Raw genomic sequence first — 72,089 nt, 5'->3', positions numbered from 1 at the left:
ATAAAGCTTCAAGCTTTGTTATAATTGAAATAGGGTATAAAACTCTAAAAATAAATTAAAACATTCTAATTATACTTCAACATGTTGTTGAATATCAATCAATGTTCCAAAAACTCTAAACAGCCAAAAATCCAAATTTATAAATCTTAAAGCTTAAAAACTTTATAAAATTTGGCTATAAACTTTCTAATATCAAATTTTATTAATCAAATTATGGATTATACCAATGAAATAGAAATATAAATTACAAGTATTAATCATAATTTATTAGTTAAAAACAAGATTTTTAAATAAATCAAAAATTGCTTAAAGAATCACTTTTATAAAAATTAGATTTTTATAAAAATTAGATTTTTATAAAAATTAAGGAGGGATTTTTTATAAAAATTTGAATTTAGGAGAGAGGAGGCTTTAATGCCTCAAAAATCTGGTCATCTCCCCTCTCCCCATGCACTCTCTTCCCAAAACTCATGATTAAACTCAAACCCACACTCCACCTCTTCTCTCTTCACTCTTCTCACTTCACTCTCTTCACACACTTCACCCTCTTCCTCTCTCTCTCTAAACTCACGAAATTTCTCTCATTTCTCTGCCAAATTTCAAGACTTTGAAGACCTTGAAGTGTTCTTACTTCTCTCAAGATCATAACCAAGGTAAACAACATCATCTTCTTCCATAGTTTCATGGTTAAACCTCTTTTTCTTCTTAGTCTTCTCTACTTTTCGGATTCTATGCCTTTCCATGGCTAGAAATATTTATTCTCCCCTTGTGGTTTGTAGATTCTCACCATAACACAATGCATGTGTTAAAGATGGTGAAAATCCGGGATCAAACCCATGCAAGGAGTGGAAAAGAAGCACATATGATCATGTGACATCAAAACATAATATTTCATGTTCTTCTCCATTTCTTGTGTGTTCATGCATGAACGAAAGCATTAAACCATTTCTAGTACATCTTGGATGCTCATTCATTCCATGCATGTGTTAGAAATCGGGCCTTACCAAGGACATGCATGATGTTCTTATTGAAATACCCTAAAAATGCACACAAGCAAACATGCAATCTGCCAGATTATTTTGTTCGACTTTGAACAGTCATAACTCAGTCATTTTTTAACCAAATCATGATATTCTTTTTGTATTGGTTAGTTCCACGAGTTAACTTTCTAACCCAATTGGTCTCACTGTAAAATATTAAATATCCGATTTTTAGCAGATTTTACAAAAAGGTTGCGCATACAGCTCTTTTTCTGTGATCACTATTTTTATCTTGCTTAAACAATGGCCTTAAACCCAACCATAAATCTGAGGAAAAATACCTTAGAAACTTAACATATCTAGTGAATTATGGTTGAAATTTCGTGGCTTAAAACCTCACTGAATGGGCTACACAAATTCATGAACTTCAGCCACATTTACACTTCATGCATTATTGCATGCAACTTTTCTTAAATTGTTTGGAATCATTACCCTCATTTCTCTTCTGAATACATTTTTTTACATTTTTCCTTTTGAAAGCCCTTGCATGCATGAGATAATCTGGAAAATTTCAAGAGCTTTTGTTATTTATTTGATTTATTAGAATTATTGCTAAAACCAAGGGCATAAATCATATAAAATACTTCCAGAGGTCAATAAATCCTAAATAAATTCATGGATGATACTTATGGGGAATAATGACCCCTCACCAAATTTCAGTAATTTTTGTTACTATTTAATACGATTTCTAATTTTCTTTTAATTAGAACATGATAAATTACAAAACCACTTTTTAGGATGTGAAAATTTTATCTAACAATTTTCGCATACCTTACTTGTGATGGGTGACTCAAGAAAATAATTTCAAGATTTTTCATCATGTCTAGCTATTTTTCCCAATTTTTGGTAATTATAATGGCTTAAAAATGGGAAAAATAGTTCTGATTATCCAAAATTCATGAAAATTTGCCAGGATATCATATTATATAGTAGGAGGTTACATAAAAATTTTGAATATTTTTCTCCACTGTAAACTATTTTTCTCTTATTTTCTAAAGTTAATTGCACTAAAATTCACTTAAATATACATAAATACCCAAAACCAGTTTATACATTATGAAAACCACTTTTGATATTTTTCCCAAGATATTTATGCTGTAAATGATGTTACAAAAATTTATGGTAATTTATTTTAACTGTTTAATAATATTTCTTTAATTAATGACTATTTAAAGAAATAAAACAAGGAAAAATACAAATAACCACTGAAAAATATATTTTATATTTTTCCCAGCCTATTTATGTATAATAACAATTAAATAAAAAGTTTGGGTAATTTTGGAAACTGTTTACTATTTATTTCAATTTTTATTGAAATAAATGCTCAAAAATTATAAAATATAATTAAACAACTTGGAAATCCATTTTTATAATTTTCCCAGCTTAGTGTTGTGTATTAACAGTTAAATAAAAAGTTTGAGAATTTTTATCCCTCGAATACTATTTTTCGTGAATTTATGTTGTTATTGAGACTTAAAATTTGGAAAATTAACCTTCCAAGGTTGTAATTAATCGCACGACTTGTAAAATTTCAATACATCAGAAAAAGTGTAACAAAATGATATAAATCCAATACTAAAACATAAATTGGCATTTCCCTATATGTAGAGTTTAGTATATTAGCATTAGATATCGACATGGAAACTCACTAGTGCGTGTGTTTGGTGTCGTAGGATCCCGGTAGTAAGACGTTGGTGCATCCCGAAGTACCGCTTGTGTCTACACAAAACATCGTGAGTATTCACGCACTCCCCTATTTTCGGTTTTTATGTTTTGGGGTGGAAAAGCATGTCCAGAAAAACTATTGTTTGCATGTTGTACTTAAATTGAATTGTATCAAACATGATTGCTATTGTATTGCTATGTTTCTTTATGTATGTCTATGCAACACGGAACATGAGAACTTATCGTACTAAGGCCCTTCCCTTATCTCTAACCATTAACTCTTTGAGCCAATGGTCGTTATGGATAGCGCTATTAGGAATTGACAACTCCTCACTCGCCCGAATCGCTGGAGTGCATGATACCATATTCATCTATGGAACGATAAGCATAGATCTCGATAGGGCTTCAGTCATAGGTTTGGTTGAGACTCATTGTTTGCTCATACACATACAAACTCGTTTCTCGTTATAGCAATAAACTTGTATTCATTAATAGCAATCAACTTGTTTATCATTGAAGCAATGTACTTGTATTTACGAAAAGCCTTATTGTACGCTCGATTTTATAAACTTGTGATACTCACCAACTATTTTCATAGTTGACGCTCGTTTTACATGCTTTTTCAGGAAATAATTAGTAAGTGGATGTAAAGATTCATCATCATAGAGCATGCTGCATCGTGTTGAAGCTATTATGAAGCTATATTTTGAACAATGTTATTTTGAAAAACTTGTATTTTGTTCTTTTGAAGCTATGGGTTGTAAACTTTTAAATACTGCTATGGTGATGTATCTTTATCTTTTGCAATGAAACCGTTATCGCTGTCATACCTTGCGTTTCCGCTTTAGCGGGGTGTGACATGGTGGGACTCGACGAGTGGTTCATACAACTCGGTGAGTCCAAGGCAATCTTCTTATGATTCAAGAACAACTCGTCGAGTTGTTCATACGACTTGGCGAGTCGGATGCAGATGACCTGAGTGTTGATATAGAGCGGGAACTCGTCGAGTGTATGCCATACTCGACGAGTAGCAGTGAACAGGGTTGAGAAATGAGAGTAGGGACTCGGCGAGTTGGCGGCCCAACTCGGCGAGTCAGGTCAACTGTAAAGTTGACTTTGACCAGGAGAGTTGACTTTAGCCAGGGGTAAAAGAGTCATTTACCCCAATGCAGTTATTAGTAATTTGATGGAGTGTATTTGTGGAATTGTAGCCGGGGAGATACCGGAGCAGCAGCAGATAGTTCTCGGAGCTACACACTCAGCAGCCAGATCACGAGGTGAGTTTCCTTTCAGTAGGAACGGGTCTAAGGCCACAATGCCGGCCCGTTTAGCTAGCAGAAATTTCCGGACTTCGGTCCGATGCAGATTTTAGTATGTTTGATGCCTTCGTGGCTCAGACAGGATTTGGTGTTATGTGTTTCGGGTAACAGCCCAATGTAGTATGTTATCTAAGTGCTCATGTTAGTTGATATGCTTATGTGATGCTATGTTCAGTATGTTTCGGACTTCTATCCGATGCAGTCAGTTCCGGACTTCGGTCCGATGCAGTTAGTTCCGGACTTTGGTCCGATGCAGGAGGCAAGGCCTCAGTAGTTCCGGATCTTGATCCGATGCAGAGGACAAGGCCCTGGTTAGTTCCGGACTTGGGTCCGATGCAGTTTCCGGACTTCGGTCCGATGCAGTGGGCAAGGCCCAGTATGTGTTTATATGTATTATTATGGTATGTGGTAGTTTGGGGGAGCTCACTAAGCTTTGTGCTTACAGTTTCAGTTTTGGTTTCAGGTACTTCCGCAAGCAAAGGGAAGAGCTCGGGTTGATGGCATCGCACACACCACAGCTTCAGTTGTCCTGGGAGTTGTTTTGGTTTTCATAGATGTGATTGACTCAGTCTTGATACAGTTTATTCATAACACTTTGCCATTGCTTTTGAGATATTGACGTATGAGTTTTACCTTATGATATTATCATGGTGTTTTTTTCGTGATTATTAAACAAAACTTTTTGGGTTGTATTTTGGGATGTTTCACACCGCCTCCAAGACCAGCCGAACCCTACTAGCCACCTGCGAAGTATCAATCCAATTAATAAATTGATACTGATCCACAAAACCTGGAATTGCCAAATCCAACCACAAACCAACTCTACTCCAAATTTGACAAGCCAAATCGCAATGAAAGAATAAATAAGCCACATCCTCTTGAGCATTTTGACAAACAGAGCAAAGAATAGAATCCAAGTATACACCTCTTTCCACCAGAGGCTTTCTAAGAGGTAATCTCTGTAGTAAAAGGCGCCAAAAAAGTATATTAACTTTTAAAGGCACATAAGAAGTTCATCTAGTACCAATTCCTTCCACTGGAAGGGTAGCATCATCAATCTGTCTCCTAACCGACTTAACCGAGAAACACCCACAGGGATCAAGATCCCAAGACCACTTATATGGGGTAGCAGACATGTGACATCCCCAATTTCACAGCCAGAAAAGACCGATTTCGTTTATGCTTTTTAAAATAAAACCAGAGTAATCATTTCATTAAAAGTGTTGCGGAATTTATTCCCAAAACCAAACATGATAAAAAATTTATCAAAACCTTTCTTTAAGAAATGTATATTTTTATTTCATAACAAAACCTCGGGATGTCATGTTCCGATACAGATCAAAAGCATAAACAAGACATTATAAGCCTTACAACAGTTATTTATAACTAATGGCCTATAATCCAAAATCACTCATCATCATCATCCGACTATGCTCGGGATCCACTACCTGTAATCATAAAAAGCTGAGTGGGTGACAACATTGCTTTCTCAGCAATTTATGTCAAAGGGTGACAACATTGCTTTCTCAGCAATTTATGTCAAAGGGTAACAACATTGCTTTCTCAGCGATTTATGTCAAAGGGTGACAACATTGCTTTCTCAACAATTTATGTCAAAGGGTGACACCATTGCTTTCTCAGCAATTTATGTCAAATAAAACAAACACCGGGGTGACAACATTGTTTTCCTTCAACAATTTATGTCAAATAGGCACAAAGTCACATCGTCGCCAAGATTTATCTAATAGGCACGACGTCACATCGTCACCAAGATTTATCTAATAGGCACTATGTCTCATAGTCGTCAGGGTTTACCTAATAGTCACGAAGTCACATCATCACCAAGGTTTACTCAAGAGGAACTAACAACATCGATCCCCACATACTGACCTTATACAGTGATCTTACTAGATCTAGCCTAAAGGATCGATATGAACAACTAACTAACGAAAGTGCTTCAGAAATCCTCTAGCAGCAAACAAGGATCGATAGAGATATTGAATGAATGGAATAAGTTTAACCACGAAACTTTGTTCGTAAAAGAAAGAACTACAAGACAATTAAGTCAGGGGTAGTTATCAATGCCTAGGATGTGGTCTGAATATCATGAGGTATATAACCCCCAGACGCACCCTATCCAGCATCGAACTTTGCCTAGGCTGTGGTCTGAATATCGTGAGGTATATAACCCCCAGACGCACCCTATCCGGCAATGGAAACGCTGACTAATGCCTAGGCTGTGGTCCGAATATCGTGAGGTATATAACCCCCAGACGCACCCCTATTCGTTACATGTTCAAAAGTTAAATACATAAACATCTTTCAAAAGAAGTAATTAACGTCAGTACGTTAATCCCCATAAGTTGATTTCCAAATCTGCTTAGCGGTTCCCTGAGAATACAAGTTATTTCAAAGAAAAAGTGTCAACAATTAAGTTGGTGAGTTCATGAGTAGTGTTTTGAGAAAATGTACGCCATTCGAAAGTTCGTGTATGTTTTCCAGAAAACGTAGTATTTCAAATGTAAAGAGTTGTGATTTGTTGTGTTGAAAGTGAATGTATTAGATCCAGAAAATCCCATATTTTCCCTAATGGTTGAGATACGAATTGTTGTGTTTTCCAAGAAAAACCCTTATTTTCTTATAAAAGTATGAAATGCATATGAATGTTCGTGTTATAAGTTAATTGCACCAGGAAAATCCCTTATTTTCCTATTAGTTGTTTGGTTTGTATATAGGAAAAACCCTTATTTTCCTAACATAACTGGCAGTCTCTAACACCGAAAATCGCAAGAAACCGACGTTCTTAAAAGTTGTGTCATAGTTTTATATAATAAAGCTATACGAAGATCGCATTTGTTAGATGAAGAATAGTTTTAATAGCTACTCGTTCATAAAAGCATAATACCATAATAATTGTATATCCGATGAGTTTTATAACCATACTAAACATAATATGCCTGTAACGACGTTCTTCAGGCGTCACAGCGTTATGACAACTGTCACCCCAAAAGACGGATTGTAGCTAACAGTCAGGGCGCGGGATCATGACTTCCCGTATAGATCTATACACATTTGACACGTTCTCCGAACGGGAGACTCTGGTTATAGACAGGACTTGCAGCATTACTTTCTAATAAAGAAAAGTAACGTTTGAAGATATACACGTCTCATGGATTCTCAACTAAGTCTATATTAAAGTGATAGTTTTGTATGCAAAGTTTATCCTTTTTCACAATGTTTGACAAAGCAAAATCATAAGTTTTTAGAATGTATAAAACGACTTAACAATGAAAGGTACTTTGAAATCATTATATACTTTGTATAAGTCTAATGCATGCAAAGTATGACAAGAGTTTTCCATAGTAGTAATGAGTTCCAAGTGATTTATTCGATAAAACAAGTGAAGTGAAACTTTATAAAATACACGATAATAACCGTATGTTTACTTGTATTCCCCCCCTAAAAGAGTATAAAAGCATTTGAAATGTATTTAAAGTGTGTTTGAAAGGGGTGTGAACTCACTTGAATGTTTGAAGATAGCAAGATGGAAAACCGGGCAGAGTTTCGTCTCGGGAAACGGATCTCTCGAGATTCTCGGGAAATCTCAGGAGTCTCGGGAGTGTAAAACTTTCTTCCCACCTTGGATATGAAAACCGGGCCTTTGGGATGATTCCGAGGGTTGAAACGCAGAGCTTCTGCGCGAGAAAGGAAGGAAATTAGCAATTTTGGCCGGCACCCCCGCATCCTTTTTATAGGGGTCTGGGAGGTTGCGTTACGCGGGGCGTACTAGAGTACGCGTTGCGTACTCATGCGTCATGCATGAGCGCATCCTCGGTCGAAACATTGGAGCGACGTGGACAAACCGGATCCTAGCATCCGAGTACGTTGGGCGTACGACGGTACGCTGGGCGTACGAGGGATCGAACCGGTGACTCCTTCTTCGGATAATACCGGGCTTTAATTTAATTTATATTTAAATTAATTAACAAACTTCAAAAATTCATATCTTTCTCATACGAACTCCATTTTCGACGTTCTTTATATCCACGCGAAGGTGAGACTATGATCTACAACGTTTTTTTAGACTCCACCGGCTAGTTTTGACTTTATTTTGAATATTATATTTTTAATAGGTCGGGATAGGAAAAGTCTGTTAAAGTTCTATAACTTCTTCATCCAACGTCCGTTTTCGTCAGACTTTTTACCGTTGCGCTAGAATTTTTGAACCCTTTGATTCTCATTTAGGTTGTTTTGGCCAAAAGTCTCTCGATCTCTATTTCGAGTTTTTAGCTGTCTACTGCTATATCTGTAACTTAGAAAAATCACAACTTCCTCATACGAAGTCAGATTTGGACGTTCTTTTTATGTACGGTTACGGTTTGACGATATCTATGACTTTCATTTAGACACCTAAGGTCAAAAAGTGTTTTGTTGAAACTTTGCGTTTTTACGTAACTTCGTATTGCCGGTTTTTGTCGGAAAACTTAGAATGGTCATAACTTCTTCGTTATAACTCGGATTTTAGTGTTCTTTATATGTATGAAAACCTTGTTACAATATCTACCACTTAGTATACTTAATTACGGTTTTATAAAATTTTAAATTTTGACCTGAATTTTGCTGTTGTTACATCTAATATTTATTTTTGACGCTCATTTTTATTCTTAATTAATTAAATCCTAATAATTAAGCATAAAACACATAATTCACATAAAATTCACATAATTCCTTTTCATTTCTTCTAAATGAGTTACAAAGGTTAACCTAGACCATTATGTCAATATTAATGCCTAGCCTAGAAACACGGGCGTTACAAGACAACACCACCGAGGACAAAATAGACAAAAGATTATCTAATTGCAAAGACTCAGCCCCACCTCTAATTGGCCTACGCCAGGAGAAACTCCAACCCGTAGAATCCTAAAAATCACAAACTTTACCAACTTTGAGAATAGAGGGGGCATACAATCTGTGAAACATAGATTTAAACACGACTCCACCACACCAAGCATCCTCCCAAAATCTCGCAATAGACACATCACCCAATAGACATAGCATTTTTATTAACCACATCCCGATCATGGAGTTGATTAATAGAGGCCACAATTTTCTCCCATACCCCACCTCTATAGGGTCGAGACCCACCCAATAAAGTCCCCTGGATCTCCATAAAACCCCTTAATAACTTTCACTCATAAAGAACCTATTTCATTAAAAAACTGCCACTTCCACTTGTACAGGAGAGCATGATTGAAAGCATCCAAGCTACCAATATCAAGGCCACCTTTATCTCTAGAATTTAAGACCACATCTCATTTCACCCAATGAATACGCCTCTGACCTTCTTCCATCCCCAAAAAAATTTAGCTCTACAAGATTCCAACACATGACAAACAGTAGCAGGTAGTCTAAACAAAGAGAAGAAATAGATACCAAGGCTTCCCAAAACATATTTGGTCAAAGTGAACCGACCACCAAGAGAAAGAAGCTTAACTTTCCAATTAGACAACCTCTTACGAAAACGATCCGCAACCACATCCCAATTACGCACTTGTGTCATAGATCCACCCACTGGAATCCTAAGATAAGAAAAAGGGACAGAAGCTACGAAAGAAGCTATGGAAACAACTTCTAAATCAGTCACTCCAACCCCCATAAGGCTACATTTAAAGAGATTAATCTTTAAACCTAACACCATAAAGAAACACCTTAGGATAATAATAAGATTCCTAACATTTCTCTCATATATTTATTTGTAGTAAGTTATAATGTTAATATTAAAATATGATTATTCATATATTCATTACCAAATAAAAACATAAGACAGTATATAGAAGATTCATTGCAGAATAATAACATAAAAGTAGTGTCTTCACGTCCTCACTTTATTTACTGTCTTTATTTGAACTTATTCCTATATATATATATATATATATATATATATATATATATATATATATATATATATATATATAGAGAGAGAGAGAGAGGGAGAGAGAGAGAGAGAGAGAGAGAGAGAGAAAGAGAGAGAAAGAGAGAGAGAGAAAGAGAGAAAGAGAGAGAAAGAGAGATCCTTCCATTTGGAGTTCATTTGGTGTCTTGTATAATCCGAACCTCCTAATTGAACTTTAAAATGCTCTAGAACATGCTCCTAAAATGTCTTTGACCGTTGTTGATTGTCGTGTTCCTTATCTTCAAAAACATTGATATGAACCTTAGCTAAAGTCATAACGATGGGTTCGAGTTCATCGTTTGTTTATTCGTTTTGGACGGGACTGGGTTCGTCACTAGATTCTTTGGATTCTATGTTTTACATTTGAAATTAGGAGACCTCCGTTGGAGACTGAATACTGGTATTGGGTTGCTGAAATAAAATGAGAATAATATGTATACAGATTATAACCGGTATTTTCTGAAGGAAGACAAAATTGGTTGTATGATTGTTGCATTAGGAGTGGGTTATATTGTTGTTGATAGTGTCGGTATTGTGGGTAGTTTGGATTTTAGGTTTTGGAACAAAAAATAGAAAATCTTGAGAAGCAATTTCATTTTGTCGGTTGCATCTCTAGCTAGAACCATTCTTGTTTGGATTTTCCATGAGAATCCATTTATAATGGAATTAGATAAATTTAGGATGGACTTAGAGAGAAAATGAAGGGAATTGGAGAAAGATGTGGTTTTTGAAAAGATGGAGGAGGGTATTTATAGTAGTAAAATATTAATAAAAAGAAAATGAAAATATTATCGTTTTCATTGGGGGAGAAGGGGGGATAAGTGTGACAATCATCAATCTTGAGTCAAGTCAAGTCATCAAGTCAAGCCGGTCAACTCTATTAAACCTTGTGTATTAGGGTTAGTGTTATGTTCGTATTGTATAACTTGCTATGTTAATGGGAAAACATCACAGGAGAAAAGTTTGTGTTAAAAATTTCCTAAGCCTTCGTACTAATCAAGAACTAAACTGTGTTCGCATCTGGAATGAAAAATTTTGTGAATCGCATTTGATTAATTAGGTTAAAATGCGAAGGTGATTAATGCGAAGTTGGATTTAGCTTTGCTATAAGTTTCAATCAATTTTGAAATTGAGTATTGTTCGCATTTGTATGAGTGTAGTCGATGAATCGATAAAGCAAGAACATATGAGTTTTTGATTCGCAATTGGATTGATGATTGAGGGATGATTCGTGAAGAAAAACGCGAAGTCAAGGACTATGAAATTGTTGTTTGCAAGAATTTAAAAACTCGATTGTGGAGTTGTTGATGCTCATTTTGCGAAAGTAAAACAATCGAGTGTTCGCATCTATGAATCAATTTGAAGTCAATTGGGTTAATATTCGCATATGGGTTCAACATATGAATTTTTGATTTCGCAAGTTTAGAGTTCAAGAACTAAACTGTGTTCGCATCTGGAATGAAAAATTTTGTGAATCGCATTTGATTAATTAGGTTAAAATGCGAAGGTGATTAATGCGAAGGGATGCGAAGGGTGTAAGAATGAAGATGCGAAGTATTTCACAGTAGAATGCGAATTGGGGAAGAAAACAGAAGATTTCAAATATTGTCCCTGGAGTTTCGCATTTTTGGAAATAAATACTCAACTTCGCAAATGGGGGTCATAAAATGATGAAATTGCAGAATTTTTAAAGAGATACACACACATAGACAACCACACATATATTTAGAAAATTAAACTAAAAGATGATAAATTACAGATTATAGCATTGTTCTTTGAGAATAAATTACTAAAAATGGGATATAGACAATTATAAGACATTGTTCTTGACTTTTGAGTCCAAAGACGTATGATCCGAACTTTAATTGTGAAATCGTCCTTGATTGAGTCAATTTCCTTTATAGGAGTAATATATTCCATTGTGCCTTGCAAGTTAAAAAAAAAAAAAAAAAATCAAAGTCACAAGCAACCACCCCACACCCACTCTATGACCAGCCATACCTCCCCACCTTACCTATGTCACTTCAATGTTCCCTTACACTCACATTTCACTCACTCCCACGTTTTTGAGCTGGAACAATCAACCACACTCCTCATTTTCTCTCATTTCTCTCATTCCACTAAGTAACAAACATCACTTTTTCTCTCAAACTCTTCTACACAAATTTTCGAGATCCAAGGCTGGATTCAAGTGTTCTTCCACACTTAGTAAGTAAAAATTCATCCTCCCTATTATTATTTCACTTCATTCTACTCAAATCTTTGGTTGCTTACACAAACTCCCTAACTATGATGTTAGATTCTCAAAAACCTTCAAGGCATCTCCAAGTGTTCTTGAATTAAACACTTCCATTCTTCAACAATCATCTACTTAAATCACTCAAGGTGAGTTCATACCCCTACATTTTCATGATTTCTCAAGTTTTCAGGGGGTGAATACAAGTTAAAACACTAAGAACCTATCAAAAGTTTTCTAACAGCCTTCATCAGAAAAGTTCAACTCCATTCACGGACTGTTTTGGGCATCTTACACATTTTTGTTTTCAAAACTGTACAAGGTGCAAATAGTTCAAGTTTTTAGCTTTAAAATGGCTACTTGCACATCTCCATACGATTTTTCTACAATTTATGGCGATTTTTACAAAACTGCCTATCATTTCAAACAACAATCCGGACCAGTCTGTGATTTTGGACTTTTTCACCCAAGTTAGAGGTCATTATAAATTGAGATAAAATTTATGAGCAAACTAGACACATTTTTTGAACTCTCAGAATTTACGGATCTAGTTTTCGACTTCGTATGATTTTTCTATGATTTTTCCAAATACAGGGCAGAATGGCTAAAGTTAGCCAACAGCATGTAAATATCATAACACTTTGTATTATGTTGAGCAAAGTGTATAATCATAAGTTCTAATATTTGAATGTGTTTCCGTGTTAGTTTATCATTATGAACTGGAATTAAGACATTCATATTAAATATTAAATATTATTCATTCATTTTGGAACACGTATTATTAGACTATAAAATGTATAGTTTGATAAATTCACAATACTAATACATTTCCATAAAAGAATTCATACATATTACATACATTTTAGATAAACTATAATAGGTATAGTTTATGATACATCACTCAACGCACTCGTACAAAAAGGGTACATTCATACAAGAAAGATTTATATTCACACACATTTCAAGTAAACTTGTTAACCTATGTTGTGAGACTCTCTCTCTCTCTCCCCGTACGTCCGAGTGCGGGATATAATTCCTGGTAGTTATAATCAGAATCTCCTTGAGGGAGAACGTGATACTTGTATATAGATCTATATTGGGTTTGACACCCCACACCTTGCTGCTAGCTACAGTGGGACCTGCAGGTCTACGGGTGACAAATGTCATTTCATTTTCGCGACGCCTGAGAAACGTTGTGGCAGGTTCACATAGTCACAGTATGATTATAGCGACTCACTTAGGGAGACAACAATTCATAAAGTTTACGGGTTGCATAAAAACCAAAGTAGGTTTTAGGTTGATAAAATAAATTTACTTTCCAATTCATTTTAAACTCACAACATTCCTACTAAGAAACGATGACTTTTCATACATTCTAGTCTTTGGTTGTAAGGCTACATTTTTCGGAGTTCAAGGAAAATATCGGATTTTTCTGAAACAACGCGACATTTACATGTGAAAGACTTCTAATAAGATTATTAATAAAAGCTTATGAACTCACCAACCCTTGTGTTGACACTTTTCAAACAACTTGTATTCACAGGAAAGCATTAATCGTGTTACCAAGTGCTTTTGAGGATGGGACGTTGAGGCGTCAAACTTTTCATATTTTGACAACATATTGTAATTGATTTTGAAACATGTAATTCATGCAAGTGATGTAACTTTTCAATTATATATATGTTGGTTGTGTTTGCTTGAATTACTATTGAAATTGTGGTTATGATGCTATACATGAAGTCCTCCACCCCCGGACGTTTCCGCCATCCTTGGTTTGGGGGTGTGACAGATTGGTATCAGAGCACGGTTTATAGTGAATTCAGTATATCAACCACATAAGATATACAAACTATAAACACATTTGGGACTAAAAGTCTCTGATTCTTAAAGTGATTTAAAGAGTTGTACTTTTAGAAAACAAATAATTTCTTGTTTTAAAGTATACTTGCATGCATTCTATACTAGCATGGTGTCATAACTTAGGAGAACGTAAATTGAAAGAGGAGGAGTCGAACATTATTAATACGCCTTAGCATGTGTAATCAGTTCTGGGAAGGATATAGCCTGATCAACTATATCCGTCCAAGAAGTAACTTACGCACACTAAGGAATAGTCGTAATGAGCGACAAATCTGAAAACCTAATAACACTCCATAAAGAACACGCTAAGAACCAAATATAAACATTTAAAAATACTATAGGAGTATTTGTACGTTTCTATAGCGCCAAATTATTATTTTCCGATACATACTTCTTAACCCCGTTTCTCGTGCAGACGACATGGCCGGATTTCACATACCCGGGGACCCCTACTTTCCCAATCAGGGAAACGCGGGATGGATTGAAGACGAGCCCGAGGAGAATCCCGAAGAGGAACCCGAGGAAGATCCCGAAGAGGATCCCGAGGAAGATCCCGAAGAGGATCCCGAGGAGGATCCCGAGGAGGAGCCCGAGGAGGAAGACGAACAAGAGGAAGAAGAGGAAGAAGAGGAAGACAACCAAGAAGAAGAGGAAGAAGAGGAAGGTGATGAGGTAGTCATGGTTGGGAACGAAGCGGAGGAACCACCAGAAGTATTCAACCCTCCCTACATCGCGAGGGTACCCGCGCACCGTTTTGGTTACAATGGACCTGAACCCCCTTGGGTAACAACGATCGAAAGATGGAGCCGACAACAACGCCAACGGTCACCATATGGCTACCAACGAGGTTACTATGATCTCACTCATGGTGGACCGGCTGATAGGGCTCTCCCCGTCACGATACAACGAATGGCAAGAATGGATGATCGTGGTAGGACAACGACAGATCAGGTCCGGGAGTTAAGTGTCATTGTACAGTCTGCTACGGATCGCACCAGAAACCTGGAACGAGACTCCCACCACCGAGACCAACTCATTAGAGACCTTCTCGCGGCTCAAGCAGAAACAAGAGAGTATCGGGAAAGATACATGGCACTCGAAGAGAGAATGGTTGCAGCCGAACGCAAATTGGCGGAACTACAGGGCGCATCGACATCATCGCAGCCTCCGTCAAAGAAGGGTCGCAGTGATTAGAGCTCGTTGCTATTCTCCCGTCTAGGTAGTAGAATTTTATGAGTACGCGTGGGTGCTACTCCTCGTATGTAGGTCGACCCTGCGATTATGTGATTACACTATTCAAAGGGGTTTTGTAATGCCAAAAAAAAAAAAAAAAACTACCTTTTGTAACGATGTAATGTAGACCCCTATGAGGTCAAACTTTTCTCTCTAAGCGTTATGTACTAAAAGTTATCAATGAAATTTGGCATGTATTTTATTTATTGAATGTTGGACACTATACATCATAACCTGATCACACAAACAATTACGAATAATAAAGTTATGATAAAATACAAGAGGGATGAAACCAGTAACACTCGACTCGTTATCACTATTGAAGTCTTACCGACTAGTCATTTTTTTTATGACAGAACCATGCCGCCAAGGAAAAGACCAAGGCCTTCCAACAACCCAGTGCCGCCTCCACCACCACCTCCGCAGTTTGATCCTGCAATGTTCCAGGCTGCAGTGACGGCAGCCGTGGCGGCAGCAATGTCGCAAATGGGAACCCATGGTTCCGGCGGTTCTGGATCCGGAGCTACCAATTCCATTCATGGGGACAGCACGGGGCGTACGAGGGAGTGCACTTACAAAGACTTCACGAATGGCAAACCCGATCCTTTCAATGGAAGCGGGGGCGTCATCACACTGGTGCAATGGTTCGAAAGGACCGAGGCAGTTTTTGAAATCTGCGCTTGTCCCGAAGCGAGCAAGGTCAAGTATGCGGCATTCACTTTCACTGGAAAAGCACTCACTTGGTGGAATGGCCGAGTTAAGTCACTTACTCCTGCAGTAGCTAACGCGATCAGCTGGGAGGATTTGAAAGCTCTAATGTTGAAGGAATACTGCCCGAGGGGCGAAATACAAAAACTTGAAGAAGAACTTTGGAACCTCAGGATGACAAGCACTGATCTTGAAACTTATACTGCCCGTTTCAACGACCTAGCACTCCTCTGTCCAACAATGGTCACTCCAGAAGAGAAAAAGGTGGAACGATATCTCTGGGGCCTATCATCCCAGATTCAAGATAGTGTCTTGGCCTCGAAACCCACTACCTTTGAGAGTGCCAAGGAATTGGCACAACAACTCATAGATCACAGGGCTAGCCGTGGTACCGTGATAACCACCACCGACCGAACAAAAGGAGGGAACAACAAGAGGAAGTTCTGGGGAAATAAAAGGAAACAACCAATTCAGGACCCCGCCAAAAAGCAACCGATTGTTGCTGTTCGCGCCGCCACTACTGCTGCCGCTCCAGCGCCACCGAAACAGTATACAGGAACTCTTCCCAAGTGCAACAAGTGTAACTACCACCATAACGGTGCTTGTCGTGAGTTACACTGCAATAACTGTAACAAAAAGGGGCACACTGCACGATTCTGTAGAACGACTACCCAACCCGCCACACAAGTCGCTACGACCGCCAACACTGGAGCAAGCCAGGCCTGCTATGGGTGTGGTGAAACGGGACACTTCAGGAGGAACTGCCCCAAGGCACGAGCCCCTAATGCTGGGGGTGTAGGGAGGGTCCTAACTTTAGGGCAGGGAGAAGCAGTCAAGGATCCCTCTGTGGTTACTGGTACGTTCCTCCTCAATAACTCTTATGCATGCGTACTTTTCGATAGTGGGGCAGAAAGAAGTTTCATAAGTCACCAATTCAAACATATACTTAAGCAAAATTCTCAACCACTAGAAGATTCTTACATCGTAGAAATGGCAAATGGAAAAGTTGAGCGCGCTAATGATATTTACATAGGGTGTACTCTCACTCTAGACAACCATTTGTTCAAAATCGACCTTATGCCGGTCACCATAAAAAGCTTCGATATAATCATTGGTATGGATTGGCTAAGCCTTCATCGTGCCGACATTCTATGTTACGAAAGGGCCGTCCGCCTCAATCTGCCGAATGGCAACGTTCTCACCGTTTATGGCAATAAACCTAGTGCGAACCTACAAATCATCTCTTGTGTTAAAACCCAAAAGTACCTCCGAAAGCAATACCATGTTTTCTTAGCCCACATCGTAGATAAGAAACAGGAGGTGAAGGACATCAAAGAAATTCCAGAAGTATGCAACTTCCCTGATGTTTTCCCAGACGATCTGCCTGGTGTACCACTCGCAAGACAAGTCGAATTTCGGATCGACTTAATCCCAGGAGCTACCCCCGTCGCCAGGGCTCCCTATCGCTTAGCACCGGCAGAAATGCAAGAACTATCCAGCCAATTGAATGAACTATTGAGCAAAGGGTTCATCAGGCCAAGCTTCTCACCTTGGGGAGCACCAGTCTTATTTGTAAAGAAGAAGGATGGTTCTTTTCGTATGTGCATAGACTATCGAGAACTAAACAAACTCACTATCAAGAACCGTTATCCCCTACCCCGAATCGATGACCTCTTCGACCAGCTCCAAGGAGCCAGCTACTTTTCAAAAATCGACCTGAGGTCGGGCTATCATCAACTGCGAGTTCAAGAAGAGGATATCCCCAAGACGGCATTCAGAACTCGCTATGGGCACTATGAGTTTGTAGTGATGCCATTCGGGTTAACTAACGCGCCCGCGGTGTTCATGGATTTGATGAATCGAGTGTGTCGACCCTTCTTGGATAAATTCGTCATCGTATTCATCGACGATATCCTGGTCTATTCGAGGAGCGAAGAAGAGCACAGACATCACCTACGACTAGTTCTGGAGGTTTTAAGGACCGAAAAGCTTTACGCTAAATTCTCAAAGTGTGAATTTTGGCTCCGAGAAGTAGGATTCCTTGGCCACGTAATAAGCAAAGAAGGAATACATGTGGACCCCTCGAAGATCAAAGCAATCGAAGATTGGTCAACACCTACAACGCCGACAGAAATCCGACAGTTTTTAGGACTCGCAGGCTACTATCGAAGATTCATACAAAACTTCTCCAAAATCGCTAAGCCTCTCACCACCTTGACTCAGAAAGGGGTGGTGTTCGAATGGGAAGATAAACAAGAAGCCGCCTTCCAGACACTAAAGCAAGCCCTATGCAGCGCACCAGTCTTGTCTCTTCCAGAAGGAACTGACGATTTTGTGGTGTATTGTGATGCTTCAAATCAAGGCCTCGGCTGTGTGCTCATGCAAAGGGGAAAAGTCATCGCTTATGCATCAAGACAACTGAAGACACATGAAGTTAATTACACAACCCACGACCTTGAATTGGGAGCTGTGGTGTTCGCCCTGAAGATTTGGAGGCACTACCTCTACGGCACCAAGTGCACCATCTTCACTGATCACAAAAGTCTTCAACACATTCTCAATCAGAAAGAACTAAACATGCGCCAAAGAAGATGGGTGGAATTACTGAATGACTACGAATGTGAAATTCGCTACCACCCAGGCAAGGCTAATGTAGTAGCCGATGCCTTAAGCAGGAAAGAATACTCGGGTCGCCGAGTAAAATCCCTAGCCATGACCATCCACTCCCAACTGGCCACTCAGATCAAGGACGCCCAATTTGAAGCCCTGAAACCAGAAAACGTGGCAAGCGAAGCACTAAGGGGGATGGATAAGAACTTGGAAGTCAGAGGGGATGGAGCTCGTTATCTCATGAATCGAATCTGGACACCGAAGTTTGGTGGATACCGAGACGTTGTAATGGATGAGGCCCACAAGACTCGATACTCCATTCATCCGGGGTCAGATAAGATGTATCTAGACCTCAAAAGGTTATACTGGTGGCCAAACATGAAGGCTGAAGTTGCTACTTATGTGAGCAAGTGCCTCACTTGCGCCAAGGTCAAGGTGGAATATCAGAAGCCATCAGGACTACTTCAGCAACCAGATATACCCGAGTGGAAGTGGGAGCGAATAACCATGGACTTCGTAACCAAACTGCCTAAGACATCAGGTGGGATGGATACCATATGGGTGGTTGTGGACAGATTGACCAAGTCCGCGCACTTCCTGCCAATAAAGGAAACAGACAAGATGGAAAAGTTGACCAGGACGTACATTAAGGAGATCGTACGACTACATGGTGTACCAACATCCATTATCTCGGATCGAGATAGTAGATTCACCTCGCGTTTCTGGCAGTCCCTACAAAAGTCTCTGGGAACCAGGTTAGACATGAGTACGGCCTACCATCCACAAACGGACGGACAAAGCGAGAGAACCATCCAGACGTTGGAAGACATGCTGAGAGCCTGTGTGATAGATTTTGGTAAGGCATGGGATACCCATCTACCGCTTATCGAATTCTCTTATAATAACAGTTATCACACTAGCATTGGAGTCGCCCCATTCGAAGCTCTCTACGGCCGCAAGTGTAGGTCGCCACTGTGTTGGGCCGAAGTTGGAGATACTCAGCTAGCCAGAGGGCAAGTCCCTGATAGCACCCTTACGGGGCCGGAAATCATAAGGGAAACCACAGAAAAGATCATTCAAATTCGGGAAAGACTAAAAGCGTCTCGTGATCGACAAAAGAGTTACGCGGATAAGCGACGCAAACCTTTAGAATTCCAGGTCGGAGACCGGGTACTACTAAAAGTTTCCCCCTGGAAAGGGGTGATACGTTTCGGTAAACGGGGGAAACTAAACCCAAGGTACATCGGTCCGTTCGAGATCCTTGCTAGGATTGGTCCGGTGGCGTACAAACTCCGACTACCACAAGAACTTAGTAATGTGCACCCTATCTTCCACGTGTCCAACTTAAAGAAGTGTCTGTCTGACGAGACACTCGTAATACCACTCGAAGAAATTGAAGTTAATGAGAATCTCCACTTTGTGGAGGAACCCGTCGAGATCATGGATCGAGAGATCAAGAGAACAAAACAAAGTCGCATTCCCATAGTGAAGGTTCGTTGGAACGCGAAACGAGGGCCTGAATTTACCTGGGAACGTGAAGATCAAATGAAGCAAAAGTATCCACATCTTTTCCCAAACCCTTGAAGTCCCAGCCGAATTTAAATTTCGGGACGAAATTCCCTCTAACGGGGGGAAGATGTGACAATCATCAATCTTGAGTCAAGTCAAGTCATCAAGTCAAGCCGGTCAACTCTATTAAACCTTGTGTATTAGGGTTAGTGTTATGTTCGTATTGTATAACTTGCTATGTTAATGGGAAAACATCACAGGAGAAAAGTTTGTGTTAAAAATTTCCTAAGCCTTCGTACTAATCAAGAACTAAACTGTGTTCGCATCTGGAATGAAAAATTTTGTGAATCGCATTTGATTAATTAGGTTAAAATGCGAAGGTGATTAATGCGAAGTTGGATTTAGCTTTGCTATAAGTTTCAATCAATTTTGAAATTGAGTATTGTTCGCATTTGTATGAGTGTAGTCGATGAATCGATAAAGCAAGAACATATGAGTTTTTGATTCGCAATTGGATTGATGATTGAGGGATGATTCGTGAAGAAAAACGCGAAGTCAAGGACTATGAAATTGTTGTTTGCAAGAATTTAAAAACTCGATTGTGGAGTTGTTGATGCTCATTTTGCGAAAGTAAAACAATCGAGTGTTCGCATCTATGAATCAATTTGAAGTCAATTGGGTTAATATTCGCATATGGGTTCAACATATGAATTTTTGATTTCGCAAGTTTAGAGTTCAAGAACTAAACTGTGTTCGCATCTGGAATGAAAAATTTTGTGAATCGCATTTGATTAATTAGGTTAAAATGCGAAGGTGATTAATGCGAAGGGATGCGAAGGGTGTAAGAATGAAGATGCGAAGTATTTCACAGTAGAATGCGAATTGGGGAAGAAAACAGAAGATTTCAAATATTGTCCCTGGAGTTTCGCATTTTTGGAAATAAATACTCAACTTCGCAAATGGGGGTCATAAAATGATGAAATTGCAGAATTTTTAAAGAGATACACACACATAGACAACCACACATATATTTAGAAAATTAAACTAAAAGATGATAAATTACAGATTATAGCATTGTTCTTTGAGAATAAATTACTAAAAATGGGATATAGACAATTATAAGACATTGTTCTTGACTTTTGAGTCCAAAGATGTATGATCCGAACTTTAATTGTGAAATCGTCCTTGATTGAGTCAATTTCCTTTATAGGAGTAATATATTCCATTGTGCCTTGCAAGTTAAAAAAAAAAAAAAAAATCAAAGTCACAAGCAACCACCCCACACCCACTCTATGACCAGCCATACCTCCCCACCTTACCTATGTCACTTCAATGTTCCCTTACACTCACATTTCACTCACTCCCACGTTTTTGAGCTGGAACAATCAACCACACTCCTCATTTTCTCTCATTTCTCTCATTCCACTAAGTAACAAACATCACTTTTTCTCTCAAACTCTTCTACACAAATTTTCGAGATCCAAGGCTGGATTCAAGTGTTCTTCCACACTTAGTAAGTAAAAATTCATCCTCCCTATTATTATTTCACTTCATTCTACTCAAATCTTTGGTTGCTTACACAAACTCCCTAACTATGATGTTAGATTCTCAAAAACCTTCAAGGCATCTCCAAGTGTTCTTGAATTAAACACTTCCATTCTTCAACAATCATCTACTTAAATCACTCAAGGTGAGTTCATACCCCTACATTTTCATGATTTCTCAAGTTTTCAGGGGGTGAATACAAGTTAAAACACTAAGAACCTATCAAAAGTTTTCTAACAGCCTTCATCAGAAAAGTTCAACTCCATTCACGGACTGTTTTGGGCATCTTACACATTTTTGTTTTCAAAACTGTACAAGGTGCAAATAGTTCAAGTTTTTAGCTTTAAAATGGCTACTTGCACATCTCCATACGATTTTTCTACAATTTATGGCGATTTTTACAAAACTGCCTATCATTTCAAACAACAATCCGGACCAGTCTGTGATTTTGGACTTTTTCACCCAAGTTAGAGGTCATTATAAATTGAGATAAAATTTATGAGCAAACTAGACACATTTTGTGAACTCTCAGAATTTACGGATCTAGTTTTCGACTTCGTATGATTTTTCTATGATTTTTCCAAATACAGGGCAGAATGGCTAAAGTTAGCCAACAGCATGTAAATATCATAACACTTTGTATTATGTTGAGCAAAGTGTATAATCATAAGTTCTAATATTTGAATGTGTTTCCGTGTTAGTTTATCATTATGAACTGGAATTAAGACATTCATATTAAATATTAAATATTATTCATTCATTTTGGAACACGTATTATTAGACTATAAAATGTATAGTTTGATAAATTCACAATACTAATACATTTCCATAAAAGAATTCATACATATTACATACATTTTAGATAAACTATAATAGGTATAGTTTATGATACATCACTCAACGCACTCGTACAAAAAGGGTACATTCATACAAGAAAGATTTATATTCACACACATTTCAAGTAAACTTGTTAACCTATGTTGTGAGACTCTCTCTCTCTCTCCCCGTACGTCCGAGTGCGGGATATAATTCCTGGTAGTTATAATCAGAATCTCCTTGAGGGAGAACGTGATACTTGTATATAGATCTATATTGGGTTTGACACCCCACACCTTGCTGCTAGCTACAGTGGGACCTGCAGGTCTACGGGTGACAAATGTCATTTCATTTTCGCGACGCCTGAGAAACGTTGTGGCAGGTTCACATAGTCACAGTATGATTATAGCGACTCACTTAGGGAGACAACAATTCATAAAGTTTATGGGTTGCATAAAAACCAAAGTAGGTTTTAGGTTGATAAAATAAATTTACTTTCCAATTCATTTTAAACTCACAACATTCCTACTAAGAAACGATGACTTTTCATACATTCTAGTCTTTGGTTGTAAGGCTACATTTTTCGGAGTTCAAGGAAAATATCGGATTTTTCTGAAACAACGCGACATTTACATGTGAAAGACTTCTAATAAGATTATTAATAAAAGCTTATGAACTCACCAACCCTTGTGTTGACACTTTTCAAACAACTTGTATTCACAGGAAAGCATTAATCGTGTTACCAAGTGCTTTTGAGGATGGGACGTTGAGGCGTCAAACTTTTCATATTTTGACAACATATTGTAATTGATTTTGAAACATGTAATTCATGCAAGTGATGTAACTTTTCAATTATATATATGTTGGTTGTGTTTGCTTGAATTACTATTGAAATTGTGGTTATGATGCTATACATGAAGTCCTCCACCTCCGGACGTTTCCGCCATCCTTGGTTTGGGGGTGTGACAATAAGAAACTCTGATTCTCCAATTGAGTGGTACCTAGCTCGCCGTGATCATAATCGTTCCACTGACAATACCATCACGCACCCTTTCGATTTTTGAGTAGGCTCCATCCACCTCTGATGGTAAACATAGTAGATAATTTTATATGATTAAACTAGAGGTGGTAAAAATTGACACGACACGAAACCCGACACGAAATAAACGGGTTTGGGTAAGATATTTCAATCCGTTTAAATAAACGGGTTAACACGACACGACACGAAAATTAAATGGGTAAGGTTAGGATTGAGAATTTCAACTCGAATATGACTCGAAAATGACCCGTTTATTTATATGCAAGTATTTTGAATTATTTAAATAAACTAGAGAGAGAGATATATACAAAATCAAAACCATAAGTAAAAGAAAATCTTCGAATTAAATTGTTTTGTAATGTTGAAATGACTTAGTCATCTAGATCAAGACTTCATTTCAATTTTTCGTTCTCTCCTAAACTACCCAGTTTCTTTCACCACTCTCGCATCCTCATGACCTTTGTCATCCGCCTCCCCAACTTCCACTATTTTAATTTTGTCATCTGAACTTGCTATGACTTCAACTATTCTGCCTCCAAAGTATTAGTTTTTCCTTTCTGCCTACTAACTCCTACTCTTTCAACAGGCTCAATCTTTTAACCTCACATGACATAACATATTTCGAGCTATAACCCTAACCCAAAACCCGACATGAACTCGACACGAAAATAAACGGGTTGACACGACACGACACGTTAATTAAATGGGTCGGGTTAGGATCAAGCACTTTCAACCTGTTTAGTGTTTTGACACGACACGATACGATTACCACCTCTATATTAAACCAAGAGAAAGTCATAAAATTGTGATATCTCAATGTCTTGTTAGAAGTGCTTTAATTCCAACGAAAGTTCAACCATTGAAGAAAATTCATTAAGTTTTGATATCCCTAATTTCAACTATATATTACGCTAGACATGATTAATTGATTAGAAACAGTTTTCTTGCATGATATTAGTTCAATACGTGAGAAACACAAATTGTGAATAATTTTATACATGTACTACAACGTTTTTTTAGTTTGATATAAATTACAGAAGTCCTATTTTCAACTATACATCACATGTAGACATGTTTAGAAAAAAAAAATATTAATAATATTAGTACAATACAAGAGAAACACTCTTTGCAAAACGTTTCATACTTTTATTCATAAACTATAAAAATATCAAAGAACCACGAAATTGATGGTTATTTCGTTATAAATGAGAAATATGGTTAATTTGTTAGATATTCATTTTTTAAAAACGACACACTTTACTTATGAATTACAAACCGTATTTTACTCCTAAATTACTCGTAGTTATACCCATGTCCTAGATGGCCTTTTGTAGTGAGGGCATAATTTTTCATGATCATGTATGTAAACTGTCACACCCCGCTAAAGCGGAAACACGAGGCGTGGCAGTACAAAGGGTTTCATAGCAAAAGTTTAAAGACAACATCAACCATAGTATTAAAAACCAATACAAATTTACAACGGGTTTGAACAACTTTTAAAAGAAATTACAATGAAAATAGAAATACAACACATGCAAATGCTCCTAAAATTGAAGTGTCCCTAAGTGCCACTTACTCGATGATTCCTGAAAAAGCATGTAAAACGAGCGTCAACTATAAAAAATAGTTGGTGAGTACTCACAAGTTTAACGAAATAATATTGGTTCATGAGTTGAAATCAAAGTTTTGATAAAAGTTTCCAATAATAAAAGTATATTGCTAAAAGGAGTAAATAGGTTTGTAAACACAGTTCGTTGTCATCATGAGAAATAAAGTATGTTGCCCGAATAAGATGCAACATTCATATTTTCATGGAAGATAGAGTTCGTTACTCAAACGAGTAAAACAAGTTTCATTGCTAAAATGAGCTGTCAATTTCGTTGCTACAAGGAGCAAACAATTTCATTGCTAAAACATGTATATAAGTTTCCAGTAGTAAAAGTTCGTTGTTGTAATGAGAAATAGAGTCCATTGCTATAATGAGAAGCAAATTTCATTGCTATAATGAGAAACAAAGTTTATTGCTATAATGAGAAACAAGTTTCATTGCTAAAATAAGTATTCAAGTTTCATTGCTAAAATAAGTATACAAGTGTCGTTGCTAACATGGGAATACAAGTTTCGTATGTGTATAAAGAATAGTACGTGCATCAAGTTTCCATTCATGAGTTCACAACCCAAGCCTAATGACCGAATCGTGCCCTATTGACTACTATGTGTATCGCAAACATAGTGTAGAAAATGGTAAAATGCACTCCAGCAAATCGTGCGAGTGAGGAGTTGTCTACCTCCTGATAGCGCTATCCATAATAACCATAGGCTCAAAAGAGTTAATGAGTTGTGTCTAGAGATTCCAGGGACTTAACCGCAACACCGTCCTCATGAATTAAAGTAACATACACATACATACGAAATATAGCAACCAAGTTTCATACAAGTCAAAATAAATACAACAAACATAAAAATAGTTTAGGACATGCTTTTCCACCCCAAAACATTTAAAACCCGAAAATAGGGGAGTGCGTGAATACTCACAATGTGCATTGAGATGATGCAAATGGTGCCTTGACTATGCTCCACTCGTATCACTATCGATTCCTACAATAATGATATTCGCTAGTGAGTCTCTAATCGAAATCCAACACTAGTATACATGGTACTACAATAGAATTATGCCAATATTGTGTCAAAATTTAATATCGATAAGTTACAAACAATTTTCTGTGGAAATTAAGTTTCAAAGAATCAATTGTTATATAACAATTTAAGTGGAAAATTTTCATTATTGAAATGTTAATATTTAACATTTTAGAGGTGTTCCAATGATTAAATACTCAAAACTAAATCAATTCAATTCTAAAAAATCCCAAACTTTGCATTTCAGTTTTAATTAAAGTCAAAAACCTCAAGATAAATTTTCTTGAATTTTTGAGTTGTCTAACTATTTTTCACCATTTTAGTTTCTTGAATAACCATAAATTCATGAAAAATAGCAATGAGTTAAGAAAATTTCTCAAACTTTTTATTTAACTGTTATTAAACATTAACAAGGTGGGAAAAATATAAAAATAGATTTCCAAGCTGTTTAATTATATTTTATGATTTTTGAGCATTTATTCCAATAAAAATTGAAATAAATAGAAAATAGTTTCCAAAATTACCCAAACTTTTTATTTAACTGTTATTATACATAACTAGGCTGGGAAAAATATAAAAGATATTTTTCAATGGGTATTTCTATTTTTCCTTGTTTTATTCCTTTAATTAATCATTAATTGAAAAAATAATATTAAACAGTTAAAATAAATTACCAAAAATTTTTGTAACATCATTTACAGTATAAATAACCTGGGAAAAATATCAAAAGTGGTTTTCATAATGTATAATCTGGTTTTGAGTATTTATGTGTATTTAAGTGTATTTAAGTGTAATTAACTTTAGAAAATAAGAGAAAAATAGTTTACAGTAGAGAAAAATTCTCAAAATTTTTATGTAACCTCCTACTGTATAATATGATATTCTGGTAAATGTTCATGAATTTTGGATAATCAGAACTATTTTTCCCATTTTTAGACCATTATAATTACCAAAAATTGGGAAAAATAGTAAGACATGATGAAAAATCTTGAAATTATTTTCTGGAGTCACCCATCACATGTAAGGTATGCGAAAATTGTTATATAAAATTTTCACATTCTCTAAAGTGGTTTTGTAAATTATCATGCCCTAAACAAAAGAAAATTAGAAATCGTATTAAACAGTAACAAAAATTGCTGAAATTTGGTGAGGGGTCATTATTCACCATAAGGATCATCCATGAATTTATTTATGGTTTATTGACCTCTGGAAGTATTTTATATGATTTATGCCCTTGGTTTTAGCAATAATTTTAATAAATCAAAGAAATAATAAAAGCTTTTGAAATTTTCCAGATTATCTCATGCATGCAAGGGCTTTCAAAAGGAAAAATGTTAAAAATGTATTCAGAAAAGAAATGAGAGTAATGAATCCAAACAATTTAAGAAAAGTTGCATGCAATAATGAATGAAGTGTAGATGTGGCTGAAGTTCATGAATTTGTGTAGCCCATTCAGTGAGGTTTTAAGCCACGAAATTTCAACCATCAATCACTAGATATGTTAAGTTTTTAAGGTATTTTTCCTCAGATTTATGGTTGGGTTTAAGGCCATTGATCATGCAAGACAAAAATAGAGATCACTGAAAAAGAGCTGTATGCGCAATCATTTTGTAAAAATTGCCAAAAATCGGATATTTAATATTTTACAGTGAGACCAATTGGGTTTGAAAGTTAACTCGTGGAACTATCCAATACAAAAAGAATATCATGATTTGGTTAAGAAATGACCGAGTTATGGCCGTTCAAAGTCGAACAAAGTAATCTGGCAGATTGCATGTTTGTTTGTGTGCATTATATAGGGTATTTCAACAAGAACATCATGCATGCCTTTGGTAAGGTCCGATTTCTAACACATGCATGGAATGAATGAGCATCCAAGATGTACTAGAAATGGTTTAAATGCTTTAGGTCATGCATGAACACAAAAGAAATGGAGAACATGAAATATTAGGTTTTGATGTCATATGATCATATGTGCATCTTTTTCACTCCTTGCATGGGTTTGATCCCGGATTTTCACCATCTCTAACACATGCATTGTGTTATGGTGAGAATCTACAAACCACAAGGGAAAAATAAAGATTTCTAGCCATGGAATGGCATAGAATCCGAAAAGAAGAGAAAACTAAGAAGGAAAAGAAGTAAAATCATGTAACTATGGATGAAGATGATGTTGTTTACCTTTGTTATGATCTTGAGGGAAGTAAGAACACTTCAAGGGCTTCACAATCTCGAAATTTTGCAGAGGAATGAGAGGATTTTCGTGAGTTTAGAGAGAGGGAAGAAGAGAGTGAAGTGTGTGAAGAGTGGAGTGTAAGAGAGTGAAGAAAGAAGAGGTGGAGTGAGGGTTTTGACTTAATGATTGTGTTTTGGGAAGAGAGAGTGTATGGGGAGAGGGAGTCCGACTTTGGAGTGGAGAGAAGGTCTCCTTCTCTTAAATTTTATAAAACTATAACTTTATTTTATAAAAATATCAAGTTTTTATAAAATATGCACCTTATTTTAATTTTCATTCACAAAACCTTGATTTTTTTGCATAGAAATAAGATTAAATACTAATGACTTAAATTTTATTTTTCTTAATTTCACTCTCATAATTTTTATTATCATAAGATCATATTATAAGTTTCATAATTATTTTTATAGAAATTTTTAAGGTTAAAGCTTATAAATATGAGTTTTTAGGGCATTTAGGGTTTTTGAAGTTTAATAAACTTTGAATATCAAAATAAATTGAATATTTGAAACTTCAAATTATCTTATGGTATTATAACTCTTTTATAGTTATAAATAATGTTTATAATTTATTTTTTTATGGGTTTATTGGCATTCTATGTAGTGATTCCGAGATTCAAGCGAAATTGAGGAATCAAGTATATTAGTCCTAGTCTTCAACTTTGACTTAAGTTTCTATGAGACTCCGACCTAATTTCTACTACTAGGTCAAGTGCATAATGTGTGTATATGATTCATGAAATGTTGTTCGAGTCAAAGAGTAACCCGAATATGGATAGCCACTACAGTTAAGTAGTTGTAGAATTCACATACCAATGTGAAATCCAAGCACATTATCCATTGTTTCTAATTGTTTCCAAGTTTCTAATAGGTCATAACTTGGCTTCTAGTTACTAAGTCCAATATGTGTAGTGCCTTTATGTGCAACTAATATAGTCAAATCTATGACCGACTCGAATTTTGACGGTTGTCACATAAACCATTGTTTTTGTGACTCTTAAATAAATATGCATGTAGTGAATAATTTTTCACTAACATAATTTTACACATGAAGTAACTAACATACATCAAACTGATGGAAGTAACAAGACAAGACCCAAAATAGAGGAAAAACTCAGTTGTTGATGCTACTACCAGATTCAGATTGGAGTTGTATACGCATTCTTTGCTTGAGAATTTCTTCAATTGCATCCATAAATGTAGAAAGATTCTGGCATACTTTCACATCCAACGAATTCACCATTTCCTAAAACCACAAACAATTTAGTAGTAATCATATATAAATTATGTTTTTTTTAGGTCTTAAATAATTTTACTAAGTGCATGACTAACCTCAACTTTGCAAAGAAAGCTAAAAGTAACCTCCTTGGAAGATTGAGTTGAACCTTTCAAAGAAAGAAGCTTCAATGGAGAAGTAGTCATTGGCCAGCCTTGAGATGGCTTTATAAAAGCATCAACTCCATCCACCATATGACCAATTATCATCTCATCTCTATCTATGTACTCAATTGAATGCCTATTCACAAACCAAAACACTTTTAGCAAAAAAAATAAAATTAGAAAAATTAAAAGCAAAGTTTTACTTTTACCTTGACTTGTTTGCATCTTTGACCAAAGATTTCCTTAATGTGTTTAAAATAATTCTGTCCTGCACTCTTCGCACAAACCACTCCAAGCTGGTTTTGTTCTCAAAGATTGGAACAAGAGAAAATTGGTGTCTGCAAGAATAACTAATTATTTTACATCTTTTTGTTTTTCTTTTTTTTTTTTTTACTTTTTTGGTTTTCTATATACTTTTATTTTCATCAAACATATACAAAAAGTAGGAAAATTCGTAAGATTAAGAAAACTATATATATATATATATATATATATATATATATATATATATATATATATATATATACTATTTAGTTACTTTAATATAATTTCAAATATGTTGATGTATATAAAGAAAGAACAAAAACTATATAGATTAAATTATGTGGGACCCATTAATAAGTTAAGGAAATGTTTTTGTTATAAAGAGACATGTTCAGGTTTTGGGATTGATGAGTTGGCGCTGAGGTGGCAAAAAAATATAAGGGTTATGGATGGTTGAAGCAAAAGAAAATAAATAGTAACTTACGCAAATGATTTAGCAGTGTCAATAATTTCACCAATATAGACATCATTTGGGAAAATCTGAAGGAAAGATGAAAAGGAACATAAGGTAAAATCATCAAATGGTATTATATATAAATTAGTAGTGTTAAAATAATACCTCAGCATTCTTGAGTTCCAATGTGGCATCCAGAAACTCTATAGATAACTCATGAATCTGTTCAGCCATTTCTGTTTCAGGTATGTATGTTCTTAAAGACAAATTAATTCGATTCCCTTCATATTCAATGACTTTAAGTCCAGTCAATAAGTCTTCAATCTTTAAAACATCTTCACACCTGCATGTTTCAGGAAAAAGAAAAAAAAAATCCAAAATCATGCATCTGTTTGTTTGGTTGGTTGGATTGATGGAATGGAATGACGAATGAATGGAAATGGAATAATTCATTGCATTCCATGATCATGCTTGATTGGTCTCTAAAAAATAGAATAGATTTTTTTAATGTAGAATTAAAAAGTTGAAAATTGATAAAGCTTATCAAATCCCAAATAAAAGTATAATGAAGAATAAAACAACACTTGGCTAATGACTGAAAAGGGAAGGAATAACATTCCTTCAAGAAGACAAAACAAGCAGCTCTTTTTCATTTCAATGGAATGAGTGATTCCAATTCCATTCCCTCCTCGATTCCCTTATACCTAACACTACCCTAGTATCCCAGCAATAATACCTTTTGAGAGTGTAGTCAAGATCTTCTAGAGACTTCAACATTCCTCTTTTCTTCTCAATTTGACTATTCAACTCTAAAAGCTTTAAAAGGAAATCAAATAAAGAAGCTGACAAATAATTAAACAGATAAAAGCATAGAAGGTGTATTTTCATGGCTATATTATCAAACCTTAAACTTGCAACCACCATCTGCATCTATGGCTTCTGGTTGATGTTCTTCCAGCAAAGAGCATTCAAGAACAGCATCTGCTCTTTTTGTTTCAAGACCCTTCAACATAAAGTTTATAAAAAGATGTTTGTGAGGTTAACAAATAAATCCCTTTATGTATATTAAAAAGTCAAATAGTAAAAAACCTGTGACTGAATAAACTCCATAGTTGAATTCAGTCCTTCAATGTTGTTTTGCAAACGGATAGAATCTGCAATTACAGATAGCAAATTAAGATGCTCATTAAGAAGCCATGCCAAAATGCAATGCAACTTAATATGATTTCCCTCACCTTCAAAAGATCCCTTCATAAGATTCTCAATTTCAGCAGAAAGTTCAGCATTTTCAGCCTCCATTGAGCAAAGCTCCCCTTTCAAATTCTCCACATATGCATCTAATTACACAAGTTTTACAATTTATAATATCTATCATTGCTAAAGATGTCTGAATTCAACTGATAGGAATTTGGTGTATTTTATGTCATGTACATAGAGACACTTGTCAACACATTCTTACACCAATAAACAATCCAATCAATAAAACAATTTTCAGGCAAAAAACAGGTTATTCTGTTTTTGGGAAGAATCCTTTTCTAACTTTGATTGAGAATAAACAGCATGTAACTACTAACAGCAACCAATTTTCCATTTATCCTTTACCTTGATAAGGTTCACATACTTGATAATGGAGATACTTAAAATCTTGAGGATTAATTTGACTTCTATAGAATCAATTTTGTTAATTTGAGTAAAAAACGATTTTCTTTGCCAATTAGGTATATAAATTAGGGATCCCGCTTATTTGGGTCAATTAGCAACCAAGAACTTGATTATCTGGTGACCAAGTGCATAAAAATTGCAACTCTGGTGACCTAATTGGAGTAAAAATCTAAGTAAAAAGTGACGTCATTTACATAAACAAGGTTAGTTAATGACATAAATCACATAAAATTGTATGAAAATAGTTGGTTGCCTAAATTATGTTAGTCAATTGACCCAAACTTGGAGGTAAAGCAAGCGAACATTAAAAGTATCATCAAAAGTAATCAGTGTCCATGTTCTCCCTTGTTCTCCATAGTTGAAAAAATAGAAGAAAGTCAAATACCCATTGTCAGTTAAGTATCAACTGCAAGCATCATTGTAAGTTGCGAGTAAAGGAGTGTTTGTATCATGTAAATAGAGAGATAAGATATACCCAAATCTTCAGCTTCTAATGAACTGACATCCGAGTATTCTTCGATAATTTCATTAACTTTCCCCTATTTTCATAAACACAAACAAAAGGTGGGTGTAATGACGAAAACACAAAAGAGGCTAAAAGATTCAAATTAACTAACACACCCCAAGCTGGAAAACACATTCCCTGAGCAACTCGTCCTCGTCTGAAGTAATCAAATTCTCGTCTTCGTGAAAATTAGTTCGACTTTCAGCTAGTTCTTTAATTCGACTGCACTTATTGATTAAATACGATCATTAGCTTCAAAAAGTTTGTGAGTGCATTGTGCACTGTGTACACTAGGGTTTGAAAATACCTCCGAAGTTCATCTAAATCCAGCGGTGTAGGATCTGCCATTTTTCTGCTCTTCTTCCTTCAGGTGAATTTTCGCATTGATTTGATTTCTAGATGAGTTTTTGATCTCCCGCCTTTTTATGCTTTGATGCGACAAGGCGTGTATTGACAATATGGAGTTATGGGACTATTGAAAATGGACCTGTGTCTCCGGTTTAGACTTTAGATTTTAGAAAATGGTCGTGGGCCTATGCCCAAATTAAAATTGCTTCAATAGAATCAATACAACATATTGGGATAAACATTTTTTTATCCTTAAAAGTTAAAACCTTCAACTAGTCATTTTCTTAAATATGTTTCAAAAATATTAAAAAGACACTTAAATTGAAGCAAAATTTTAGTAACTAAAATTAATATATATTTTAGCAACAATGATATTATATTGTAAGTCTATATAATTGAAACTAATAGTAGTTTAGATGACTGTAATACAATTATTTGGATGACGGGCTAGGTGTCTGTAACATTATATTTATATATTGTTAGTAAATATATGATAGTTTGTGTGACTATAATACCATAATTGGAGGAATGCAAGTCAATAGTGGATTTAATATCTTTAACGTTATACTTGTAGATTATTAATAAAGAACTAGTATTATGTTTGGTTATGCAAGTACTACTGTGCGGGAAATGATTATTAGTAGTATGATTAGTGTTGTAAATATCATCGTATTATCTTCGATGCAAGTATTGATTGTAGTTGTATGTTTGGTGTTGGAAATATCACTGTAATGAAATACTGTTTGTCGTGATAGTCTTGGTGACTGTAATATCATGGAATAATATAGTGATGGTCTTGGTAACTGCAACATTAATGGTATGCTTAGTGATGGAAATACCAGTATAGGTTGGTGAAAGTTAATAGCTCCCCCTACCTCGCCAAAATTCATGTTCTTGAGTTTTACGACCTTTTGTTTCTCGGATTTCACCATGTCTGTAACACCCGATTTTTAGGTATGAATTTTATGATTTAATCTTGGGGAATTTTGGTGGCCACAATGTCATGTCGAGGATCACCACGACATGACAACGTCTTTTAGGGTCGTGATCATTTTAAGTGGCCATGATGTAGCCATGTGTCGGCCACGATCTGGCAACGTCCCAGTCTCAAGACCCTAATTACCAGGCTTAAGGCCTTATTTAAGGGATGTGATGGATAGGGTTTGTCCACCCTCATCCTCCATCATTCCTCTAAGTGTATAAGATTAAACTATAGCCTCCTTTCAAGCTGTTTGAGCTCATTTTGGTGACTTTTTGACCTTTAAAGAATAAGAATAAGTTTTCTAGTGCAAAGATACATCAAGCAACTCATCTCCACGTTTGTGATCATCTTTTGGACCATTGTAAGTCTTCAAGTCTTTATCTTTATGGTTCATTTTTCGTGGATCTAAGAAATTTAGCATAATATGGTCCATTGTTGAAGTTTGAATGAATGGGTTTAATAAGTTAGCAACTTTATGAATCACTAATATCCCTAGAGTATTATATCTTCTGCATCTATAAGTTGAGAGTGTTTTGAAACCCATGCATGATATTTAGGTCATCTTCTAATCTTTTAACCTAGTTTGAGTGAAGGACATGTATGGGTCGTGCATGTCCATAAAGTTTGGATTCGTATGAACCTTTAGGGCCCCAAGAAGCCTTTTGGAAATTTTGCGCAAAGGATTTAATCCATTAAGTTGTCCATGTACATAAGTAGCAATATGCTCTCCTCGATGTGGTGAATGAGGATTTCCCGACTATCTTGTCATTTATCTGTCGCGACGTAGCCTTTTGCTGGCCGCGACATGGTAAGCGTTAATCGTTAACTTTTTTAACTGGTTGACTTTTGCTCAAATTGCTATTTTTAGAAGGTAGACCAAGGTTTGACTTTGAATGTTTCATTTGGTGGTGTGTAACACTAGTTTTTTGTCTATGAGAGCTTTGATATATCAACTTAGACTTTGAGGTGAATCTTCTCACCATATTGTGTAGGATGCTAGATTGTCTTTGTGACTCTCACATGTATGTTAGATGAGGCTCGTTATGTATATGTGTAAGGCATGTTTTATATGGTGGGGGAGACCCGTGATACATGTTGGGCGGGGCATGTTATGTAAGTTGGGTGGGGCCTGATATATTTTAGGGAAAGGTCCGTTATGCCTGTGGTTGGAGCCCGTATGGTCGAATGGTATTTTAGGAAATTCATTAAGTTTTGTGCTTACGATTTTATGTTTAATTGCTTAAGGTACTTCTGGTTTTAAAGGGAATGGTTCGGTATAACATCCCGTTTCCATTTATATATATATGGAAGGGAGGTTTAAGAAATAGCATGGGGTGGTTGAATGATTAGAATGTAAACTTTACGGAATGGTGAGTATAGTTAAAAAGGGTGCAAATAATTATTTGGATGGATTTAATCGTTTAGTGTGGCATTATGATAGTTTAAAGGAGTAAATTAATTAAAATGGGATTTATTAGATTAGCATAGTAACAATAAAGCTAAGTTGTAAAGTTCTAGGGGGATTTATGCTATTTCAGAAACTTCTTTTGTTGGAGGAAATCAAGCTTGGGTTAAAACTATCAAAAGTCTAAACTATGGGTGTTGTTTCTATCAATTTAGGAAATCACGACATCGTGGGAGGCAAGAGATCCTTCATCCCATTGGTGGTAATCACATCCTATATATAATCAACCCAAAAGCCCTAGAGTAGTGAGGGTAAGTATGTGTATGTGTGTGCGGCTGAAGAGAGAGGCAGAGAGAGATTGAGATCCAGAAAAATAAAGAGAGCAGTAAGGGGATGAGACGTCAATGTTGGGAGGCGGGTCTGATTCACTTCTCCAAAGATGAAGGCACCATTGGATAGGGCAATACCATCGGTGAGGCATCATAAGGGTTTGAGCGATGAGCTCAACCTTCGGTGGTGAGGTACATGTCGGAGGGCCATTTGGGTTCATGGTGAGCTCCTCTTGAGCCACCTGTAGAGAAGGGGATGATAGCAACGATTAAAACTTGATAATGGGAATGAGATAGAACCGCCGACATCGGTATATAAGGAATCGTCGCCGGGAATGGAAGCTTTTGTTGGTGCCTTTGAAGAGAACGAGAATGGGTTTTGTTGGAGTTAAGATAGTGATGTTCAGAAAGGAATCGAGTTCTGGTAATGGTTTAGATCAAGTCTGGTTCTAGTGAGCAATGTCATCGATGATAAACCGTCAATGGCAGTGGTGGTTAGCGTAGTCTTTAATCTTCGTCTTGCCCTTGAAATCTCAGCCTCATTGTAGCCAAGATAAGTAATTCATTGTAAATGTTTTCAAGGATATCGGGTAAAGTGAGATTTGAGAGGATGGTGTAAGATAAAGAGAAAGGGGGAGATGTCGCCGAAGAAGGAGGCCGCACCGGTGAAGTTGTATCGATGGAGGTGACGTCGACAGGGAACCTTCAGGCGGCTGAGGAAGATAACTCAGGTAAAGGGTCTCCTTGCTTTTGGACTGATCATGTTGTATTATGTTATTTTGATATGGGCCCTTAACCTTTGGACTCCTTGTCATGATCGGTTATTCATTGTTGGGCTGAAGAATTCTAATTAAATCTAAATGGACTCAACTCTCATATTATTGTAGAATGTGGGCTAGTTGCTATTATGGACTCCATTTCTTGTTATATATAATTTTTAATGGATTAATAATAATAAAGCTTCATGGTGTTGGGTCAAAAATATGGTTTATACTTTGCTTTTCTAGGAAAATATATTTTTATGTAATGTTGTATGTGTTTGCGGTTTGTGTGTACGGCCGCACACCCTGTGTACGGTCGTACACAGGGTGTGCGGTTGTACACATGTGTATGGCTGGAGGTCCATATAAATAGAGTGTGCATGTGGGAGTGTACGGTTAGAGATTGTAAGAAAGGAGATAAGGCTAGTGTAGAGAGAGAAAGTTAGAGAGAAGAAGTGTGTGAGAGAGAGAATTTATTGTAAGGAGCATCACTCAATATCATAAATACATCATTAGATTCATCTTCTTCTTCTTCTCATTCTCTTCTATTTGATCTGACATCATCCAATTGATTGGGATTCCACACCATCGATTGGATCTGATTGATACACAAGCAATTTTGGGGACTTACAATTGGTATCAGAGCCAATTTGGTATCAATTGAAGTTACTTTTGAGTGTGAGAGTGTAAAATTTCAATGTTTTAAGAATTTTGATCGAAGTACTGTTGAAGGTTTGCTGCCAATAGTGTGTGCGGTGGAGCGTATTAGTTAAAGCTGTGTGCGGCAAAGTGTTTGCGGTTAAATTTGTGCGGTTAAGGTGTTTGCTATTGATATTAAGTGTGTGCGGCTGAAGTGAGTGTGGTTAAGATCTGTGTACGGCTTGGTGTGTGCGGCTCAGTATACGCCTAGGTGTGCGACTTGATTTGGTTTGCGGTCGGCTTGGTGTGTGCGACTCAGTGTATGCCTTGGTGTGGGGCTTGATTCGGTGTGCGGCCGGCTTGGTGTGTGCGGCTCAGTGTACGCCTTGGTGTGCGGCCGGCTTGGTGTGTGCGATTAAAGAGTGTGCGTTTAAGAGTGTTAGTGTGCGGTTGAAGATTGCTCAAATGGAATCTCAAAACATGATTGCTCATAAAGATTTGGATGCAATTATGGGAACCACTACTCGTATTCCTAGATTGCTATCAGCTGAAGGATTTCCTGAATGGAAATACCGAATTGAAAAATACATCAAAATGAAGGATTTCAAAATTTGGAGAAGCATTTTAAGAGGACCAATTCAGATTACTTCTACTCTAGAAGATGGCACAGTAATTGACAAACAAATTGAAAATTACACTGATGATGATTTTGAAAGAGTTGAAGAACAAGAAAAGGCACTTGCCACACTCACTATGGCGTTGTCTCCTGAAATTGCACAAGGATTTCGTGAATATACATCAGCAAAAGCATTATGGGAAGCGCTCATCGAAGTTTACAAAGGAAATGAAGATATGAAGCAAAGACGACAAGACATGCTCCGACAGAAATTCAACATGTTCAATTATGTAGTGGGAGAAACATTGGAAAATCAATTGCAAAGATTTATCATACTAACCACTGAAATGAGCTCCGCAGTTGTGATGGATACTAGGTCTGAAATCAACAAGAAATTACTAAATTCTCTTCCAAAATCATGGGACATGAATGTCTCGGTGATTAAAAAGACAAAAGACCTGAACCGTTTAAGCTTGTCTGAAACAATGGCAATCATCAAAGCTTGCGATCTTGATGATAAACAAAGAGCAATCAACCATATCAATTCATACTCTTCAGCCAATCTTGGAATTCGTACACGTAACCTCGAACTAGCCTCCGCCTAACACATATGATAATTATCCCAAATAAATACTCGATTCACACCCGAAATAAACCAAATGTTATTCTTTCTCTCTCTAACACTTGAAGTGGGTAAAAGACCATTTTACCCTTCCTTGGTCTCCACTACTCATGTTTGACCAAACCCTAAAGTCAACAGAAGTCAAACTCTAGTCAACAGTCCATGTTTGACCCGACTCGCCGAGTGCACCCATGTGACTCGTCGAGTCCACTTGTTTCCTCAGAAGTTTCGTGAAGGTCCAGCTCAGCTCGCCGAGTTAACGCCCAACTCGCCGAATTATCGCATGATCAAGCTCATCGGGACAAACCCTAATTGACTCGTCGAATCGGCTCATCGACTCGGTGAGTCCATTCAAACTCATCTCTCATTCAGGCGATTTTAAGGCAGAAAACCTTCCCAAACTCTAGATCCAACCTCCCAAGGCTCGAATGTCACGTAAACCTTTGATCTTTACGTTCATGCATGACATATTTACTCCATATTACGAACTACATGTTCTCATAAGGTGTTAAGCACAAAACCCTCTTTTTGCTCAATAAAGTTAGGACCTTTGGACTTAAGGGACCTCACAAGATCCAGATCTGAAGTCTAGACCTCCTAATAGACTACATGCATTCTTTGTCCCAATAAAAAGGTAGTGAAAACCTTAATTTCTCATAATCATGAGATCTAACTAAATAGAATGAGAAAGGTGCAAGCTTTTACCTTCCACAAAAGCTCTAAGTGAAGGAATTTGCTGGATCCTACAGTTCTCCTCATCCTCTGCTTGTATCACCCTTATTTCCTTCCAAAAGGTTCACCAAACTACTCAAAAGTTAGCTCAAACACTCTCTCTTAGCTCAATGGCCGATTAAGGTTTCTCTTAGTGAAGTTGGGCAACTGTAAGCCGCAAATGAGGCTATAAGTTTCCTTAAATAGGCCCCAAACCCAATGATTTAGGGTTTCTCCTCACAGCGTCTACTCGACGAGTCAGCTCCCTGACTTGTCGAGTCGGTGATTAGACCCACGTGGTCAATTAGTATCTACTTGACGAGTTAAGGCACCGACTCGTCGAGTGGCTCAATAAATCTAAAAAATAAATAATTAAATAATATACCTGGGAGCCCAGATGTTACAGGGAGCCCATGACATTCCAGGTAAAGAACATGGGGGAGCCTATGACACTTGGTTGTCAGACCATGTGAGGGAGCCCATGACATTCCAAGTAAGACCAGGGGGAGGGAGCCCATGATATATAGGTGTAAGACCCTCGGGAGAGCCCACGACATCCCTATATGTTTATATGCATAATTATGAGATTGTTATGGATTATATGATTATGTAGATTATGTGGGGTATGCTATGGGGAACTCACTAAGTATTAACTTACAATTTGTTAGTTGTTTCAGGTATTTCAAAATCTAAAGGCAAGGACCCGACTTGATGGCGCGGCATGCACTCTATGTCGATTTATTGAGGACACTCTGATTTTATGAATAATGTATCTAATGTTTTGGATTTGAAAATAATTGCGATTGAAATTTTATAACTTATGGAAATGGAATCGCTATTTAAAAATGGAAAATGTTACTGAGATTTTGGGCTGTTAACCTGTTACAAAAGGTGTTTAAAATATCCGAAATCGAAAAACCGAGCCTAAAACCTGAAAAACATACTGCTTTTTAGATTAACTAAACCATTTTTTTTTGTTATTTTTTAGATGGTATTTATGTTTAGTATTGCATCGTTTTCATTAATTATTGCTGATTCCTTTAAGAATTGTCATTTTTATTTAGTAATTGCCAAATTTTAAGTATATTTTTGCTTAATTATTTTGTGCCGTTAATAACTACATATTAAGTATATGCTATTATTGCACTAATTCATATAATTCATAACAAAGAAACCAATTATACTATAGTTATTCTATTTTGACAATAGAATTCGATGTTTCAACAATCAAAATTGATGTCATTTTCATGATATCAAAAGATTTCTGAGTTAGAAAATATTAAACTAAAAGACAACGATATTATATATCTTTTTTTTTTAAATTTTATTTTAAATTTTTTACTTTTGAAGATGTTTGTTCAATTTTTAAATCATTTGTTGGCATTTTCAATTGATTGTATCGAAAAATTATCTTTTTTTGAACACTATTTTATTTGACTATTTTAAGATTTGAAATACACTTATCAAGTAAACCGAACAAAAGAAAACAGATTAATTAAAAACTGTTTAATCGGATTTTGGATTTAGATATAGGCTTAGGTTTTAAAAAATTAGCCAACCATAATTTTAGTTTAACAAACACCCTAGTAGGGAAGATGATTTCAACTTTTTGGGTAAGTTGATCTAAACTTGTCTATTTTAGTAATTATAATAAACGATCGGGGGCGTAACTGGAAATTCACTAAAGATTGCCGATAAGAGCAGCGTCAGCCAATTTTTTCTCTTTCCTTGCAAGTTCAGATCACTTTGTTAGTGACGTTCGAACTGATGGGCACGCAATTGCATATTTCGAAAAATTTATAAACTGCATCTAAAAGTGATCATCTAACAGTGTAGCACATTCTGTGTCAATTCCTCTGTAGAGCTACTAACATGCAGAACAGAACTCTGATTTTGCTCCAATGGCTGGCTATGGCGTTGACTGTAACCTTTGGCATGGTCGCCGGCGAATCTTTTAAGCCGTTCAATGTTAGCTACGATCACCGAGCACTTATTATTGATGGACAACGGAGAATGCTTATTTCCGCAGGAATTCACTATCCTCGAGCCACACCTGAGGTATTTTACTACTTCTCCTTGTTCAGTGACTTCAGTCAATTCTATGATAACAATCCTGTGTGCTGTATAAGTCTACATATACAGCATGTGATTTTGTTTACAATATAACATGATTCAGACGCAGAAGCAGGCGATATGGGATTTTCAAGGGTTTTATTAGGTTATTTTGGCAAAAATTGAATTTTGGGTTGTGCTTTCTGTTTCTGTGTTTCATTTTCATTCTCATCTTTCATCTACCTCTTTTCCTGACATTTATGAAGTTCAACTCTATTTTACCTTCACAAGATGTCCTTTCCATTTATTTGGCTATATATATAATGCGGTCTCTTTACCTTTACCTGATTTCATTCAGATGTGGCCTGATCTGATAGCCAAGAGTAAAGAAGGTGGTGCTAATGCCGTTCAAACTTATGTATTCTGGGGTGGCCATGAGCCAGTTAAAGGACAGGTGTGCTTTGTTACTACACTATATCTTGTTAACACTTGCAGACTTCTTTCTTGGTCTACATTTGGCTATATTTGCTAATTGAGTTCATGAAGTGTCTTATTTACTTCTTTCTTTTTCTCACTTTAGTATAACTTTGAGGGAAGATATGACCTGGTGAAGTTTGTGAAGTTGGTGGGATCTAGTGGGCTCTATCTTCATCTCCGAATAGGTCCATATGTTTGTGCAGAGTGGAATTTCGGGTCTCTACTTTCCCTATTTAGTTATATTCATTTTACTTTCAGTTTATGCCATGATCAAATGTACAAATCAGACAATCAGCATTAGTAAGCTCAAAAAGAGATTTTTGTATCATCTAATTATACAACTGATGATTTTGCAGGGGCTTCCCTGTGTGGCTTCGTGATATTCCTGGAATTGTATTCCGAACTGACAATGCTCCATTCAAGGTACAACTGAACAAAATAATAGTATATGTATTCTACCACATATAACAAGTGTTTACTCATCTTTTAACTCTTCCAAACAATCTAAATTGAAATCTTGGTCAAGAATTTCTACCATTAATGCATCGGTTCAATACCATTCTTAAATGCTCCCTTTTATGCATTAAATGGGCTAAATCTTTTTTAAGAATGCACCATCTCCATGCATTTAATACCTTTCTACACTACATGAATGCAAGATTTTAACATTAAATGGGTAAAACGAATTACATCTAAACTCTCTTACTGTTTGTTTATGTTCTTTAAAATAATGACATGCATATTGCAGGAAGAAATGCTACGTTTTGTAAAAAAAATAGTAGATTTGATGCGAGAGGAGTCTCTCTTCTCTTGGCAAGGTGGCCCAATCATTATGCTGCAGGTTTTCTTTGACTTCATTTTCATCATTACTTGAACTAAAAACTCTTGCTCTCTTTTTTGGTAATTAATTATGCTATTGGATATATTCTTGATTGGATTTTTTCTATCAGATTGAAAATGAGTATGGAAATATTGAAGGCTCATTTGGGCAAAAAGGAAAAGACTATGTAAAATGGGCTGCAGAAATGGCTGTTGGACTTGGAGCTGGTGTCCCATGGGTTATGTGCAAGCAAACTGATGCTCCAGAATACATTGTACTTTCCAACCCTTTTTTATTTTTTCTAAATTATTTATCTTTTTTATTTTTTTAAATCTCTCCCCTTCTTCCCACAGATAGATGCCTGCAATGGATACTATTGTGATGGTTTTAAGCCCAACTCCAACAAGAAACCAATTTTCTGGACAGAAAATTGGGATGGATGGTATGCAAAAGCAAATCCAAATCCAACATATTATTCTTGTTTACTTTTTTAAACTTTGAATTATCTTTTCTGAACAAAATATTCTTTTTTAATTTTTATCTTCTTTTTTCAAGGTATACAAATTGGGGAGGTAGATTGCCTCACAGACCTGTGGAGGATCTTGCATTTGCAGTTGCTCGATTTTATCAACGAGGTGGAAGCTTTCAGAATTATTATATGGTAGTGTAAGCTACCCCTTAACTTTCATCCTACAAAATATAATAATTACAATCCATACATATCCCTTATAAGTTTCAGTTTTACCATTTTCTAGTTACTTTGTGATCACCAATATCTTCTTTCTCTTCCTTATGGCTTAGTTTTTTGGAGGGACGAATTTTGGAAGGACTTCTGGAGGCCCTAATATAATCACTAGTTATGATTATGATGCTCCTCTTGATGAATATGGTAAGATCAAAACATGTATGGAAAAAATATATATATATATATATATATATATATATATATATATATATATATATATAGCTCATTGTGGGTGTTGATGAAGGTGTTTTCAGCTGACAAAGAAACTGAGATTTAATTTTTTTTTTTAGGTCTTCTAAGTCAGCCTAAATGGGGGCATCTAAAGGATCTGCATGCTGCTATAAAGCTTTGTGAGCCTGCACTAGTGGCTGCTGAGTCAGCTCAGTATATAAAATTAGGATCTATGCAGGAGGTTTGTTCAAGTCCTCAGCTTTTTACATTATCCTGCATCTATTGGTTCTACTAGCCTGTTATTAGACACCTCATCGCCATTGATGCCTTGTATATTGATTGAAATGCATCTTGCATAAATAATGTTAAATCTGAATTGAATTAAGCTGCTATAAATAAACATGAAGTTAAAATTAAAACTAATTTCCCATGTGGAACTTTGGTGATTGGAATGACTAGATTCTAGATAGTTTTATGCCAATATACGCCATAAAACTAATTTATCATCAAATTTCTGACTATAAATTAAGACTATTTTTACTTTTTGGTTTAGGCACATGTGTACCAAGGTAATAAAAGTATCTGCTCAGCATTTCTTGCGAATATTGATGAACATAAAACAATCACTGTTCAATTCCTTGGTCAATATTACACTTTACCACCCTGGTCTGTGAGCATACTACCAGACTGCAAGAATGTTGCCTTCAACACTGCAAAGGTTTGACTTTTACCCTTTTATTCGTTTTTTTTTTTCAGATATTATTGGAAAACCTATCTTGATTATCTTATATAGCATTGGTTATTATGTGATTACTTTCTCCTTCATGATATATATATCTTTTTAAATTTGGAGTAGGTTGGGGCACAAACATCCATTAAAGTGGTGGATTTTGAGCCAACATTATCTGCAAAAAGCTCTACACCCAGTCACTTAATGATTCAGAAGCAAGTACCTTTGGTCTCAGACTCATGGATGACATTTAAGGAGCCGATTGGTGCTTGGGGTGATGATAATTTCACTTTTAAAGGTGTCTTGGAGCATTTAAATGTGACAAAAGATCGATCAGATTATTTATGGTATATCACCAGGTATACAAACAATAAGTACTTTTTAATATTATCAGGGTTAATTTCTCAACCCTAAAAACCGATTCTCAATCTCTCATCTTTTTTAGAGTTTCCCTTTTTGTAAGCTTGCTATGCACTATTTAGGAAAAGGGAAGTAACAATATACTTTGATTATATTTTAACAACACAATGACTATTTGCTTCAATTACATGCAGAATATATGTTTCTGATGAGGATGTTTTGCATTGGGAGGAAAATGCAAGTAATCCATCACTTGTGATTGATAGCATGCGTGATTTGGTTCGCATCTTCATTAATGGCAAACTTATAGGTAACTAACTAATTGTCATTATATCATTAATATAGTCAGTATCTACTGTTTGAGTAACCTACTTATGCTTTATGATTATATATGATTATCTTTAGATCATTGCCAAGTTATAAAAACATAGACCTGATGGTGTTATGTGTTGATTGAAAATAAAGGTAGTGCAAGGGGTGATTGGGTGAAAGTTGTTCAGAAAGTTCAGTTTAAGCAAGGATACAATGACTTGGTGTTATTATCAGAGACAGTAGGCTTGCAGGTAATAATAATAAATCATAAAATATGTTTTATGAAGTTTGGATATAATAGAGTTTATATTAATATGTAATTCCATGGATTTGATTCATGCAAATTTAATGATTCAGAACTATGGTGCCTTTCTTGAGAAAGATGGAGCAGGGTTTCAGGGTCAGATTACTCTAACTGGATTCAAGAATGGGGATGTAAATATCACACATTCACCATGGACATATCAGGTAATTACTTTTCTCATCTAATGTAATGTTGTTTCTCAACATTCCTACTGCATATTCAAAGTTAAAACAACTTTTCAGCAAGTTTTCTATGTTGTTTAATATTAGATACCTTAACTGATCAAAATGATTAGTCAACATAAGGGTTATGCCTAAATGCAATAGCAGTGTGCTTTCATATGTTTGTGTATTATAGCATCCTGCTTTCATTTCTTTCTATTACCACGTTGTATTTTCAAGTTTTTTCTTATAAAGGAACTATACTTTGAATGATCTACCCGATTACATCATTGTACTTTCATCCATTTTTATTGTAGCTGTGAAAATTGTGTTGTATATGCATGGTTTTCAAAGTACAATGCTGTAATTGAAATTTTTGTGTACTAAAGTATATCATGAATATTTTCAACTTTCAATTCGAGTGTTTTATATCTAGTTTACTTTGTAGCACGCTATAATATAGTAAAGGAAAGCAGTCATTCAAAATTTAAGACTTGTGCATTTAGTGGTGGAAGATTATGCTTCGCAAATTTAATTGCTACTATTTTGACCATAGGTTGGGCTTAAAGGTGAATTCCTGAAATTATACGCTACTGAAGATAAGAAAAGTTCAGGTTGGACTGATTTAACAGATGAAGATGTTCCATCAGCCCTTTCATGGTACAAGGTAAAACATCACTTATAAAAACACAAGGGTAAAATTGTCATTTACTCATATTCTCTTCCATTTTTTGATTAATGGCAGACATATTTTGATTCTCCTGGAGGGAAAGATCCAGTGGTTCTTGATTTTAGCAGCATGGGTAAAGGTGAAGCTTGGGTCAATGGACACCATATAGGAAGATACTGGACTCTTGTTGCCCCTAAAGACGGATGTCAAGAAACTTGTGATTATCGTGGAGCTTATGGATCAGAAAAATGCAACACAAATTGTGGCAACCCCACTCAAATTTGGTATTCTTCTTTCAGAAGGGCATTCATGTCTTTTCTCACAAACATGACTTTTTTCTCCTATTGACATCGGTCATGTCATGTAGAAGAAATATGGAAAAAAGTAGGGTTGTGGTTTTGACAATTTTAATGAAACAGGTACCATGTTCCAAGATCATGGTTACAGCCGTCAGACAATCTACTTGTTCTATTTGAGGAGACAGGAGGGAACCCGTTTGAAATTTCTGTGAAGACTGTTTCTGTTAAAACTGTATGTGGTCACATGTCTGAGGATTACTATCCACCTGTTGACATGTGGGCCCAACCAAATTACAGCAATATGAAACCAGTAGTACAATTGCAGTGTGAGGATGGTTATAAAATTGAATCCATAGACTTTGCTAGCTATGGAACCCCTCAAGGTAGCTGCCAAGCTTTCTCCACAGGCAACTGCCATGCAACAAATTCTTCAGCCATTTTGTCCAAAGTAAGTATATAAAAAAAAAGGTCAATTATAGTTATTAGTTAAAATTAGTCATATAAAATGAAAGTGCAACTGTTGCTATTTCTTGATTAATATGTTGTTATAATGAATTGTGACAGGTTTGTGAGGGAAAAAATAGTTGCAAAATAGAAGTGTCTAATTCTGTATTTGGAGACCCATGTCCAAGGACTGTAAAAACCTTAGCTGTTAAGGCAACATGCAAACCATCATCATCATCATCATCATCATCAACTCAATGGTATGGTGGATTATCAGATATTTGAGAGTATGAGACCAAGAAAGAAGAAATGTCAAAGGATGTATGGTATGAATTTTCCCCTTACATGTATGTGTGAATGGTTGGTTTGTTTTGATGAGGTGTTTGGGTATGCTATTGTACATATACAGAAGAATAAAAATAGCATCTACTAATGGTATCGGTTTGTTGGTTTTACATGTTGCATTGCTTTTGTTCATGTGGGTATTATATTATCCTATCGTTTCATTTTTAGTTTCTCCAAGGCCAACACAATATGACATGACATGACAAAATATGATAATCTTGTATTGTGTTTGTTGGATATAAATTAAGAAAAAGATGTACATATATAGATAATATATTGACCAGTCTTTGTTGCTTTGTGTTTCTGTTTTTCTCATTCAACAAATGGAAATGGAGCATACAAATGAAACATGATGTGCAAACAATGGACAATAGGAGGAGTTATGGCTCAGAGGATTTACGAACAAGAAATAACACACGATACTACAACTCATGACTTCACTAAAAAAAGCAGCAACAATTTACTTTTTGCCCCACGGAAAGCAGCCACACCCCTGAGAAAGAAAGTCAAAGCGTTTAATAAGTCTTAACTCTTAATGAGTTGATAGTTGTCACGCGTGGAAACCTGTGACTAATTCATACAACTTCATAAAACAAAAAGAAGAAAAGCAACTAACTATTGGTGGGTTTATTTGTTTTTTTAATTTTATTTAAAAAGGAAAAATATATCAAAACTATAATTTATTTACCATAAGCTTTTGGACATTTACCTTTTTAGCCTCGGGTCTTTGGCCATAATAAGAAGAATCATCGGTGGTTAGCCTTGGTGACTTTCCACCACCACCACCACCATGCTTTTCTTCTCGTACTTTGTTAAATATGTGAGAGTAACCTTCTGCTGAAGCTGGATCACTGTCATCCCAGTCACCAAATACCGGCACAGCCGTGCCATCATCCGGCTGCCAAATCATTATATATATATATATATATATATATATATATATATATATATATATATCACACTACAATCATATTCCAAATTCCAAGAAAGACCGGCTGGAAAACTAGCTTTTGATAAGAAACTGGTAGCTGATAAAGTAATAACGTTTGGTAAAGTAATATATTTGGAAAAAGCCCTGTGAGTTTATTAAGCCATCTCAAATAGCTTTTTAGAAAGCTAACTTATAAGTTGTTGTCAGGTCTCACCAAACACTATATTGAAATAAAGAAATCTCCGTTAAAGTCTTATCGTAAATTATTTTACCATAATTTACGAAAAAGTCCCAAACTAAAATTTGTTTACAAAAAAACATGAATTACCGGTAAAGTGACGATTTGATTATTTTTCCCCGGTTTACCGATTTCATTGCAAAAATTGAGGCATTAAAGTCTTATTATTTTACTCTAATTTACGAATAAGTCTCAAAATAAAATTTGTTTACGAAAAAATCATGAATTACCGATGAAAGTGATTATTTGACACTTTTCTCCCTATAACACATTTTACCGGTTTTGTTGCTGAGATGGATGCCTAGTCATTAAATGAGTTGATGAGATAGATATAATGATACATTTAACATAAAACTTGATATCCATCTCATTAGTTCATTTAACGACTAGGCTTTTAGGTCAACGATGAAACAAGTAAAATATGTGTTACTGGGAAAAAAAGGCGGGAAATGAACTGATGAGATGAGTATGTTGGGTTACATAAAACTAGATAGATAATTTGAAATTACTTATAAACTTCAAAAATGATGAAGTTTAATATTTTAAAAAAATATATTCATATCATCAGCTCATTAATGATTAGGCGTCAAAGTCAACAATGAAACCGGTAACATGTGTGTTATAGGAGAAATGGCCAAATCGTCACTTTTACTGGTAATTCATATTTTTTCGTAAACAAATTTTAGTTTGGGACTTGTTCGTAAATTAAAGTAAAATAAATGGAAATTTCTCATTGCAATAAGCTCAAAATATAAGCTAGTTTATAAGACTTACAGAATCATCACCGAGTGTGACTTGTCTCAAGCGGGACCCACCAGGAGGAGCACCGGTACCATTTCTTTCCCACATTGGTGAAGCTGTGTTACTTTTGGTCCCAACCCGTTTAGGGTGTGTTGGGGATTCAAATGATTTTGGTCTTGATGGTGTTGTTGACTTTGTGGAGTCGCTGTTCTTGACTTCAGCTTCTTCATGGGCCTGAAAACAAGGTTTACTATATTAGAAGGGTCAGGAATTGGAATCTTGAATTCCATTCCGCAGTGCGTTTGGTTGCCAAACCAATGGAATTGGGTTTCGGGAGACTTTCTTAAAATCCATGTTTGAAGGAATTGTGTTTGGTTCGTAGAATGTTTTTGAAAGGAAAGGAATTAGAATATGAAGGAATCGGGTTTGGTTGGCAGAAAATGATGGAATTGGATAATTTTATTGTATTTGGATCCAAATAATGAGAAATCATAATCGTATTTCCTTTACCTAAAAAATCAAAATTAATTATTACCTCTTAAAATCATAGTAATAATCTGTCTAAATTGCATAACCAAACACTCCCATAATCTGACATAGCACCATCGGTTATCATCTAAATCCAAGTAAACTATATATCAATTCTGAATCCTAGAAACTTCATCCGAAATTTGGAAAAAATCCAGAGATTTAAAAAGGTAATAAATCATGAGAATCATCACATATTCACATCAGATCTCGTTGAACCATCAACAGCTAGAAGATCTCTTCTCACAAAGTAAATGTATATTCAAAACCCTAAGTGACATTAAAGAATGAAGACTATGAACATGATCTAGCTTCAATGTAGCGAATCCTCATTAATCACAAAATGTGCAATCATTCAATTACTGAAAACATAGATACGGAGCAAAAAAGGGGGGGAAAATCATCAGCGGAGCTAAATACAAGAAGCATGTCGATTTTGGGGAAAATAAAACCTAGAGTATAGCAAACACCGTAAAAGCACTGCGTGATCGTTGTGAACGGAGTTCATATATTCTTCAACAGAGTAGAGATAGAATAAATTTGGTGAAGAAATGAACTTACTGCCATGATTGGAGTTGCTTGCAGCTAAAAACACAACCTGTTTATGAGTCGACAAATCAGGTTTTGCTCATAAAGCCGAAGTATGCACAGGTCAGAGAGAATAAAGAGAGAATGAAGGGTTGAGTGGTGGCCACCGGTGACATTTATACGATCTGGGACTTTTCTTGTTTGGCTGCTCAGACCTATAGTTGACTTAACAGTGAAAACGATAGAGAATGTAGATAACAGTCATGTTAATTAATACTTTATAATTATTAACCCAGTCTCTCTCGTCATAACCAAACTCACAGCTTCTATGGTACTAGGTTTTCCAAGATTTTGGGTGATTATTTATGCTTCAAAAGTCACTATTTTATGGGGTTGCTAATAAGAAATCAGTTAAACATTGCAATTTTAACTAATAAAAATATTTTAAAAATTAATTAAGGTGTATATGGTAAAATAAAGTGTTTTTTTAGCTAACTCTTATTTTTTTACATGATCATACTATAGACATACCAACCTATACCAATCTACATCTTTAAGTTTACTTAATGATCATACTATCGACATACCAACCTATACCAATCTACATCTTTAGGTTTACTTTTTAAATGAATGATGATACTTTTAAAGTCATCATTACAATGTAATTATTATTTGACCAATTTTTATTATTAGTTTATTATTATCTAATCAATAAATCATTAGTATTTAATAATTATATTTTTATTACTAATTATATTAATATTAATAACTTTAAATATATTTTTTATTAAGATAAAAAACCAACAATAGTATTGATTTATAATATAATAAACTACATAATATTATAGAAAAAATATATTCTAGAAAAATCATCCTCAATCTCCTTTTTTTTTCATTTCAAATATTAGGTAAGAAAAACTGAGATAAAAATATATAATGATTAATGTATGCTTACCTTCAATTAATTACACACATTTGAAGAATATGTCTAGGCATTTAGCATTATATTAGGTCGGTAAAAATATATTTGGTCGGTAAAAAATAAAATATATAACGTACCTCCCTTTAATGCATTATTAAATCCGCACTACGTAAAAATTCACAAATGATTACGTTAGTATAATATTTTTTTTGAACCGACAAATATATTAAAAAAATCACCAAATACAAAGTAGATAAGACCTCACGTAGTGGATCCGTAACATCTAAACCGTATAATTTCCATAATCTGAGTTTTTATCATTAGGATCACAATAAATAAAAATAAACTAAATTTGAAAAACAAATTAAAAAAAAAAAAAGGAAAGTAGTAAGGGCCGGAAGAAAATTTATATTTGTTTTTAAGATGAATAATAATTTATATTATATAATACAAATATAATTATTATATTTATTACAATAAACATAAAATAAAATACTTAATATATATATATATATATATATATATATATATATATATATATATATATATATATATATATATATATATATATATATATATATATATATTAGGTGGGTAAATGATGAACACAAAAGAATAAAAGGAGATAAATAAAAGAAAAAAGTGGCTATTAGTCAAATATTACATTTTATTACATTCCTCAATCTCATTTTAATTCGAACAAATATTACATTTTATTTACTGCATGGTATATTAGACAAAAAAAAGAAAAGAAAAGAAAAAAAAAAGAACTACGTGCTTTAAAATTTACATTTTTTGTTATATAATTCAGTAAATTCATTATAAATTGTAGAGTTAAATAGTATTATAAAGTATAACATATTTAATATTAAAAAAACTGTGTAAATCTTGAACACGCAAATCAAAAAGAATTCAGATAAAAAAGTAAAAAATTAAAAAAAGCCCAGAGATTTGTAATTAAAAAACCTTATCTATTTTTAATAAAAGAGTACTTTGCAGGATACGTGTCCCTCTTATTCAACTCCTCCTTGCCACGTGTCTTAACCTGGAATCTCTTATGCAAAATTTCCCGCCCATCCTTTACAGCAATTATATCACCTCCTAAAATTCAGCTCATTTACTTGCATATAAAGTCATAAAAAATTAAATATCGATACATCACCTCCTAAAATTCAGGTCAATTACCTGTATATAAAAACAGATATTAAAGATATTAATCCTATAATTTTGGTAAATTTATGGTCAATCCTACATTTATGGTTATTTGTTTTACAACATATATTTTGAAATTTAAAAAATAACAATCGATATTATCTTATCTTGTAATCCTGTAAATCAGGAATCAAATTAACCCAAATCTTTGCAGAAAAAAAAAAGAGAAAACGAAATTATAGTCAAAGATTTTAATTTGAAACAATTTCCCACTAATCAGATCCAAAAAAATCAGGAATAAAATCGGCAAAATAAAATACTTTTCTGCAATTAATAAAATTTTTGTGCTTCATTACTCTCTGCATATTTATATTAACCCATCGATGCCCATAATCTTCTACTGCTTTGCCCTCAACTTTGAGTTTCTTAACTGCTCTGCTTTTCCGATTTGCAAAAGGTTAGTAAAACACTTATTTCTATTAATTTTTCAAATTAACATCAACCTGTACATCTATTTCTATAATTTCAATCTTTCTTTTTCTCTTTTTTTTTTTTTTTTTTTTTTTTTTTTTTCTGTCTTTGTGTTTAGAATGTAAATTCGTTTCTTTTCCTTTCTTTCTTGAACATATATTTACATCAATTAATTGACTGTCATTCTTGCTATATTTGCACACAATGAAGGTACGATTTTAAAAGTTGCTATTTCTTATTATATGTTTACACAATATGTTTCAATAATTTGATTTTACATTTCATTCAATCCCTTCAACACTTTCACTGTTTCACGTGTCAATTGCTATCTACTCTAATGCTACACGAAAACCATGATAACTATACATTAGGTTATCAGCTTGGTTGTTCTTTGATAATTAATTCAACTTATTTTACATTGCTTTTTCGATCTGTGTCATTTTATATATGTTGATTTTTCTGTGCAGAGAAATGGCACAACCAAATGTTACTTTGATTTCGGATTTGGATATACTTAAAGATGATTCGACTATCAAAGTTAAAGTGATAAATCTATGGAACCTTTTTTCATTCTATAACAATGCTGAAGTTTTCTCGATTGAATTAATCTTAATAGATGAACAGGTATTTTACAACTTAACACTATATATTCATTAGACATTCAAAATTTAATATGATTTGATGATAATTTTATATATCATACTTCTTTTAGGGTACCAAGATCCAAGCAAATGTATTAAAAAAAACATCTATCGATTCAAAAACATTCTAAAAGATGGCTTGGCATTTTACATACAATGTCCAAGCTTTGCATCTCAAAGGATGGGTGGTTTTACTTTAACTCGGCAACATCATAAACTTACTTTTGTCCATAACACTGTTCTTACGGAGTGTCATGACTTTTCTGGACCTGCATTTGGTTTTGAATTTGTTGATTACCAGTCTATTATTTCATTGACCCATCCTGAAAACACTGCTATCGGTTAGTTGCAATTTGTTATAGATTAATTATTGTCAATTTTATGGTTTGAATAGTATATCATGTTTTTAAAATCATAACAAAATTTAATTCATCTTTTTTGATGCTCATAGATGTTATTGGATTGGTCGTTGCAATTGGTGAGATGGAGAAAGACAATGATGATATCAAAAAACACAGACTCAACATCCAAATCCAAGATGCAAAGTTTGTTATTTTATATTTTATTTTATTTTATTGGATATTAGATTATCTAATTATAATTTCATTTAATTTAAAACTTTTATTTGGCAATGGTTTGCAACTAAGTATCAATTTGTGGGGTGATTTTGCTTACAAAATGCAACGGTTTCTTGATAACAATCCACACAATCTTCGTATCATCGTTATCATTCAATTTGCGAAACTTAGTATTTGGAGAGGTATACTATAGTATTTTGTTATTAATTATTTTTTTAATCATTAAATTAAAACTTATTAAAAAAATTTTATAGATCGTCCCACAGTTAACACCTATTTTGCCGTGTCGAAGCTGTTTATTAACACAGACATTGATGAAATCAATGTTTTTAAGAAAATGTATTTTATGTTATATCATTCTAATTTCTCCGATTAACTTTTATGTCACTAATATTAGTTATATGTGATTAATATTACTTATTTCATTATAATTTCTATATTTATCTTTTATGTCATTAATATTATTTACTTTTATCTATTTCATTCAAATTTCTACAATTAATTTTTATGTGACTAATATTAGTTAATTTTTTTTAACAAACAGTTTGGATGGAGATGATCGCCCTGATTCATCCACAAATACATTCACACTTATGAAGTCTAATAAAGTTTCTGAACATGATGATTTCATGGTTAAGTTTCAGTTGAAGACAATTGTTGATGTTTTAGAACCTGTGGAGGTTCGGTTTTTATAAATTTTATAATATTTATAAACCTACTTTTTTTGTTATGTATATAGCATAATAAAAATAAAATTAATATGCAGAAAAATACTTTCAATATCATGGGCACTATAAAGGGAATTTTACAAAATGAACCATGGCATTATTTGGCATGTACAAATTGCAACTACAAAGCAATTCGGCCTCCTGGTGCAGAAGATCAAGTTGATGATGAAGGATTAACTGGTTATGAATGTCATAATAAGGATTGCACAAAAAACAAAACTACGGTTATTCCGAGGTTATTATTTTCCTCCTGAATCATTAAAACCTATATTATATTTTATATTGTAATTAATATATTTTGGATTTTCCTTTTTTATAGAATGATGCCCACAACTTTAGATTGTTCCATATCTAAAGAAAACAAGAAATTATTAATTTTGTTACTTAAGTAATATATATTGCTACCTATAGCACATTTCAAAATACAATGCTTATTTTCGAACCAATTATTCCTCCCGGAGTCAGAGAAACAGTTATTGATTTAGTGGTTTAAGAGCAAAATTAATATATATTGTTATAAAAGTGTAAACAACAATTTTTTGATAGTAGAATGTTATAATAGGAATAAATAAAAGAACTATAAAAATTTAGTTTTTTCCATTAATGGTTACTATTTTGTTGATAAAAAAGTTTGAAAAATATAGCAACATGTTAGTATTTTTAAAAACAAATCGAAATTTTTATGTGTTTTATAGGTTTAAAAGATAGCAGATGAAGGTTGTATAGTTTCTAATCATATAATTACACAAAATAAATAAATTGTTTATGCATGTTAAATGCTAAATGCTAAATGAGTAACATATAATGGTTGAGTAACATATATAGGTTGAGTTAGAGTAAAACATTATTCTCCAGATTTTCCTAAATATTTGTTACATGCTAAATACAAACATGTCGCATCTTTTCTAAAAACATATATTCTAAAAAAAAAATCAAAGGCTATACTAAGCAAAAAAAATAAGAATATATTTTCATTTCGTGCATTTAGCCTACATTTTAGGTAGTGGTGAGGGGAATCGTTCAAAATTGTTGTTACATTACAGATATGACAAAATTATATAAAAATTGGAGAATTGATTATTGCAATAGCTTTGTATTCTCTGTCGAACAATAAAAATGAACTCATAATGACTTTTAACTAAACAATTCGAAACCACATCCATTGATTTTGTAACTATTTGCCATAAAAAAGAATCACACAATTTTAAATAATTTAAACTCATTCAAGAAGCATGTATATATTAATGAAGAGGATGTGAGTGTGTCCCACCATAGCAAGCAAACCGAAGGTTTATCAATTCTATTGGATAGAGAGATGTACATTATAGAAACCGAGATTAATGAACCTAAAATTATTAAGTAAATTAAATAAACAGAGGATGTGTTAATTCTAATTCATTACCAACACAATTGGTTTCATTTTATACCTTTTTATCATATTCACCATTTCAAGGATAGTAATCCATCATCATCAGCACAAAAATTCATTCCACTACCCTACAAGAAATATCAAGGATTATGAATGAGTTATTTAAGGATAAATCAAGAAAATAATCTAAGAAAACTTTGGACAAAATAGTTTGTATTGCAGTTTTAGACAATTGAGTTACCTTTAATATCAAGAAAATTGTTATTTTTCATTTTAACCCTTGTGCATAAAATCCTAAATAAACATCTATGCATGCACTTATACATCAAGTAATAAGAGTTTTAATAAACTATATGGATTTTTGTAATTTGTCACATACCATTTTTATTGGCCCGCAAGATAATGAATCAGTAGTAAAAACTAACTGATTTTGATTGAAATAGGGATTAAGGGTATGCAAAAAGATAAAGGTTGATAAAATTGAACAATGATTTAAACTAACATAAGTATCTTGAAACACACTGACCCACCAAAACATCGATTCTTTATCACAACTGAAATATGGATCAGATATAGATTATCTGTATTATACATAAAATTGAAAACCTTACTATACAATGATACGAAACTCATATAATTTAGAAGGTATATCAAATAAATTAATTGTTTTATTTACTCATATGATCCCGTAAATAATCATTAACGAGATTTTGTCTAAAATTTAGCAATTTCAAAATTCAAATGTTTAAACAAACACTCAAATTTCAAAAAACGAACGAAAACCATTTCTACCTTGTTGTGTTTCCGCTATTAACGAATGTGAGTTTATTCTTTTGAACGACTTCACTTTTCGCTTATATCTTCAGTAACAACAATTCTGGAACAAAGAAAAATAGGTAAATTTTCTTCGACATAATCTATTTTCTGTTAAAAAAACTAAGATTAATCATCAGTTGATCATCTCTTATCTTGAATCTTGCTTTCTTCAAACCCCAATGTTGCGTTCAACCAGTCTCTGAGTTCGACAATGGGATTACTCGACGTAAGGTTTTCTTCACTTCACATTTCTAATCGGTGGTATATTAGTATCTTCCTTTATCAATACATGGATAAACGTTCATAACCTTTAACAAATCGAACGGTGGCTATGGAAATGTGTATGTAATCAAAATTCTAGGGCTGTGGTTTTTTGTTTCATCGTGTGTGTTACAGACAAAAGGGAAAGGGGAAAGTTTGGGGAATGGTGATAAATGTTAGGTGGGTTTTATTATAAATCAAAAATTATGAATAATCTTTAAAATGGTTAAAATTAAATTTATTTAATTTCTCATGTTTTTTATTTACTTTATGCATAAATACGGTTTTAAATGTCAACCGTTATATGTTAAACATTTGAATACATTAGCTGTATTGGAATTTTCAATATATATATATATATATATATATATATATATATATATATATATATATATATATATATATATATATATATATATATATATATAACCTTTCAAAATCGAGCATGGACAATGATAAAAATACGTTATCACTTTCTCTAACATAAAAAAAACCACTTTTATGATCGATAAATAAATTATGTTTCTCCAATTGTATTGCCATATAACATAAGTTTCGCCTTATGATTTATAGCTATCTTTAGTTTGTTATTATTATTCAATTTCTTAATTGAAGTTTATTTGGATTGCATAAGTTATCAATCATTTGTAATAGTTATTTTAAAATTATTAATTTTTATAAGTTAACTTACTGATTTTATTATATATCAAAGAAGAATATGGATGCTACATATGCTAGAGAAAGAAGAAGAAAGAGAAAGTTATACTTGGAAAATAAAAAATCTAAGAATAACTATACCGTAGAATCGTCTCAACGTATATCTATTGCACATGTTACTCATTTTAGCCAATACGGTAATTTTCTTACTTTGTTTTAAATATTTAATATATTTTATTTAATTATTTTTAATCTACTGTTCATTATTATTTTAAAAATAATTAATTTTTTATAAAATATAACATATTTAATTTTATATAAAAAATGTTCTTAAATTATTTACTATCATTTTACAGGTTCAATTAACACTACAGCTTCTACAAACGCTAAAGATAGAAGAAAAATTAGAAAGTTATATCTGGATCATAAAAAATCCAAAGTAAATTCTAAAACATCTACCCATCAAAAATCACCTATTACACATGTTTCTTACATATCAAATAACGGTATTGTTATTCTTTTATTTTATAATTCTTTTTGAACTATATAAATTATATCAAATTGCTAAATTCTAAAGTTTAATTGTTTTTTTATAATTAATTTTATTAGTTTTATTATTAACAATATTTCTTTTTTTTTTCATTACATAACAAATGTCTACAATCGTCGTAGTCATTTAGTATCTGTAGATAACTACAGAAACGTTACATCACATAAGGAAAATCTAAACTCAGTCAAACCATTTGTATATCAACATACAACTATTCATTCTCAGTCTGCAGATGTAAATGTTAGAACTCCTTTATCTAACATTTCAAATGGTATGCATTTCTTTATAGACAGACTCTAAAATATATGTTTACCAGTTATATAATTTATACAAATTCCTAACGTTATAATTTGTATTTTGATTTTTTTAGGAAATTATATTTTTCATAATAACATTCAAACACCGCTATCTATTAACAATGATAATCCATTGTTTGGTATTGGCATGACATCTACCGGTCGTTCAACCATCACTCAAAAATCTTCATCAATCAAGTTACCAAAAGGAAAACATCAATTAAAAAGGAAGACTACACACATATCTGCTATACCTATGATTGACTTGACATTAGATGAAGAAATTAATAATGACCATATTATTCAAGATGTTTTTCGCGGTACTTCACAAGGTGATCATAAATATAGAAAATTTAATATTTTTATTTAATCTTTTAAATTATATTCATTATTTTTAATTTATTTATGGGATTCAACAGATTACTTGGATCATGGAGACCAGATTGTCATATGTCAAATTTGTCATGCAAAACTATGGAAAGATGAATCGCTTAGAGGCAAAAAAAACGGGAATACATCTTATTAGTTATGTTGTGGTTACGGCAAAGTTGAACTACCACCTTTAAAAGAAGCACCATCATCTTACAAAAATCTTTACCGTTCCGTAGATTCTAAAAGCAAACACTTCATGAAGAACATTCGACGTTATAATTCAATGTTTTCATTTACATCCATGGGAGGAAAAGTTGATTCATCCATCAACACGGGCAATGCACCATACATATTTAGACTTAGTGGTCAAAGTTGTCATAGTATGGGAAGTCTTCTACCGATAGGTGGATCTAAACCAAAATTCTGTCAGTTATACATATATGATACGGAGAACGAGATTTCAAATAGATCAACAAGTATTGGGTAAATTTTTACAATTAACTTTAGTAAATCAATTCAATTCATTTTAATTTATTTACTAACAATAAATAATTTTTTATAATATTTTCAGTGGACCAAAGAGCGCTTCTACATCAAGTTCAATATCATATGATCTCCAGATTATAGAATTTTTGAAGGTTATGTTAGATTTGAACAATGTGTTGGTCAAATCTTATTGGATGGTAAGAGACAGTCTTCACGAAAATCTAGGTGCTAATTTGAAGTTAAGATTAATCGGAAAAAGAGAACAAGATGGAAGGACATATAACTTACCAACTTCTTCTGAGGTAGCAGCTTTAATTGTTGGTGACATTTGTGATTCAATTGAAAAAGGGACATCATTGTTGAAACCGCATCTGGATTACTAAAACGTATCAGTGAATTACATCCTTCTTACCTTGATCTTCAGTATCCATTACTATTTCCATATGGAGATGATGGTTATAGATTTGACATCCTTCATAGAGGTATAACAGCTTCAAGTAACAGCAAACGCCCGACATGTACAATGAGAGAATTTTTCGCTTACAGAATTCAAGATAGAGATCAATCGTTCTCACTAATTCTTAATGCTAAAAGGTTGTTCCAACAATTTTTAGTTGATGGTTATACAGTGATTGAAAGTGAGCGATTATATTTCATACGTAAGCAACAAAAAATTCTTAGATGCGAGTCTTATGAGAATCTGCGTAATCACAAAGCATGTGGGAGTACAGATATCTCAAACGTTGGGCAACGTGTGATCTTACCTTCTTCGTTTACCGGTGGTGCACGTTATATGATGCAAAACTATTTGGATGCCATGTCACTATGTAAGTGGTTTGGATATCCTGATTTTTTCATAACCTTTACGTGTAATCCAAAATGGCCAGAAGTTCAAAGGTTTCTTAAAGACACTCCACTTCATCCAGAAGATAGACCGGATATATTGTGTAGGTTATTTAAGATTAAGTTGGATGCATTTATTAAAGATTTAAGGCAAAATGAAATTTTTGGCAAAGTTCAAGCAGGTATTTAAAATTATACTTTAATATATTTGTGTGTGTGTATATATATATATATATATATATATATACATACACACACACACACACACATATATATATATATATATATATATATATATATATATATATACCTTCTTTAGTTGCTAACTTCTATCCTGTTTGTATATTTTTTCATGTAGTGGTTTACACAATTGAATTTCAAAAAAGAGGTCTGCCGCATAGTCATATATGTCTATTTATGCATTCTGACTACAAGCTTCCTACAGTTGAATATATCGATCCGATTATTTCTGCTGAGATTCCAAATATTGATGAAGATCGAGAATTATATTCACTTGTCAGGGAGTTCATGATTCACGGCCCATGTGGAGCTGAAAATTTGAATTGCCCATGCATGGTGGACAGAAAGTGTTCTAAAAACTTTCCAAAGCAATTCTGTAATCATACTTCACTTGATTCAGATGGTTTTCCTTTATATAGGAGAAGAAATGATGGAAATTCTGTTGAAAAATCTGGTGTTCATTTAGATAACAGAAATGTTGTTCCATACAACAAATATCTGTTGAAAAGATATCAGGCACACATTAATGTTGAATGGTGCAATCAAGGATCTTCTATAAAATATTTATTTAAATATATAAACAAGGGTCCTGATAGAGCGACTATTGCTATGGTGCACAACAATAATGATTCTGATAACAACGATGCAGTCGATGAAATCAAAGAATACTATGATTGTAGATATATATCTGCATGTGAAGCATCATGGCGTATTTTTAAATATGATGTTCATTATAGGTATCCTGCTGTGATTAGACTGCCTTTTCATTTGCCTGGTCAACAACAAGTCATATATGAGGCAAACGATGATATTGAAGATGTTCTTGACCGTCCTTCAAATGCTTCTTCAATGTTTATATGTTGGATGAAGTGTAATGAAACCAATAAAGAAGCACGGAAACTTACATATGCTGAATTTCCTACAAAGTTTGTTTGGAAACCTAAACTTCAAACTTGGAAGCCAAGGGAAGTTGGATATTCTATTGGTAGAATTCACTCGGTTTCTCCTAAACTTGGCGAAGCATATTTTTTAAGAATTCTTTTAAATAAAGTGAAAGGTCCAAAATCATTTGAAGAAATTCGCACGGTTAATGGTGAAATATGTTCTTCTTTTAAAGATGCATGCTATAATTTAGGCCTTTTGGATGATGACAAAGAATACATCGAAGCAATTAAAGAAGCAAGTCTTTCTGGATCTGATTTTTATTTATGTTTCTTATTTGCTACGATGTTATTGTCCACCAGTTTGTGTAAGCCAGAGATTGTGTGGGAAAACACGTGGGAATACCTCTCAGATGGAATTCTTTATACTCAACAAAAGAGATTGAACTCTCCAGGTATTATATGTTTATTACATTATTATTAAAATTGTATCATATAAATTTCCAATATGCAGTCAATTACATTTTACGTCCCACTTAATCTCTTTTTTAATATGATGTAAGTAATATTGAGTTATTCGTACAGGTTTATCACTAAACGAAGATCAAATTAAAAACTTGACTTTGTTTGAGATAGAACAAATTTTACTTCGAAACAATTCCAGTCTCAAGCACTATAGAAGGATGCCTTACCCTGATCTTGATTTGGTTTCATCTTCAAACAATCGTTTGATAGCCGAAGAGCTAGATTATGACATACCAAATTTAAAGAATGACTTTGATCGGCTCTTTGTTTCATTAACCGACAAGCAACGCAACATTTTTCAAGATATCATGGCTAAGGTTAAAAATAATAAGGGAGGTGTATTCTTTATGTATGGTTACGGTGGAACGGGTAAGACATTTCTTTGGAAGACAATTTCTGCAGCAATTAGATGCAAATGAGAGATTGTTTTAAACGTTGCTTCAAGTGGGATCGCTTCTTTATTGTTGACTGGAGGCAGGACAATACACTCTCGGTTTATAATTCCCATAAATCTTACCGAGGATTCTTACTGTAGAATAAATCCAAAGAGTGATCTTGCAAGTTTAGTAAGAAAAGCCTCATTGATCATTTGGGATGAAGCACCGATGGTACACAAGCATGCATTTGAAGCTTTAGATCGAACTTTGAAGGATATATTAAGAGTTGTCAATCCTACAAACTCAAATATTCCATTCGGGGGAAAAGTGGTTGTTTTTGGAGGTGATTTCAGACAAATTCTACCCGTTGTTCCGGGTGGCAGTAGACAAAACATTGTTAACGCTTCTTTAAGCTCTTCGTATTTATGGCAACAATGCAAAGTCCATAAATTAACAAAAAACATGAGGTTAACTGTTGGAAGCGATTCATCTGCTGTTGATCGAATAAAGGGTTTTTCAAACTGGCTTTTGGACATAGGAGAAGGTAATCTTGGTGGTCCGAATGATGGTGAAGCAATTGTTGATATTCCAGAAGATATTCTCATTAATGATCCATGTGATCCTATTGGTTCATTAATCAATTTTGTATATCCTTCCATTCTTGAAAACTTCAACATCGCGGGTTATTTTCAAGAAAGAGCAATACTTGCTCCCAAAAATGAAGTTGTTCAAGAAATAAATGATCGGTTGCTAAAATTGATTCCAGGAGAGGAAAAAGAATATTTAAGTTCAGATAGCCTCTGCCAATCTGAGTTTGTCCATGATCAGTTTGATGCAAATTTATACTCACCTGATGTTTTAAATGGTCTTAAAATTTCAGGTATGCCAAACCATAATCTCATTTTAAAAGTCGGTGTTCCAGTTATGTTATTGAGAAACATTGATCAGAAAAATGGCTTATGCAATGGCACTAGACTACAGGTCAAAACTTTGGGCAAACGTGTTATCGAGGCAGTTATCATATCTGGAAGTAATATTGGAAAGCGGACTTTTATTCCAAGAATGTCTTTAACTCCTACTGAAAACAAGATCCCGTTTAAATTCCAAAGAAGACAATTCCCATTGGCTGTATGTTTTGCAATGACAATTAACAAGAGCCAAGGACAGTCTTTATCGAAGGTTGGATTGTTTCTCAAGGATCCTGTTTTTACACATGACCAATTATATGTTGCTTTATCTAGGGTTCAAAGTAGAGAAGGATTAAAATTGTTAATTTTAGATAACCATGGTAAACTATCAAATAAAACATCCAATGTCGTGTATAAAGAAGTTTTTAGAAATTTAGAAAAACTTTGTACAGCTTTATTATTTATATCAATTTATTTTTTTGTTTATTTAATTTTTTGCATTATACAAAATCATTATTTTTGTACATATCTACAAATACAAATTGTTTATTTCATATTCAAACGATTACCATTTCTTAATTTCAACAAGTCATTATATCATTCTCCAATTACATACAAAACATTGCTAAATAATTGAGTTATAATTTAATTGATATTATTTTGAAATTTCTTACCCGTGGTTTCCACGGGCTATAACCTAGTAATCTAAAATTAGGTTGGTGTGCGGTAAAGTTAAAAGAAATAAAAAAATATGATAGATGGTTTCCAATCAAAATTTAGGGCTGATAATTCTCGATACGGTCCGTGACACGATCTATGATACGATACGAAATAAATGAGTTTGGGTTAAGTTTTTCAACCCGTCAATCCGTCAACCCATTTATTAAATGGGTCATATACGAGTTTCTCAAAAAATAAATGGGTTGACCCGCCAACCCTTATATATATATATATATATATATATATATATATATATATATATATATATATATATATATATATCAAGTATCAATATTTAATAAGTATTATATAATAAGTATTATATATGTTTGTATTAATGTTTAGTTTGAACATGTTTCTATGAATGTTTTTCATTTTCATTTGGATGTTTAAGGCTTAAGTAGTTAAGTGTCTAAAATTCGGATATGTTTGCATCAACAATCAAGAATTTATTCATGTTTAATTGTCAATTTTATTTATGGAATCTTACATACGAACCAAAATCGACCCACGAACCTGCCAACCTATGAACCCACATATAATAAATGGGTTGACGGGTCATATATGAGTTTATGTTTCAAACCTGCCAACCTGTGACATGTATATTTAAATGGGTCGTGTTTGGGTTGACATATTTTGACCCGCCAACCCACGACACGCCAACCCGAACACGACACGATTGCCAGCCCTATCAAAATTAGTGTGTAGGTACCTAAATTAAAAGTCTATCCTAGATTGGTGTGTCCACTAGACTGGTGTGTCAAAAAAATACCCTATTTATATAAGAGAAATTAATTATTCTCTTTCTTTCGACTTTATATAATGTCACACCCCAAAACCAAGAATGGCGGATACGTTTTGAGGCGGAGGACGTCATGTAAAGTATCACAACAATGCAAAGTAGTAAACAAGCAACAACATCATCCATTGTATTAATAATATAATTTTAAATACAAGTGTGTTCTTTCATAGAATAACAATATAATGAATATTCAAAATAAAAGACGAGTCTTGACTGCTCCGTCTTCACAAAACCTGGTCATCGTACCTGTCTATTGGTGACATGAGAATACAAGTTATTTTGAAAGCGATTATCAGCATAAAGCTGGTGAATTCATAAGTATTTAATGTCATTATTTATAAATAAAACTTGTAATAAAAAACTTGTAATTGTTTTAAAGAAAAGTTTGTATAAGTATGAAAACCCTAGAAAATCTCATATTTCATACTAGTATAAAAAGTAGTCTTCTATCAAGGCCCAAATGAAAGTAAGTAAATAGTCTTATAACGAGACTCGCTAAAACGTTTGTAACAGATTCTATGTAATAGTATCTATTAAACGTATTAATGTAAACGTGTTTATGTAAACGTATTTCTATAAACGTATCTATGTAAACTTATCTCTGTAAACGTATCTATGTAAACGTGTTCATGTAAGCGTATCTATGTAAATGTATTCATGTAAGCATATCTATTCATATAGCATGTAATGTATTAGTATAGACTCATGAATGAACTGAATCTTGTATGATTCCTTGTACTTGGAATAGTAAGTAATATCTCCTAACTATACCTATTATAGTTACTAGTAATGTACGTGTATAACTGAAAGTATGCCTTTGCTACCCAAAGGTACTAAACCGACTGATTAGAACCTTTATATATATATATATATGTATACATAATATATATAACTAATATTTAGACGACATTCAGACAACAAACCAATACCCTAAGGCCACATCCCAACGAGGAAAAGGAAACAAGGCGAGTTAGCAGTTCTAAGTCCTTCAAACATTATTTATATAACTATACATATATAGACATGATTTTAACAATTGTACTAGGAATAGTAAATAGTATCTCCTAACTATACCTATTATAGTTACTAGTAATGTATGTGAATAACCGAAAGTATACCCTTGCTACCCAAAGGTACTGAACTGACTGATAGAACTTTTATGTCTATATAGGTATATATGATATATAACTAATATTTAGACGACATTCGGATGAATAACCGATACCCTAAGGCCACATCCCAAAGAGGAAAAGGAAATAAAGCGATCTAGTCGTCCTATGTCCTTTAAACATTACTTGTATAACTATACATATATAGGCATGCAATTGACAATATAGACGTATAAAAGGAGTTTTGGTAAAACCTTTGAAAAGTTTAATAAATAAGAGTTCATGACTTGATGTCAATTTATAAAATGATTTGAAAGTAGTTTGTTTGATAAGACAGTTTTAAGTATAAGAAAAACCTTTGTTTGAAATACAATTGTAGCAAAGTTTGAAAGGAAACATACAGTAGGTAAGAGAGTTTGATAAAGAGTTTTAACATGTAAAAACGTTTGAGAAAGTCATTTGAAGTAACATATTTGGTAAAACAGCTAAAAGTGTAGTAAATCCATTTGTATGCTAGTTATTAATCACATGTGATTGATATAATAACTATCATGATTCAACTTGTATTCCCTCAATAAAAGCATTTATAAACATTTAAAACATTTAAAAGGTTAATTAAGGGGTATGAACTCACCTGTTGTGAGTGGATTGAACGAAAGTGTTGGACAAGGTGCTAGGTGTCAAGTGAAGACTTGAACACACACAATGATCCTAGTTAACATATAATAAAGATATATGTATCTAATTAGTCATTTAACCACTAATTAATCAAGTTTAGACACCCTAGGACATGGAAACACTTTGATTCAAGTGCTATAGGTACCGAAGGGTTGTATTTAAGGGTTGTATGGCATAGTATTGGAGTTTATGGCCCAAGGACCCCTCGATATGGAGTTTACGGCCCATGGTCATTTCCCCATGATTTTATGGCCGTAAACTCATGGTACTAAGTGCCATTTGGTGTTTTTAGGTCTTATAAGTCATGATTGAGCATCCGATGATCAAGTCGAAGCCTTAGGAAAGCATTAGGGCACAACAAGACTACTTGGTAGAGTTTACAGCCTAAGGACCATATCCTTATGTGTTTACGGCCGTAAAATCTTATAGGGACTTGTTTTGATTGTTTTTTAAGGTCCTAAACACTTCTAGGAAGGATCAAGGTTAATAGCCAAGGCTTAGGAAGTGACTAGGGTCCATTTAACCACTTTAAGAAGGGTTTACGGCCCAAGAACATCCTTGGTCGTAAACTGCTTTGTTCTTATGATTCTTGATGATTTTCAAGTGTTATCAAGTTCATATTAAGCACACAAGAAGCTAGGGCAAGTGTACTTACAAGATAAAAGTTTGATTGGGTGTTTAAGGTCCAAGAACACTAGTGTGTGTTCTTGGTGTTTTGAAGAACACATGAAGATCTAGTTGAAAAGCAAGAATGAATGGATGAAATGATGTATAACTACTAGATGTTAGGTTATAACAACAAATCAAGTCGAGAAACACTTACGTTTTTAGGAGATCGGGTGAAAACGGAATGCTAGTTGAGAGAGAATGGGGAGTAAACTTGAGGGTGGAAGTGAGAAATGAGGAGTTTGGGGAGTAAACTCACGCCTAAGGCATGAGTTCACGGCCACACAAGAGTTTACGACCCAAACTCTAAAATTTTGGCCGTGAACTCTTTATTAGGGTGCATTTGGTGGGTTTGCTACTTCAAGACCCAAGACAGTATTTCCTTTCCTTCGTTCGTTTGAAGAATAAACACTAAAAACACTCAAACAGAATTTAAACTGGCTAACAATTATCATAAATGAAATTTACTTTTAATTGAAGTGTTTGACTTTAGGGTTTGTACGTATGGAAATTCCGGGTTATCACTTATAAATCCGTTTTTTTAACTTCAACTTCATTTTTCAGGGGTGTTTGAGATTGTTTTTGAAAATAGTTTATTGACTTATTGACTTTTTGAAAAACGACTAAGTCAAAAAGTGTTTGACAAACTTAAAAAAAATTTTGAAAGTAGTTTTTCCATAAATATTTTTTAATAAGCATGTAAAACTTGGCTTTTTGAAATCGTTTATGGTTTTTTAACCAAAATAACTAAAAATAAGACTTTTTAAGGCAAACACTTTTTTAACTTAATTAACTTATCGAAATTTTCACCATAAAAGCTAATCCAAATACTTGAAAAAAAACTCATTTTACCACCACTATAAGGTGTTGTTTGTTTTTTTATACAAAATGTTTGTAGCCTGCGGACCACATCTCCAAACCACTACAGTAAAAGAGGTGAAATAAACGTCTGTAATCTGAAATAAGAAGATTGTTTGTTTTTTAACATCTACAAACTGCTAGAATAAACTAAAATCTAATTAAACCGATTTTTTTGTAGCGCCCCGATTCCAGGTATGGATTTAAACAAAGGATAATTGGCCTTATGTCCTACTCGACGAGTTGGTTGCCCTACTCGTCGAGTAGTAGCGGGAATGGAACGCGTGTTTAGTGACCTGCTCGGCGAGTCCACTAAGGGACTCGGGGAGTAGGAGCTGGCATATGAAACCCTAAATTATGGGGGTTTTGCACCCTATTTAAAGGATCATTGGCCTCCACCAGCCTCCATTACTGTTTCTTGTCCCTCTCAAACCCTAAATCATGTGTGTGTTCCTTGGTGTGTTCAAGCTTGGAGGAGTAACCTTAGAGAAGGAAGCACTTGAGGTAGCAAGGAAAAGCAAGGCCAAGAACTCGTGGGACGCTAAGGGATTTCCTCAGTTATCACTCTCTGGAAGGTATTAGGCTGTTCCTTAAGCTCATTTCTTTTTAACCTCTCTTGGATGGGTGTTATGAAGGGCTCTCCATGTTTAAGCTAAGATCTGAAGTTGTAACTTCATATTTGGACTTCCCTTGACCTCTAGATTCATAAAGTTCCCAGCTTGTTCAAGGATGAGACTCTCCCAAGGTGTAAAACTCCATTAAGAGCTTAGATTGATCATTTAGGGCCTTTAGAGCCTTGCATGTGCGTAAAGTTTGCAACTTTACGTGATAAACATGCCTTAGAAGCTTGGATATGTAATCTGGGACCTTGCCATGGCTTAAAAAGCATCTGCATGGATTAAGAACTGCAAGGACTCGGCGAGTTGAATGAGAAACTCGGCGAGTCCGTTGAAGATGGCCATGAACTCGGCGAGTTGGATGAACAACTCGGCGAGTTCGTTGAAGATTGCCTTAAACTCGACGAGTTGTTAGAAGACTTGGCGAGTTAGCTAGGGTTTCTTCAAAATCTTGGCCATGTATGAACTCGACGAGTTAAAAAGGGAAACTCAACAAGCCAATCAAGGATTTCACGACTTCTTGAATTCAGGAAGGACTCGACGAGTCGGTGATCTGCACTCGACAAGTCGAGTCAACATAGACTGTTGACTCTGACTGTGGACTTTGACTTGGACCAAGGGTTGACCAGTTAAATTCTGTTGGTTTCTGGTAATTAGGAGATCTATGAAAAAGGTTGTATGATGCATATAGGTGGTGGAGTTCGTGTTGGACCCGGGAGTTGAGCTTTCTTATTTCCGACGACAGTTGCGAGGTGAGTTATCCTCACTATACTAAGGGGTCTAAGGCACCAAGGCTAGCCCATTGGATATGATATCCTAGTAGTTGTATTATGTTGAGTATGAGTTAGTCATGCATGCTGGTTGAAACGCTAGAGGGTAGGTCTGTAGGACTACCTGTGATACTGATTGATTGCCTGTATGTGCATTATCTGTTACATGTTGATATGTTATGTGGGATGGGTTGAGGTTGTACTGCTCCGTGCGGTAGCCAACAAACCCTAGAGTATTCCAGATATGAGTTGAGGGCTCGATAGGCATTCCAAACTCATACTGAGGACTTGAGAGCATTCCAGATACGAGCTGAGGGCCCAGAAGGCATTCCAGACTCGTACTGAGGGCTCGGTGGCAATTCAGATGTGAGCTGAGGGCCCGGTAGGCATTCAAGATTCACACTGTGGGCCCAGGGGTATTCCAGTCTGTAAAGTTGTGGACCTATTATGTGCTGTTATGCTCAGCTTGTTATGATATGTTATGGTGTGACATGGTTATGTGGACTGTATGTGTATCAGTATTTTGGGGGTAACTCACTAAGCTCTCGGGCTTACAATTTCAGTTTATTGTTCCAGGTACATCAGGGGATCGCGGCAAGGTGAAGGCATGATCGCACAACTCCTCCTATTATGTTATGTTTCTGGGAAAACTCTGATATAAATGTATTTTGAAAACAAAGTTGTAATGTTTTGATGAATTCGACATGTTTTGAAAGTTTAAATTTGGCTTGAATTTTTTGGGTGTTACAAGTTGGTATCAGAGCCTTGGTTTGAGTGAATTGGAGGAACACTCATGTGACTCCAGTCTCAAATCAAGGAAAGGATTTTCAAAATGATTTTTTTCAAAAAAAAAAGTTTTCAAAATAAATAAGGGAGGATGCAGGGCGTACGATCAGCCAGAGCCAGTAAGTAGACCCCAAAATACCATACAAGTTAATTGATTATATTATATGATAGAACAACATGTTAGTGCTAGGCTAGGGATCTTTAGGAATTGCATTATAGAATTATCTAAATACATGATGCCTGCTAGCCTAGGGTTTTCCTTATGTGAGATTGGTATCATTACTGTAGTTGTCTAATGTATGCATCACAGTTGTACATAATTAAGATCTTATAGCCTAAGAATGTTTGATTTAGCCTTATGTTTTGTTCATGTTTGATTGGGAGCTTGGGATATGATTGAATATTTGAAATTCTATAGGGTCCAACGTTATGTATGGCTAGCATACATTAGTGCTGCAGGGTTGGTGAAAGTTTCATGGATAGGAGGGATTGAGTGAGACCGGGAGGTCAGTTATGAGATATTTAGCATTCCTCTAGGAGTGAGGGTTGAGCGCTCGCCACGTTGTGCATATTGTTAGGGTGTTGTGGGGATACTTGGGACAAATATGGGTAGGTGAGGAAGGTAGTAGGGGCCCATGCTACTGAAAGCTCAGAACCTATACGCGTGTCAAGTAAGTCACAATCCCTAGGGTTAGTAGGGAGTTGGATCCCAATGATTTATATGAATTATATGATATCTTGTGATATGTTTCAGAATGGTGATGACGAGACACTTTGTGGCTGGATCCGGTTCGGGATCAGGATCAGGGGATGGAGGCTAAGAGGGGCCGACAACACCTGAGTCAGTCGTGCAGATGGGTACAGAGGAGTTGGATGCCAGGATTCGAGAGATCCTGCATGATGAGGTTGCTGCTGCATTCTGGGCTCAATTACCGGAGATGTTCGGACCGATCAAGACCGCCATGGTGGAGTATTTTGATGAGCGCTATGCATCCCTTGCAGAGACAGCCGCCGCAGCAGCTGCATCAGTTGTATCAGCGACGAGAGGAGGAGTTGGTAAAGGTTTTCAGTACAGGGACTTCGATAACACGAAGCCCCTACTTTTGATGGGACACAGGATCCCATCAAGGCTATGAGGTGGATTTCAGATGTGGAGGGGTGTTTCTTCACCTGCTCGTGTCCTACTGACCAGAAGGTCAGGTGTGCTCTGAACCTGCTTAGGTCTGGGGCCAAGGACTGGTGGAGACTTGTGACTGGGTCATACTTTGATGATCAGAGAGCTGCTGTTACTTGGGAGCAGCTCAGGGATATGTTCTGTGCCCGTTACATTCCACGGGTTGAGCGGGAGCGATTGTCACAGAAGTTTTTGAGTTTGAGACAAGATGGGGAGTCGGTGACGGATATCACCCGGATGTTCACTGAGAGGGTGATGTTTTGCCCGGAGTTTGCTTCAGAGTAGGCTCAGATAAACCGTTATCTGAGCATGCTCAAGACGGATATCCGTCAGTTTGTGTCTACCCAACGATGTGATACTCTTCTAGAGTTGCAGGAGGCCGCCAGATGGCGTGAGTTGGAGATTGTGCAACAGTTTATAGAACAGCGGCAGGCCCCGACACATTCTCAGCCGGCGCTGAAGCGGTCTAAGACCGCTGATACTAGGATTGGGGGTCAGCAGAGCCGCACGTGTGAGAAGTGTGGCAAGGGTCATTCTGGTGTGTGTCGAGCTGGTAGTGGATGCCACAAGTGTGGCAAGGAGGGGCATTACGCGAAGGATTGTCGCCTTGCCGCTCCAGTTCAGAGTATGAGGTTATGTTACCATTGTGATCAGGTTGGCCATTTGAAGGCCAACTGGCCGTTACTCACCGCCAAGCCGATGCAGGCTCCAGCACCGACTACTTTGAGGATCACGGATGGGAGACCAGTCAAGGCAGAGCCTCCAAAGGCTCAGGGTCGTGCCTTCCAGCTTACAGCGGATGAGGCCAGAGCAGCACCAGATGTGGTTGCTGGTATGTTTCTATCATTATCTCGTTTTTCTGTATCTGTTGCATTCTTATCTGGTGCACCTGTGGTT

The 72,089-nt window shown here is 34.8% G+C and overlaps 4 protein-coding genes and 1 pseudogene across 4 annotated transcripts; 3 read left to right on the top strand and 2 right to left on the bottom strand.

The window, feature by feature from the left end:
* Nucleotides 1-29,338: 29,338 nt before the first annotated feature.
* Nucleotides 29,339-33,140, bottom strand: LOC145001152 (reverse transcriptase-like protein). The gene is made up of 12 exons (XM_078960499.1): nucleotides 32,978-33,140; nucleotides 32,787-32,892; nucleotides 32,641-32,704; nucleotides 31,739-31,840; nucleotides 31,593-31,657; nucleotides 31,408-31,506; nucleotides 31,240-31,319; nucleotides 30,669-30,846; nucleotides 30,534-30,589; nucleotides 29,995-30,123; nucleotides 29,738-29,921; nucleotides 29,339-29,651 (listed from the first exon to the last, which is right to left on the bottom strand). Exons 1-12 carry the CDS (start codon nucleotides 33,016-33,018, stop codon nucleotides 29,520-29,522), a joined length of 1,236 nt encoding a protein of 411 aa, XP_078816625.1. The 5' UTR covers nucleotides 33,019-33,140; the 3' UTR covers nucleotides 29,339-29,519.
* Nucleotides 33,141-37,728: 4,588 nt separating this feature from the next.
* Nucleotides 37,729-38,355, top strand: LOC145002718 (uncharacterized). The gene has a single exon (XM_078961930.1). It carries the CDS (start codon nucleotides 37,729-37,731, stop codon nucleotides 38,353-38,355), a length of 627 nt encoding a protein of 208 aa, XP_078818056.1.
* A 2,460-nt stretch (nucleotides 38,356-40,815) lies between these two features.
* BGAL9 (beta galactosidase 9) lies at nucleotides 40,816-47,083 on the top strand. The gene is made up of 19 exons (XM_078960778.1): nucleotides 40,816-41,141; nucleotides 41,494-41,589; nucleotides 41,716-41,828; nucleotides 41,969-42,035; nucleotides 42,361-42,453; nucleotides 42,563-42,706; nucleotides 42,786-42,874; nucleotides 42,988-43,093; nucleotides 43,234-43,321; nucleotides 43,468-43,589; nucleotides 43,902-44,066; nucleotides 44,205-44,437; nucleotides 44,633-44,748; nucleotides 44,904-45,001; nucleotides 45,108-45,218; nucleotides 45,772-45,882; nucleotides 45,961-46,169; nucleotides 46,305-46,632; nucleotides 46,749-47,083. The coding sequence occupies exons 1-19, from the start codon at nucleotides 40,956-40,958 to the stop codon at nucleotides 46,911-46,913; spliced, it is 2,640 nt and encodes an 879-aa protein (XP_078816904.1). The 5' UTR covers nucleotides 40,816-40,955; the 3' UTR covers nucleotides 46,914-47,083.
* Nucleotides 47,084-47,216: 133 nt separating this feature from the next.
* On the bottom strand, nucleotides 47,217-50,143 carry LOC145001403 (RPM1-interacting protein 4-like). The gene is made up of 4 exons (XM_078960779.1): nucleotides 49,973-50,143; nucleotides 48,917-49,117; nucleotides 47,683-47,871; nucleotides 47,217-47,466 (listed from the first exon to the last, which is right to left on the bottom strand). Exons 1-4 carry the CDS (start codon nucleotides 49,976-49,978, stop codon nucleotides 47,434-47,436), a joined length of 429 nt encoding a protein of 142 aa, XP_078816905.1. The 5' UTR covers nucleotides 49,979-50,143; the 3' UTR covers nucleotides 47,217-47,433.
* A 2,253-nt stretch (nucleotides 50,144-52,396) lies between these two features.
* On the top strand, nucleotides 52,397-64,140 carry LOC145002717 (uncharacterized; annotated as a pseudogene).
* Nucleotides 64,141-72,089: the final 7,949 nt, after the last annotated feature.

Source organism: Lactuca saligna, chromosome 6, assembly GCF_052625555.1.
Source record: "Lactuca saligna cultivar CGN05327 chromosome 6, ASM5262555v1, whole genome shotgun sequence".
NCBI classification, from domain to species: Eukaryota; Viridiplantae; Streptophyta; class Magnoliopsida; order Asterales; family Asteraceae; genus Lactuca; species Lactuca saligna.
This window is presented reverse-complemented; position numbering and strand designations above follow the sequence as displayed.

Coding starts and splice junctions, on each gene's coding strand:
- LOC145001152 (XM_078960499.1), bottom strand. CDS start 33,018: ATGGCAGATCCTACACCGCTGGATTTAGATGAACTTCGGAG. Junction 31,841..32,640: donor ATTAGAAGCTGAAGATTTGG/GTATATCTTATC, acceptor TTGTGTAATTAG/ATGCATATGTGGAGAATTTG. Junction 31,507..31,592: donor TGGAGTTTATTCAGTCACAG/GTTTTTTACTAT, acceptor TTTATGTTGAAG/GGTCTTGAAACAAAAAGAGC.
- LOC145002718 (XM_078961930.1), top strand. CDS start 37,729: ATGAAGGATTTCAAAATTTGGAGAAGCATTTTAAGAGGACCAATTCAG.
- BGAL9 (XM_078960778.1), top strand. CDS start 40,956: ATGCAGAACAGAACTCTGATTTTGCTCCAATGGCTGGCTATGGCGTTG. Junction 41,142..41,493: donor ATCCTCGAGCCACACCTGAG/GTATTTTACTAC, acceptor GATTTCATTCAG/ATGTGGCCTGATCTGATAGC. Junction 43,094..43,233: donor GCTTTCAGAATTATTATATG/GTAGTGTAAGCT, acceptor CTTATGGCTTAG/TTTTTTGGAGGGACGAATTT.
- LOC145001403 (XM_078960779.1), bottom strand. Junction 47,872..48,916: donor TCACACTCGGTGATGATTCT/GTAAGTCTTATA, acceptor ATGATTTGGCAG/CCGGATGATGGCACGGCTGT. Junction 47,467..47,682: donor AAAGACCCGAGGCTAAAAAG/GTAAATGTCCAA, acceptor TTTCTTTCTCAG/GGGTGTGGCTGCTTTCCGTG.